Consider the following 63,417-nt stretch of genomic DNA (forward strand, 5'->3'; position numbering starts at 1 on the left):
ACCATGCTGATTGTCTCCCAGGATACTGTTACCATATAGGTAATTTTCCATTTTGGATCTTATTATAGTTTCCATAAGTTTGCATATAATAGAAGTCAGGCTTACTGGTCTGTAGTTACCTGGTTCAGTTTTGTTTCCCTTTTTGTGGATCGGTATTATGTTTGCAATTTTCCAGTCTGTCGGTACCACCCCTGTGTCAAGAGACTGCTGCATGATCTTGGTTAGCGGTTTGTAAATTACTTCTTTCATTTCGTTGAGTACTACTGGGAGGATCTCATCCGGCCCAGGGGATTTGTTTATTTTAAGAGCTCCTAGTCCCTTTAACACTTCTGCCTCAGTTATGCTAAAGTTATTTAAAACTGGATAGGAACTGGATGACATGTGGGGCATGTTGTCAGTATCTTCCTTTGTAAAAACTTGTGAAAAGTAATCATTTAATATATTTGCTATTTTTTTTCTTCATCTACGATTTTGCTTTTTGTATATCTTACACATTTAATCTTCTCTTTGAATGTTCTCTTGCTGTTGTGATATTGGAAAAACATTTTGGAATTGGTTTTAGCTCCCTTAGCAATGTTCATTTCTATTTCTCTCTTGGCCTTCTAACTTCCTTTTTGACTTGCGTTTGCAGTTCCGTGTACTCTTTCTGTCCTTTTATTATTGCTCTGTAAAGTGCCTTTTTTTGCTGAGTATTTTTTTTAATTGATCTATTAAACCATTTTGGCAATTTAGTTTTACATTTAGATTTGTCTACTTTAGGGATGTAATTGTTTTGCGCCTCTAGTACTACATTTCTGAAGAGCAACCATCCTTCTTCTGTGGGTGTTTTCTCTATTTTACTCCAATCTACTTCTATTAGTCTCTGCTTCATACCTTCATAGTTTGCTTTTCTAAAATTGTAAACCTTAGCTTTAGTCATTACTTTTGGGGATTTAAAAAACACTTCAAATAAGACCATGTTGTGGTCTGAGTTTGCCAGTGGTTCTCTGACCTCTGTTTTAGTTATTCTATCTTCGTTATTTGAAAAGACTAAATCAAGGCATGCCTCCCCTCTAGTCGGTGCCTTGACAAATTGTGTTAGGAAGCAGTCATTTGTCATTTCCACCATTTCTATTTCATCCTTCACGCTACCCACCGGGTTTTCCCATTTTATTTGGGGGAAGTTGATATCCCCCATTAGTATGGCTTCTCCTTTGCTACACGCATTTCTAATGTCATTGTATAACAGATTATTGTGCTCACCGTCTGAATCTGGCGGTCTATAGCATGCTCCTATTATTATGCCCTTTGAATTTCTGTCCGTTATTCTGACCCATATTGATTCGGTTTTATTTTCTTTGTCCAGGTTTAACACCCGGGCTTCAAAACTGTTTCTTATGTATAGCGCTACCCCTCCTCCTCTTCTGTCCTGCCTGTCTTTCCTATACAGTGTATACCCACAAATATTATATTCGTCCCCATCACTCTCAGACAACCACGTTTCTGTAACACCTATCACATCATAGTTACCTGTTAGTGAAGTAGCTTCAAGTTCTAGAATTTTGTTTCTGATACTTCTAGCATTTAGATAAATACATTTAATGGTTGTCTTACCTGAGTTGTTGTTCTTGTTTTGATGCAGTCTTCCTTCTGTTTTTTTTGTTGATTTCTCCCCCCTTCCTTTCTAGTTTAAATGCTTCTGACCCTGCTCGAGGATCTTTTCTCCGAGTAGACTGGTTCCCTTGTTATTTAAGTGCAGTCCATCCCGTCTATACAGATAGTCCTCGTTGTAGAATGTGGTCCAATGATCAAGATAGGTGAAGCCTTCCCGTGTGCACCACGTCTTCAGCCATGCGTTTTGATTAATTATTTCCAGCTGTCCGTATGGTCCTTTGCAAGGTGCCGGTAGTATACCAGAAAATACCACAGTTTTGGTTTTCTCTTTTAATTTCCTTCCTAGCTCTTTGAATTTGTTTTGCAGGGATTTTGGTCTGTCTCTTCCAATGTTGTTTGTACCGATGTGGACGACTACTACCGGGTCGTCTCCTGTTCGTTCTAGGAGCCTGTCCACGTTCTCAGTGATGTGCTTGACCGAGGCTCCCGGAAGGCAGCACACTGTTGTAGTAAGGGGGTCCAAACTGCGAATTGAACTTGTTGTGTTTCTCAATATGGAGTCCCCAACAATCATGACCTCCCTTCTTTTTGCTGTCTGGTCACCACTGTCAATGGGGTCCTGGATGTTGTTCCTTTCATTCTCTTGTTGTTGGTTCTGCTCATCAAAATTCTGAAGTGACTCAAATTTGGTTGTTTTGATTTCTGGTGGTTGTGTTTGACAAAGTTATTTTTTTTTTTTAATAGCCTTTTTCTATACTTTTGAGGCATAAGCAATTAGGAAATAACACTTACTACCCAGGAACCAAATAAAAAAAAAAATGTGTTACACGATGTTATAGGCAGTGTGTGTGTGTGTTTATACACACACACACACACACACACACACGCATACACACATGCGGTGTGTAAATACTGTACCAGGTTAAGTTTTCCAATGTTAATTTTTTTCTGTATTTGTGTTTTTACAGTTGAAAGCTAGACTCTTAAAGACACTGATTTGCAGTAGTACAGCGAAAGTGCACAATTCCGATAGCGCCCCCTGTCGATATCAGAAACACCTCTTCACAACACAGTGTGGTGGTTCCCCAAGGTGACCCAGGGGTCACCACGAAATTCGGATCACCTCTGTCCCGTTCAGGCACTGTGTGTGCAGTTGGACCGGGTTGAGTTTCCTATCTTTTGCGTCTATTTTATAATCCAAAATGGTTTTTTTTTTTTTGGTCTGTCTGTCTGCCATTGAAGATCATTGAGGGTATAGTTAGCACACTGTGGTCCCATTCCTCCAGCCTCACCCCATCTCTCTCTCTCTTCTCTCAGCTTGGAGTCTCTCCTTCCCGAATCTGGGATCGTCGCTGATTTTGACGTGGAAGACACCCAGACGTCCGGGGGGGAATCATTCTACCAGATAAAGAGCCAGCCAATCGCAGTCAGGTGAGGAACGCTCCGTAGACTGTCTCTCTCTCTCTCTCTGTCTGTCTCTCTCTCTCTCTCTGTCTGGAAGTTTCTCACTCTTTGCTGAAACACAGACAGTGACTCGGCACATTTCTGCAGCCATGCGGGAGCCAAAAATTGTTATCGGGTGGGGATAAGACTCGTATTGCACAGCAGTGTCACCCAGTCCCGGTTTTACTACCAGCTTGATCAGCCCCAGTGTATCTAGGCAACAAGCTCAGGTCTGGTAAAGCACAAAGAGGTCTGGTAAAGCATGGTAAAGCATAGGAAGTATTGTAAAGCACAGAGAGGTCTGGTAAAGCATAGGGAAGCATTGTAAAGCACAGAGAGGTTTGGTAAAGCATAGAGAAGCATTATAAAGCACATAGAGGTCTGGTAAAGCATAGGCAAGCATTGTAAAGCACAGTGCCGCACGTCTCTCCAGGCAATCCTAGCAAAGCGTATCCCAGACCCTTCGACCTTTATTTCGTGTCAGCTTACGGAACATAAAGCACAGGACGTTCGACATTATGAACAGGGTTTTTTTCTTAATTAACTGAAACAAAAAAAGACAGGTTTTATTTGTTTGGTCTTGAAAATTACTCGACTTTGTTTAGTTTGATGTTGAAATCAAATTTACAACCGATGAATCACGGGGGGGGGGGGGGGGGATGGAGTTAGACAGGAGAGAGAGAGTGGAGGTTGGAGAGAGGAGGGGGGGAGGGGGGAGGATAGGTAGAGAACTTATTCTTGGAAATTAAGAGTAAAGTTCTTATTATATACAAAAAAATTTTATGGGTTTATACCCGAATACACCTCTAATTACTCATAAGAGTAGTAGAGACGCATAGATAAATACATCTACAGCAACAGTATTTAAGATGATTTTATAACACAAAATACTTCCATCTCATCCAAGTTTTGATCAATCTCTCTGCTTAGCCCCTCCTCTCCCCTGGGCCCGGGCCCGGCCCCGCCCCCCGCCGTGATGTCATCGCGGGTGCTGCTGAGGCAGCAGCTGATGAAGGAGCAGGCGCAGGAGCAGGAGCGGAGAGAGGAGCAGCAGGAGCGAGCGTCCAGCAACCAGCTCCGCCCCGCCGACCCCTCGCCCGCCATCAGCGTGAGTGCCCCCCAGGGGCCCCGAGCCGCGCCTGCACAGGTCCCAGTCGAGGTGCTCAAGGTAACGAGACCCGACCCGGGTTCGATTTGCTGTTGCAGTTCAGTCTTGGCACAGCTGCATGATTGTAATCTGGAGTGTATACATTTCATTGTATGAATGACTTGGCGTTGCTTGTTTTGTAAAACGCTTGTTTGATATTAAAGAGGAAGTTTTTACCAATGGCCCAGCCAGAACACGAAACAGATGATTTATTATTATTGTTTTTTTTTTTTTATTTCTGTTGTATTTTAAAACAGAGTGGCCCTATTGCAGCAGCAGGTGGCCCTTGTACAGGAAATGACATGGATGGTTACGTGGTCGTAACATGTTGTGTGGTACACACCCATCACATCTCTCCCTCTCTCTCTCTCCCTCCCCCTCTCCATCTCCCCCTCTCCGTTTCCATCTCTCTCACTCTCGCTCCCTCTCCATCTCTCACTCTCGCTCCCTCTCCATCTCCCCCTCTCTCCCCCTCCCCCTTTCCATCTCTCTCTCTACTCCATCTCCCGCTCTCCCTCTTTATCTCTCCATCTCTCCCTCCTCTCTCCCCCTCTGTCTCTCCCTGTCTCTCTGGGTCTCTTTCCCTCTCTCGCTCTCCCTCCCCCCTCTCTCTCCCTCCCCCTCTCCCTCTCCCTTTCTCCCTTTCCATCTCAGAGGGAGAGACTTTCGAGAGTGAAAGAGCGAGGGGGGAGGAGCGAGGAAAGAGGAGGTCTCTCTGTGTTTAGAAGAGGGAGGGGAGAGCGAGAGAGGGAGAGAGAGGGAGACTAAGTCGGATCTCTCTCTCTCTCCAGGTTCAGACTCACTTGGAGAATCCAACCAAGTATCACATCCAGCAAACACAGAGGCACCAAGTGAAACAGTACCTCTCCACCACAATGGGCAACAAGGCAGCCAATCAGACATTGGGGGCGTCGCCCTCGCCGCAAGCTGGCTCTGCCCCTGAGCTGGCCCCGCCCACCAGCACTCCAAACAGCCCCATGGCTTTGCTCAACCTCGGCTCTAATTCGGAGAAAGAGGTGAGGGGGAGGGGAGGTCCTAAGTCCTGGAATCAGCCTGGTTCCCTTCTCCGTAGCTTCTATTATTATTGATAAAGTTTGCTCTCTTTTAGACAGACATTTTGATCAATTTAAAATAAATGCTGCAGCGCCAAATTGAAGTAATACGAGAGAGAGAGAGAGATATTGAGAGAGAGCTAGAGATGGAGAAAGATAGATAGAGAGAGAGAGATGGAGAAAGATAGAGCTAGAGATATATAGAGAGAGATAGATATTGAGAGAGAGAGAGAGATGGGGAGAGAGATATAGCTCGAGAGATAGATATAGATAGATAGAGAGATAGATATAGATAGATAGAGAGATGTCAGTTTTCAAGTTGATAATACAGTATTTTGTTCTCCACGACCTTTGTGGCTGTTGGCGCTCCGAGGTTATGTGCGAGAGGCACTCTGTGGAAGCCTGCCTTTGAATCTGCTTGTGAAATGTGGCACCCAGACCCCCCCCCCTTGAATGAGAGCCGTGTGTCTCAATGAGATGTCATTTACAGCACAGAGATCCTAATGAGAGTCGCTGAGACCTTGTGAGAGAACGCGAGGCTGCGAGGTTCTGGAGACGAGGGGATATGCCATCTGTATATCTACCTAATATCTTTTTCTGTATATATCTTTATCTATGTCTCTGTCTATCTCTGTCTCTCTATCTAATGTTTATCTATCTGTCTAATATCTATTTCTCTCTATCTCTATCTCTTTCTATTTCTGTCTATCTATTTCTATTTCTTTCTCTATCTCTAGCTATTCATCTATCTCTCTCTCTCTCGGATTACTTCAATTTTGCGCCGCAGCGTTTATTTTAAATTGATCAAAATGAGGGCGTCTTTTATACCAGGGTCGACCCCCTCTATTAATAATGCTACGATTTCAAACGCTGCAATATTTAATTACATGATTTGTGCCATTCTAGAAGTATCGCGGTTGCTTGTTTTGTATAATACGGTAGCCTACCTGTCTGTAGCAGCGTGTGTGGCTAACCTGCTGTGACTACAGTACATTTATCAGTGACAGTTACCGAGAGCCTATTACGTGGGAGTTGAGAGGTCAGGGGAGTGCTGTACTAGCGAATCAGGAGTGTGTATTGGTCGTTAAGGGGCGGGGCAATGCTAGTGTGGCAGTTAAATCCAAGAGTGTGACGTAGATGTTTTTCTGCACCAAAAATGACCTCAAAATATCAGTTTGATGATTTCTGTAAAAACTACAATATATCCGACTCGGTTATTTTTTTCCTCGCTGTAACTTGCTTGTTTGTAATTTCCCTGCAAGAGAAACCGAAACTAAATCTTCTCATAGATAGTAAGCACGCTGTTTTTATTTGTATTTGTGTTTACAATTGAACAAAAAACAAAACAACAAAATCACCTATATGAGAGCTTCAGAAGGGCTGCTGTTCTGTACAGAGTTTATCTTGCATTTTCCATCGGAACTGTACCATAAAATAAACTGTGCTTACTATGTGTGTGTGTGTGCATTAGTTTGTAATGTACGTGCTAGATTGAGATTACTGTGTGTGTGTGTGTGCATTAGTTGTAATGTCCGTGCCTAGTGTGTGGATCTGACTCTAATTGTGTGTAAGTTTTCGTGTGCATTCTAGTTTGTAATTTACGTGCTTCACACTGACACACGTATTGTCAAAACATTTAGTGGCACGATCTGTGCTCTATACATTGTAATTTCCTGGTGTGTGTGCATTAGTTTGTAATGTACGTGCTAGATTGAGATTACTGTGTGTGTGTGTGCATTAGTTTGTAATTTCTGTGCTAGACTGAGATTACTATGTGTGTGTGTGTGTGTGTGTGTGTGTAATATTACAACGGCACACACGTAATCAAACATTAAAGTTACGACCCACACCCACTCTACGTCTCGTAATAAACATTAAATGCACGATCTGAGATTACTAGTGTGTGTGTGTGTGTGTGTGTGTGTGTGCATTAGTTTGTAATTTCCGTGCTAGACTGAGATTACTATGTGTGTGTGTGTGTGCGTGTGTGTGCATTAGTTTGTAATTTCCGTGCTAGATTGAGATTACTATGTGTGTGTGTGTGTGCGTGTGTGTGCATTAGTTTGTAATTTCCGTGCTAGACTGAGATTACTATGTGTGTGTGCACACATGCACACACACGTAATCAAACATTACAGGCACGATTGACTCTAATGATCAAACATTACGCGCACAACACGTAAGCATTAACATTAAAGGTGGTGCACGATGTGGACTCTAATGGTACACACACATTCAACACCCGCCTGTGTGTGCATTAGTTTGTAATTTCCGTGCTAGATTGAGATTACTATGTGTGTGTGTGCATTAATTTGTAATTTCTGTGCTAGATTGAGGCTCCCGTCTCTTCGGGGGAGTTACATGTACATAGTCAGCATTGCGCATGTATTTGTTTACTGTGTGTGTGTTGACTCTGACTACTGTCATTTCAATTGAGGTTTTTCACAGATACGCTGGAGAGAGAGAGCGTACAGATATTGTGAAGCCTGCCAACTCGTTTTCATGTGTGATTCAAACCTGCTCTTTCTCTGTCTGTCTCACACTCCCTATCTCCCTCAATCCATCTCTCCTCCTCCCCCTGTCTCTCCCTCGCACCAGATCGATGACGTCATCGATGAGATCATCAGTCTGGAGTCCAGCTTCAACGATGACATCATGGGGTTCATTGATTCGGGACTGCAGCTTTCAAACACCGTGAGAAATGCTTTCTGAAACTTTTTGGACGCACAGTGCAATTGAATTTGTTTCCAGTTGCTTTGTATTGGGGTGGTGGGAAGCTCTTCAAAGATATCCCCACATATAAGACTAGAAGAGAGTTTATTTTTTATTTTGCTGTGGTGAGAAGAGAGGCAGTAGCAGTGGATACAGCATGAGAGACATAGTGTGTAGAAGGAGGGCGATGTGTGTGTGAGAGAGATAGGATTATGAACTGGGAGTTGAGACTGGATTATCAGATAACTGAGTGTAATCTGTTGAGATGGCAGTAACCCTCTCCCAGTCTCTGAATCCCTCCCTCTGCCGCTCAATCCCTCCCTCTCTCCCTCTCTCATTCCCTAACACTCTCTCTCTCTGTGGAATTACACTGTTCAACATCTACAGGGATGCCAGTGTAATACAGAACCATTGCAGTGCCGCTGTCTGTCTGTCTGCCATTGAAGATAATTGAGGGTGTAGTTAGCACACTGTGGTCCCATTCTACCAGCCTCACCCCACTGCAGCTGCCCTATACTTGTGCTACCATTGCAGTGCCGCTGTCTGTCTGCATTGCCATTGTAGATCATTCAGGAAGGGTGCATGGTAACTTTTGCAGATCTGTTTCAAAGAGGACTAACTATAGCAATGGGGTAATGAGAGTAAACATTCACTTCTAACACTAGGGCAAGAAGTAGTTCTTCAGGGGTGGAGACTTGCACAGGACCCCACCCCAGTCCAGGGTGGGGGTGGGGGGGGGCTCTCCCCGCACCCACGGTCTCTATCGTGCCAAGTTGTCAACGGTTTCAACAGACTAGGTTCACTCAAATCAAGTGGCGACAGAGGGACTGTCTTTCCTTGTCCTGCGACACAAAATTCTCTACTTTTACACCCAAAAACGACGTTGTGGGTTTTGCTTGTCTTTTTTCAAATTCCATTTAAAAAGTTGAATAAATAATAAATTTACCAAAGTGTAACAGAGACACCACACGTGTGTATTTCGATAAAGCAATTGGTGTTTAACCAGGGTGTGGAAATTCAACTTTACTTCCCGGATGGGGGGGCAGGTGGGGGGGGGGGGGGGGGGTGGTGGTGGAGATCCACTCGACCTCCTCGTCCATCAGGTAGCGGGGGAGGAGTCCCCGGCCAGGGGGCAGGGAGTCCCTCGTCCCCGTCCCTCACCCCCCTTCCCTCGTCCCCCGTCCCTCACCCCCCCCTTCCCTCGTCCCTGGGGGGTCCCTCACCCAGGGGCATGGTCCCTCGGGACCCCGTCCCTCACCCTCAGGGGAGCCCGGGGCAGGACCCCTGGGTGCGCGGAGAAGGGGGCACCAGGGAGTCATAAGCGGGGAGAATGGGGCAGGGAGTGGTCTCAGTATTTAATTGATTTGAGTTTTTATTTTTTTTGTTATTTGTTCCGTTCTTTATCTTGTTATGCAGAGTAGTTCACATGACAGTTTTTATTTTGTTATTTTTTTGCCGAGTCTGTGTTGCTCTGACTGAGTTCAGCAGCTGCTCTTCAGTTCTAGCTGCGCTGCCATAGTTATTGTATTGTGAATAGGGACAGCCCTGGCCAGGACTACAGCTCCAAGCATGCCTCTGCTCCCACAGCAATGGGGAGGGATGCTGGGAGCTGTAGTTCTTTAGCTGCAATGCACTGGGCTGTGCTGTATTACATTGCTTTGCTCAGCTTGCGTTGCTTGTCTGTGAGTTCAGGAGCTGCTCTTCAGTTCTAGCTGCCAGGGCAGGCATGGAAATGAGACTGTTGCACATTCCAGGTTTTACTGCTATACACCTGTCAACTGTCAAAATTCTGGATCCAGGCACAGCCCTCGACATTCCCCTGGATGAAAGAGGAGGCCCTGCACAGTTTGGTTTCACTGGCTCCTGCAGGGTCCGAATGCAGACAGACAAACTTTCTTCTGTCAAACTTTCTACCGGGAGGATAGATGATCGCGGACTGAATGCCTGCCTGCCACAGGGCTCCCCTGGGTCCTAAATCCTGCCAAGTACAGACAGAGGTGGCAGTAACCACATGTCTTCTGCAGAAATGAAAGTCTTGCTGACCGGAAAGCGGTTTCAGCAGTAGAGTTTTGAACAAAGTACGGAAGAAAAATCTGTCTGGGAGAGTCCTGGGTAATGAGAGAGTTGACAGGTGTGCTGCTGTCAGCTTGATCGGCCCAAGTGTGTCTAGGCAACAAGCTCAGGTGTGTCTGATTATTAAACTCTTAGTGAAAGCAGGATTGGATCACACTGCTGTGCAGCGAGAGTCTTATTGCCATCCTTGTTTGGGTTAATTTGGATTATCTGGGTTTTGATTGGGGACGTTTTTTAGTTTGGGCTCGGTGTGTGTCTCTGGCTCAGTGTAGTTGACTGTGTGTGTCTCTGGTGTCTGTGTAGTTGACTGTGTGATCTGGTGTCTCAGTGTAGTTGATAGTGTTTGCCTCTGTGTGCGAATATGTTTCGGTGCAGTTGACTGTGTGCTCTGGTGTCTCAGTGCAGTTGACTGTGTGCTCTGGTGTCTCAGTGCAGTTGACTGTGTGTGCTGTGGTGTCTCAGTATAGCTGACAGTGTGCTCTGGTGTCTCAGTGCAGTTGACAGTGTGCTCTGGTGTCTCAGTGCAGTTGACTGTGTGCTGTGGTGTCTCTCCTCTCTCTCCAGCTCCCTGTCTCTGGTAACCCGATGGATCTGTACGGCACCCCCAGCATGTCGCTCCCAACCATCACCGTGAGCAACTCCTGCCCGGCCGACCTCACCAAAATCAAGCAAGAGAAGACCGGTACAGCCAGCCGCTCCCCACCACACACTTACTAACCCTCGCCCTCACCCTCACCACAGCACACTTACTAACCCTCACCTTTACTCCCCCCACCACACACTTACTAGCCCTCACCCTCGCCCTCACCTTCGCCCTCGCCCTCACCCTCCCCACCACACACTTACGAACTCTCACCCCCCCCACCACACACTTACTAACCCTCACCCCCCCACCACACACTTACTAACCCTCACCCCCCCACCACACACTTACTAACCCTCACCCTCACCCCCCCACCACACACTTACTAACCCTCGCCCTCACCTTCGCCCTTGCCCTCCCCCTCCCCACCACACACTTACTAACCCTCACCCCCCCACCACACACTTACTAACCCTCACCCTCGCCCTCACCTTCGCCCTCACCCTCCCCACCACACACTTACTAACCCTCACCCTCACCCCCCCACCACACACTTACTAACCCTCGCCCTCACCTTCGCCCTCACCCTCCCCACCCCCCCACCACACACTTACTAACCCTCACCCCCCCACCACACACTTACTAACCTTCGCCCTCACCCTCCCCACCACACACTTACTAACCCTCACCCTCACCCACCCACCACACACTTACTAACCCTTACTAACCCTCGCCCTCACCCTCCCCACCACACACTTACTAACCCTCACCCCCCCACCACACACTTACTAACCTTCGCCCTCACCCTCCCCACCACACACTTACTAACCCTCACCCTCCCCACCACCACACACTTACTAACCCTCACCCTCCCCACCACACACTTACTAACCCTCACCCCCCCACCACACACTTACTAACCTTCGCCCTCACCCTCCCCACCACACACTTACTAACCCTCACCCTCACCCCTCACCACCACACACTTACTAACCTTCGCCCTCACCCTCCCCACCACACACTTACTAACCCTCGCCCTCACCTTCGCCCTCGCCCTCCCCCTCCCCACCACACACTTACTAACCCTCACCCCCCCACCACACACTTACTAACCCTCACCCTCACCCCCCCACCACACACTTACTAACCCTCACCCTCACCCACACCCTCGCCCTCACCCTCCCCACCACACACTTACTAACCCTCACCCCCCCACCACACACTTACCCTCATCCTCACCCCAACCCCCACACTTGCCCTCACCCTCGCCCTCGCCATCACACTCGCTGTGTTTCTTTGTGTTTGTTTCCCTTGAGTTTTGAATCTCTCTGTGTTTCTTTGTGTGTTTTTTCTCAGACACAGACCCGAACGCCAGTGCTGGTTTCTGTGTGACAGAGGTCGAGGTGAAAGCGTTCATGAAAGAGAGGCAGAAGAAAGACAATCACAATCTCAGTGAGTGAAGCAAACGGATATAGCTTCTGCCTGTCTGTCTTTGTGTGTGTCTGTCTGTCTCAAAGCATACTCTGTCTGTTTGTCTGGCTGTCTGTCTGTCTCAAAGCACACTCTGTCTGTCTGTTTGTGTGTTTGTCTATTATAAACAAGAACTGTCAGTCTTTTGTGTTTAGAGATTCAAGTACTAATTGATCTGTCTTCAGAGTGTGTCTCGAATCAACAACAGACTAGCTGGGAGAATCATGCAATAATGCAATCATGTTATAATTACACCTCTCTCTCTCCCCCTCTCCCCCCCTCACTCCCCCCCTCTGTCTCTCTCGCTCCCTGCCTCTCTGTCTCTCTCTCCCCCTCTCTCTCTCCCTCGCTCCCCCTCTCTCTCACTGTCAGTCGAGAGGCGCCGAAGGTTTAACATCAACGACAGAATTAAAGAGTTGGGGACCATGATTCCTAAGTCTAGCGACCCGTAAGTTCAACTCGTTTGGTTGAATTGCTTGCTTATGTCTCTCTACTGACTCCTAGTGTTCTGAAATGTCGAGTTTGTCTCTCTCTACTGAACCCTAGTGTTCTGACATGTCTTTGCGTCTCTTTATTGATCCCTAGTATCCCGACATGTCAAGTTTGTCTCTCTACTGACCCCTAGTGTTCCGACAGGGAGATGCGCTGGAACAAAGGCACAATCCTCAAGGCTTCGGTCGACTTCATCCGGAAGCTGCAGAAAGAGCAGCAGCGATCGAAGGAGATGGAGATGAAGCAGAGGAAGCTGGAGCAACTGAACAGGAGCCTGCTGCTCCGAGTACAGGTACAGCCAGAGCCGTCTGCGGGAGCCGAGCTGATGGTACAGAGTGTGTGTGTGAGAGTGCGCGTCTCAGCCTGCAGCTCACAATACAGGTACTGTGTGTGTCTGTGTGTGTGTGGGGACAGTAATGTATGTTTCTGAACTCTTCAGTTGCTGCCTCTGATCAAGTTGAGAGTGTGTTATATTCTCTCTTTTTTTTTTATCCCTCTCTCTCTCTCTCTCCAGGAACTGGAAATGCAGGCCCGCCTTCATGGCCTCCCCACTCTCCCTTCTTCCCTGGGCTCGGGAGAACCGGTCTCTCAGCTTGTCCTGCAGGACCAGAGCCAGCGTCCAGACCACCACCCCAACACCGGCCTGCTCTCCGGCCCCTTCGCAGCCCCTCCCACCACCCCTGCAGGCCCCTCCCCTTCCTCCCTGGTCAGCCCAGCCCTCGACCTGGGCTCCCTGAACTTCGACAACCTTGACGACCCCGCGGCCTTTGACCTGGGGCTGACCTCGGACGTGGGACTCGATGACATTCTCATGGATGAGGGGGGCCTCTCGCCCCTGAGGCGGGGCTCCGACCCCCTGCTTTCATCGGTCTCTCCTGGGGCCTCCAAAGCCAGTAGCAGGAGCAGCTTCAGCATGGAGGAGGACTCCTGACCCCTAGTGGTGGGAGGAGCGCACTGCGGTTTAGATTTGGCAGCGGGAGTGGGAGGGGAGATGAATTCAATCGATCTACACAGTGTCTGATCCAAATGGTGGACAAGTGATCAAATTATGGCGCAGCAGGGCTAGTGTGAGTTTCTAATCTTACTCAGACTCCTGGCTCCTGATCATTTTAATAATAATAATAATAGACTTCACTGAGGGGAGCTCTGAACCCCAGGACTGGGTAGTGCAGCAGCAGCAGGGCTAGTGTGAGTTTTTAATCTTGCTCAGACTCCTGGCTCCTGATTATTTCAATATTCTCTTGACTTTGTCATTTTCTGTTTGTATTATGTAGAAATTGTATGCATAACTATAGACATTAATTTAGCTGTGTAAAATTAGAAGACGCTAAGAGAGATTTCTAGCCGTGGAATTGATGAAGTTTCTTTTAGTGTTTCTATATGTAGGTTTTTGTTTTGTTTTTTTAAAAGGCAACAACTAGTATCGATTGGTAAATATTATTATTATTATTATTTTTTTTTAATGAAGTACATTTTTTTTGTAAACTACAATTCCCATTACTGCTCTGCCTAGAATAGTCAAATATCTGTACCGGTACCTTATCAATAACTGATCAATTTGTGTGCATGATAGTATAATGCAGGGAGTAAGGGAATTATCACTATAATCGTTTTAAGTCATGTTTTGCCTCCCATCAGTGGAGACGTTCTTCTAAGTTACAAGCTCTTCCTGTCCTCTCTCTCAGTTTTTATCATTCTGAAACTTGGGGAGCGGAGGCTGGAGCATGCATCCTCCGAAACGTGCTCCTGCCAGTCCGTCATTTTACACACTGTAGATCCACAGCGAGGCTGCCAGACCTGTAGCGCCGGAGGGCAACACCGATCTGGAGGCTCCTATGCAGAACCGCAGGCGCCCTATCAGCCACGGGGGCGCTGGTGTGCGGTGAGCCGTGGATTCCCCTGCTGACCTAAGCCCTCCCTACCCGAGCAGCGCTCGACCAATTGTGCGCCGCCCCCTGGGAACCCCCCGGTCACAGTCGCTGTGACAGTCTGGATTTGGGCGCATCGGGGCGCATCCTGCACTCCACCCGGAGAGCCTTTACCGGATGCGCCACTCGGGAGAGCTTGTTTGCTTTTTAAAATAAAACCGACTGCTGTCCCAATCGCACCACAGGGTCTGAATTCAGTTTAATTAACAATTAAATTTAAACAATTAAACTAATCCAAACTGTGATTAAAAAAAAAAAAAAAAAAAAAAAAAAACCCGGAAATTAAACCAAGATATCTAAACGAAATGTGGGTTTAATTGTAAAATTTGAATGAGAGTAAAAGCTTGTAAAAAAATAAACATAAAAGAAACAAGGACCAGGGGTTACAAGTGAAGATTTAGATTCTGCAGAACAGAAAATAGGAGGCATTTTTTTTTTTTTTACACAGAATCGTGAGGGTCTGGAACCAACTCCCCAGAAATGTTGTTGAAGCTGACACCCTGGGATCCTTCAAGAAGCTGCTTGATGAGATTCTGGGATCAATAAGCTTCTTACAACCAAACGAGCAAGGTGGGCCGAATGGCCTCCTCTTGTTTGTAACCTTTCTTATGTTCTTAAAATTGGAGTGCGAGGGGCTAAAAGAAAGCGCAGTTTTGATTTTAAAAATAGGAACAAGCAGATAGAAAAACGCTCCTGTAAAAATACGTTTTCAATCTTGATTTTAAAAACAGCTCCAGCTTCCCTGACACAAGAAGACAGAGCACTCCAGAATTCAGGAGCTTTACTGGAAAAAGGCCTTCCTTGTGTTATGTTAAAGCATCCTTTATTATTAATGAGTGGTTCAGCAGACGCTTTTATCCAGAGCGATTTTCAGAGACTAGGGGGGTGAACTCTGCATCATCAACAACTGCTGCTGCTGCAGAGTCACTTCCAATAGGACCTCGTTTGTTTTACGTCTCGTCCGAAGGATGGAGCAGATGAAGTGACTTGCTCAGGGTCACGCACACACACAGGGAGTCAGTGGCTCAGGTGGGATTTGAACCTCCTGGTATCAAGACCCCTCTCTAACCGCTGGACCATCAGGTATCATTCCAGAACAACTAGAATGGCTCTTAAACTCTCCCAGCATTTGTGTAGACTGCAGTCTTCAGGTTAGAATGGAGAATCGCTGTCGCAGCAAATTCTTTTAGCTTCAGCCGGCTGTATTCACTGCTGTTAATGTAGACGGAAGGATCACGACAAACTGCTGCTATTGCATTTCACACAGGCACTCGTCATAATGAGAAAGCGACTGCACGGCCAGCGATGGGGATTTTATCAATAAAATACATCTATATTTTTTAATAATAAAATTCTATGTAGCTTTATATAACGTCTGGGCTGTATAGTTTCTTGTGGGGTCGTTGGTTATGTATATAGGTAGATAGGTAGATATGTTGTAAGGATACCTGTCTTGTTAAACTTCTAAAATAACTTTTAGAATGGAAGCATATTGATTTGGAATGGATCAAATTACTGAACAGCAATACAGCATGGGTTCTGATTTTTTTCAAAGAAAAATCTTATGCCGTACTGTACGCCCAAATTGGAAGAAAACTTCCCTTTTAAGAGATGTTTCGGGAATCCCCTTTAAAAAATAAATGGCTACCAAGTGGCGATGTTCACTGTCATACAAGTTAAAGGGAAAATTGTTTTTTTGCCCGCAGTGTTGGCTCTCCTTCATTAATGCACGTCAGTCATTAAAGTCTGTCGTATTTGATCACTTTTAAAGAGGTTTTTTTTCTGTTTTTGTTTTGTTTGTTTTTTGTAAGGACATTTTTTTAATTAAAAAAAATATATATATATAAAGTTTAAACATTGTAAGATAGTTTGTTTACTTGACTTGGCCTCTTCTAGTTTCAATAACACTGATGAAGGCACTAGAGACCAAACGCTGGTCTGCTTGACTCGGCCTCTTCTAGTTTCAATAACACTGATGAAGGCAGTAGAGGCCAAGCGCTGGTCTGCTTGACTCAGTTTAGTTTCAGTAATGCTGATGAAGGCACTAGAGCCCAAACACTGGTCTGCTTGACTAGGTCTCTTCTAGTTTCAATAACACTGTTGAAGGCACTAGAGCCCAAACGTAAAGATTTCCGAGCAGTTTAAAAATGTCGATAAATCGATTTACTCTAGAAGTCTGGGATGTCTGGATGGATGCATACTTCTTCAGCCATGTCCTCTTAGAATCTTATGAATTATGACATCATCAACATTTTTTTCCACAGTCCCTGGTGAAGAGATAGTAACAGACTCTAAAGCTGAGGGTTACACTAGTCTAGAATGTAAATTAAAATCTGTTGCTTCTGCATTGCTGCTTCAAATTTCAGGGAACACTTCAACAGCATGTAGAAACTGTAGCTAGGATGTTGATGGGCAACACAGAGAAGGTATTTTCACCAGCATTTCAACACAATAAAATAAACTGTATTGTTAAAATACATATATAGGATTGTAATCACCGCTACCCTCGTCATTTTTGCTTGGAATGTGTGTTATTTGTGGCTTGAATATTTTTGTTTTATTCGCGAATTGTAAATAGAGAGAAGTTGAAAAGTGCTTATTGTAGTTTTGTAATATTATATTATTTGAACAGAATTCCTAATTAAGCCAGGTGAAGATTTTTAAATTTGTTTTTGTAATTTCTAATATTAGACTAGAATGCAAAGAATGTATATTTATATATGTATTTTTCTTTGTTTTCCTCGCCAGTGAAAGAAGCTAGTCACGTGATTTTTTAACATCACTTTCATTGGCTGGTTAATTCTATGACGTATTATTGCTTCCCTTGGTACAGTTGCTTGCAGCAAACGCAGGATTTCCATGCGGGTCGATTTCCAAGTGAAGAATGGCGATGCGGGTGGATGTTTGGAGAACTCGATTCGTATGTGAATCAAAACGGTCAAAGAGAGGGATAGGGTAAATCTCATTTACTCGTGTAAATGACGAAATACACGGTGATATCCACGCCCCATTTCACATGTAAATGTTAACGAGCGTGTTTATTCTTAACTATAATTATTGCAAAGGAGCAGGTTAGTTGTTGCTGGGATTCCAAGACGGTGTTGTTGATCTGTTGGGTGTGTTGATCTGTAATATCCACAACGTGGCAGCGTTGCGCTATGCTTTCGCTATGCTTTCGCTGTGCTTTGTTACACTTTACTGTGCTTTTACTAAGGGACACGTAATGGTGAGAAAAACCTGTTTTTTACTACACTTTAACACTCCTCTCTGTGCTTTACAATGCATCCTTATGCTTTACCAGACCTCTCTGTTCTTTACAATGCTTCCCTATGCTTTACCAGACCTCTCTGTGCTTTACAATGCATCCCTATGCTTTACCATACCTCTCTGTTCTTTACAATGCTTCCCTATGCTTTACCAGACCTCTCTGTTCTTTACAATGCTTCCCTATGCTTTACCAGACCTCTCTGTTCTTTACAATGCTTCCCTATGCTTTACCAGACCTCTCTGTGCTTTACAATGCATCCTTATGCTTTACCATACCTCTCTGTTCTTTACAATGCTTCCCTATGCTTTACCAGACCTATCTGTGCTTTACAGTGTTTCCCTATGCTTTATTACACTTTGCTATGCCTTCTGCACTTTAATAAGGGATGTTAAGCAGCTACCTTCACGTTGGTGCTTTATTATCTATTTTTTATTATAATTCATTCAGCAGACACTTTTATCCAAGCGACTTCCAGAGTCTAGGGGGGTGAACAACAGCTGCTGCTGCAGAGTCACTTCCAATAGGACCTTGTTTTTTTTTACGTCTCATTCGAAGGACGGAGCACAAGGAGGTGAAGTGACTTGCTCAGGGTCACGCACGCACGCACGCACGCACGCACGCATGCACGCATACACACACACACACAGGGAGTCAGTGGCTGAGCTTGGATTTGAAACTCCTGGTATCAAGCCCCTTTCTCTCACCGCTCGACCCCGAAGCCTGGCGTTGTTGTGGCTCTCTGACCCTCCCTCTATCACTAAATGTCTTTACTTTTTCTACATCAGTGGAGTGGGAGAGACAGCGATTGCTCTCTCTGCTCATCACAATTGGCTTCCTGCGGGACAGAGATAGATGTTTCCCTGGCAGGAGTCTCTCTGAGGGGGAGAGAGGACGAGGGGCGGGTTCAGAGGTTGGCACCTATTCAAATCAAACAGAACAGAAAAATAGGACGCAAGGGTTTTTGTGTGTGTGTGTGCAGTTATTACTATCAATATGCGGGTAAAATTTGAGTGTCCCCCACAAAGATAGTGATGCCCTTGCTTTGTGAAACACCTTTTTAAGAACTATATGTGCCAAAATATTGAGTTTGTTGTCGACTTTCACCCTGTGTGGAGTTTTATCTGACTGGAGTTAGAAATAGTAAATAAATATAGTGAGAGTCAATAAGTATAAGAAAACAAACGTGTGTGTGTGCACGTGTGTGTGCGTGTAAGGAAGGAAAATAAGTGGGCTCAGAGTTTCACCAAGTCCAGATTTTGCTACCAGCTTGATCAGCTCTCAGTGTGTCCAGGTAACAAGCTCAGGTGTGTCTAATTAAACTCCTAATGAAACCAGGAATTGTTCGGGGTCCCTAATCCCAGCTGCACAGGGAGAGCGAATCTACAGGGTGGGGCTGAAAGATGAATATTTATTTTTCTTTGACCTTCCTGAGTTCAGCAGGGTGGCATATTGCTTTGTGTTTGTTTTTTATAGAGCAGGGTGGGTGTTAGCCTGGATTTTATCTCTGGGTGGACCGTGAACAAAACACTTTCCTTTTTGTATTTTCAGGATAGTGGGCAGAGCAGGCCTTCTGTTGTTTTTGGCAATCATTGTAGTAATTAGATTTAAAAAAAAATTAATATTGGCATTCACTTCCACGGCATCCAGAACTAATAAACCGTCATTAGTGCTGTAATCAGAGACTGAGAAAAACACTTGCTGTTGAATTTAAGAAGTTTCTTTCAGTGTTTCTATCGAAGATGCTGAGAAATATAAGCCCCCCCCCCCCCCCCCCCCCCCCCCCCCCCCGACAGGAAGTAGTCTTGTTTACAGTAACGAGGAGCTGGTGCGTGTGTCAACAGGAAGGATAGGAAGTGACCCACGCAGGGTTCCGAGGCAGTTTGCTGCACTCTGACACTCGCTGTTGAGAGATTCAGAGCCAGAGGAAACAGGCATCCAGCGACGAGGAAGAGCGCGAGGAATGTGCTGGCTGGAGCCACATCACCAGCATCTTCATCATCATTATCATCATCTGCGCTTGTGTGAAACACTCTGCGTGACTCTACAAAAAGTGAAGGCTTAAACTCAGTGCAAAAATTATGCAATTTTTGGGGGTCTCCACTGGTAAAGGTACAACCGCGTGGTGCGCAGGGAGGAGTCACAGAGTCAGGGGAGTGCAGGGGTCCCCGAGGGTCTCCCCTGGTAAAGGCACGGCTGCATGGTGTGCAGGGAGGAGTCGCACAGTCAGGGGAGCGCAGGGGTCCCCAAGGGTCTCCCCTGGTAAAGGCACAGCCGTGTGGTGTGCAGGGAGGAGTCGCACAGTCAGGGGAGCGCAGGGGTCCCCAAGGGTCTCCCCTGGTAAAGGCACAGCCGCGTGGTGTGCAGGGGTCCACGAGGGTCTCCCCTGGTAAAGGCACGGCCGCGTAGTGTGTCAGAAAGTCAGAAACAAAAAAAAGCAAGGAATATCACATGCAAGCATTATAAGGCTCAGAGAGGTCTAGCAAAGCATAGGGAAGCATTGTAAAGCACAGAGAGGCCTGGCAAAGCATATGGAAGCATTGTAAAGCACAGAGAGGTCTGGTAAAGCATAGGGAAGCATTGTAAAGCACAGAGAGGTCTGGTAAAGCACAGGGAAGCATTGTAAAGCACAGAGAGGTCTGGTAAAGCATAGGGAAGCATTGTAAAGCACACAGAGGTCTGGTAAAGCATAGGGAAGCATTGTAAAGCACAGAGAGGTCTGGTAAAGCATAGGGAAGCATTGTAAAGCACAGAGAGGTCTGGTAAAGCATAGGGAAGCATTGTAAAGCACACAGAGGTCTGGTAAAGCACACGGAAGCATTGTAAAGCACAGAGGTCTGGTAAAGCACAGGGAAGCATTGTAAAGCACAGAGAGGTATGGTAAAGCATAGGGAAGCATTGTAAAGCACAGAGAGGTCTGGTAAAGCATAGGGAAGCATTGTAAAGCACAGAGAGGTCTGGTAAAGCACAGGGAAGCATTGTAAAGCACATTCATGATAAACAAACCCATATAAAAGATTCCCATAGTAATTCCCAGTCGAGTATTTGTTTCTTCAAGTCTAAATAAAAAAAAATATATATATAAAAATGTATAGTTATATGTTTGTGTCTTGTGGTATTACTAATGAACAGAAGCATTTAATTAAAAACAATAAATAAAAAAGTGAAACAAATAGGCCAGACTGTCAGCCTGGGCTTTGATTTAAACTAGGAGCCGCCCTGCAGGAACTGAAATGTGGGCACGCAGCCAAACCAGAGGTGGGCAGGGAGGTAAAAAACTGCGACCAATGTAGTAGTAATAATAATAATAATAGAAGAATAAAAAAAAAACAATAAAAACAAGGGCCGTTCTGTTCTTGTCAGCTCTCCAGGGGGTGCAGTACCATCTGGAAAGGGAGAAAACAAACGCTCAGGGTCACCACATTCCATACTGACAGGAAGCCAGAGACCTTCAGGCAGGATTGCAGAGCGGGGGTTCAGCGGGAGGTGGGGTAGACAGTGCATTCGCTGTAGTTTACTCTGCTTCAGTAGGCTTTACAGTACCTCTCAGTGCTACTGTGGGACACTATTATAAGGGTTAGATCACCATGGTCTGTTTTTTAAATGTGCTTTACTAGACCTCTCTGTGCTTTGCAATGCTTCCCTATGCTTTACCAGACCTCTCTGTGCTTTGCAATGCTTCCCTATGCTTTACCAGACCTCTCTGTGCTTTACAATGCTTCCCTATGCTTTACCAGACCTCTCTGTACTTTACAATGCTTCCCTGTGCTTCACCAGACCTCTCTGTACTTTAGTGCTTCCCTATGCTTTACCACACCTCTCTGTGCTTTACAATGCTTCCCTATGCTTTACCAGACCTCTCTGTGCTTTACAATGCTTCCCTATGCTTTACCAGACCTCCTGTGCTTTACAATGCTTCCCTATGCTTTACCAGACCTCTCTGTGCTTTACAATGCTTCTCTGTGCTTTACCAGACCTCTCTGTGCTTTAGAATGCTTTATGCTTTATTACACTTTGCTGTGCTTTTTAGTATGGGACAGTTTTATAAGGTTAGCCTCTGTGCTACTGTAAGTATGGAATGTTGCTCTGAATTTGGAACGAAACGCAGTGCCTGGGCAAAACGCCAAATTGTGTCCCGAAGGAGGGTAAAACATCGCTGACGCAAGTCCAGCATTCTCTTCAAAGTGCCGCCAAAACTCGCCCTGTCCGTCCGCCCGTCCGATCCAGAGGGAAGCTGTAAATCGACGACCCTATGCTTGTACCCAGCTTGTTAAAAAAATAAGAAGAAAATTATATATATATATAAAGAGGGTGGTGCAAATATTTTTTTGGTAAAAGTTTGACTTAATTTTTTTTTTTAAATTCAGTTGTCTTTATTTTAAGTCAAACCCTGGTTTCTAAAAGTTTATTGTGCCTGATATTAACAAAATTATAAAATGGACACAGGAGCCGAGTGGGGTTTTTCTCCCCCCCCAATTATTATCCCCCCCCCCCAACCCCCCCCGCTGACTCGGGTAGCAGAGGCTGGAGCATGCGTCCTCCGAAACGTGCTCCTGCCAATCTGTCATTTTACGCACTGCAGATCCACAGCGAGGCCGCCAGACCTGTAGCACCGGAGACAACACAGATCTGGAGGCTCCACTGCAGAACTGCAGGCGCCCTATCAGCCATAGGGGTGCGCTAGTGCACAGTGAGCTGTGGATTCCCCTGCCGACCTAAGCCCTCCCTGCCCGGGCCTCGCTCGGCCAATTTTGCGCCGCCCTCTGGGAACCCCCGGTCACGGTCGGCTGTGACACAGCCTGGATTTTAACCCGCGATCCCCAGGCTACAGGGCACCTCCACGTGGAACGCCTTTGCTGGATGCACCGCTCTGGAGCCCCTGTTTTTTTGTTTGTTTGTTTTTTTAATGGGTGTCACTTCCTGTGTATTAGAAGTTTACTGTAGTTTCAGGAGACCCAGAGATTGCGGACCAATTGTTGGAATCATTGGGTGCAGCCAGAATAGCACGCTGGGAGGAATCGACAGGTAACCTCGATTTCACCCACAAGCAGGAAGGCATGGAACTTGATCGGCTGACTTGGTGCATCCCAGAAACCTCCTTCATGTAGCCTCCCAGGAGTGACGGCAAACCAGGTGGCCACTCACCTGATAGAGGTTGGCAAAGCACCTCTCGAGAAACAACGGAAGAGGCGTGTAAGAGACGAGTGGCCCCAACTCCACCAAAGGAATAGTGGTCAGGTCACAATTAATCCAGTCATACCTGCTCAATTGGCAGAAGCTCTGAACAGAATGAAATCTGGAACCGCCATGGGCTATGACAACATCCCTCCAGAATTCCTGAAGAATTAGAGCCACGGGTAAGGTCATGGCTGGCTGGGTTTCTGACGTGTGTCCTGTCAGAGCACCTCATGCCACGAGTTTGGCGATGCTCAAAAGTGATCGCTATCCTGAAACCGGCTAAGGACCCTTGCATTGCAGCAGGTTACAGACCTATATCATTACTTTCAGTATGCTACAAGGTCCTGGAGCGGGTGATCCTTAAACGCATCACCCCAGACGTTGAGCGGATCCTCCCAATTGAACAAGCAGGTTTCAGAGCAGGAAGAAGTACATGTGATCAAGTCCTGGCTCTAGCTACCTTTATCGAAAACGGCTTCCAGCGAAAGTTTAAAAGCGGCGCCGTTTTCCTGGATTTAACTGCAGCGTACGACACTGTCTGGCGCACAGGCCTCTTGTTAAAGCTGGCAAAATCCTTGCCAGCTTGGGTTCCAGATGTCGTGGAGTTCCTGGTACGAGACCGGAGGATACGAGTACACATGGGTGAAGAAGTGAGCAGGTGGCAGATTCAGCAGAACGGTCTCCCACAAGGATCTGTTCTCGCACCCACTCTCTTCAATGTGTATGTCTCGGACCTTCCTCGTACAAGATCCAGCAAGTTCATGTATGCGGACGACATCTGCTGTGCCACTCAAGCCCAAGCTTTCGAAGAACTGGAAGAGCGTCTCAACATCGATATGGCAATCTTATCCGACTAGTGCAAAAAGTGGCGACTCCAACCAAGCGTCACAAAAACTGTCTCAGCAGTTTTTCATCTGCACAATGCAAGTGCTTCACGGAAACTGAATGTAGTCCTAGATGGTAAACGGCTTAAGTGCGATCACAGCCGAATTTTACCTCGGTGTTACCCTGGATCGTTCACTGACATTCCACGACCACCTGATAAAGACAGCCACGAAAGTCTATTTACTATATGGTTTGCCTTGTGTATTAAGATTTACTAGACTTCTTTATTTTTTACAATGCTTTCCTATGCTTTACAATGCTTCCCTATGCTTTACCAGACCTCTCTGTGCTTTACAATGCTTCCCTATGCTTTACCAGACCTCTCTGTGCTTTACAATGCTTCCCTATGCTTCACCAGACCTCTCTGTGCTTTACAATGCTTCCCTATGCTTTACCACACCTCTCTGTGCTTTACAATGCTTCCCTATGCTTTAACAGACTCTCTGTGCTCTATTACACTTTGCATGTGCGGGAACCTTTTGTAGGGGTTAGTTTACCATTTTATATACTTTTAAATTAAATTAAATTAATTTGGATTAACGCAGCCATTTTTATAAATGATTTATATTTCTATACACTCAATGGTTATGTCTGTGACACTTATTTTAACTGCTTCAGAGCTGAATTGAAGATAAAATAATGTCCAGTTTTTTTTAATAAACACAGAATCTGTTTTTTTATTTTTTATTATTCATTTACTGACCCAGCACGGCTCAAGTTGAAATTTATTTTCTTTGAAAGGGATCCAAGAATCAAAGGTTCTGATTTAAAGTTAAAAAAAAAAAAATGAAAAAAAAATAGCTGTTTTCTTAGTTTAAAATAGGAGGGGGTCGATTGTAACGACCTTGTCCTGAACTTGGCTTCCCTGCGATGTGGCTCTGAAATTCGCAGCGCTGAGCGAAACACGCCTCAGGGCTGAAACACGCCTCAGGGCTGAAACACGCCTCAGGGCTGAAACACGCCTCAGCGCTGAAACACGCCTCAGCGCTGAAACATGCCTCAGAACTGAAACACGTCTCAGGGCTGAAACATGCCTCAGCACTGAGCGAAACACGCCTCACTGCTGAAACACGCCTCAGGGCTGAAACACGCCTCAGCGCTGAAACACGCCTCAGGGCTGAAACATGCCTCAGAACTGAAACACGCCTCACCACTGAAACATGCCTCAGCGCTGAGCAAAACACGCCTCACTGCTGAAACACGCCTCAGCGCAGATGTGGGCTTTCACTTTAAAACACGAGGGCTGATACTTCGATTTATGAAAAATTGTCAGTTTTGTTTCCGAATTTTCTGAATATGTAAATTATACATTTGATATACACTTTCACTGACCCAGCTGTCTGTCTGTCTGTCTGCCACACTGTAAATTGTGAACACATTAACTGTATTGATTTTACACCAAACTACAGCTGTGGCTAAAGTTTTGCATCATCACCCTGTGGAATGAACTCACTCAGCTTCACAGAGTCCAATGAAAGCTCCTGAATAATGTTCCCTTGTTAACATATTGAATCACACACCCTCTATATAGAATGAACTCATTCAGCTTCACAGAGTCCAATGAAAGCTCCTGAATAATGTGCCCTTGTTAACATATTGAATCGCACACCCTCTATATAGAATGAACTCATTCAGCTTCATAGAGTCTAATGAAAGCTGCTGAATAATGACACACACATCACAAATAAATATATATTTAACTGGGGGAAAGCACTGTGGTAATCTTTAGGATTTGAATGACGGTCATTTAAAGTGCGATCATTTAAATGTGTACAAGTCTGTGTGGAAGGCGCAGTCAGAGCAGAAGGAAGCAAGTTTTCTTCCAGGACAACCTTGTACTTGGCTTGATTCATGTGCCCTTCACAAAGACAAATCTGCCCGATTCCAGCCTTGCTGAAGCACCCCCAGATGAGTCCAATTTTCAGCTTTGCCCAACACCTGGTCGTCTAATGGTTAGATGGAGACCTGGAATCGGGCAGCTTTGGCATGAATCAAGCCAAGTACATGGTTGTCCTGGAAGAAAACTTGCTTCCTTCTGCTCTGACAATGTTCCCCAACTCTGAGGATTGGTTTTTCCAGCAGGACAATGCTCCATGCCACACAGCCAGGTCAATCAAGGTGTGGATGGAGGACCACCAGATAAAGACCCTGTCATGGCCAGCCCAATCTCCAGACCTGAACCCCATTGAAAACCTCTGGAATGTGATCAAGAGGAAGATGGATGGTCACAAGCCATCAAACAAAGCCGAGCTGCTTGAATTTTTGCGCCAGGAGTGGCATAAAGTCACCCAACATCAATGTGAAAGACTGGTGGAGAGCATGCCAAGACACATGAAAGCTGTGCTTGAAAATCAGGGTTATTCCACCAAATATTGATTTCTGAACTCTTCCTAAGTTAAAACATTAGTATTGTGTTGTTTAAAAATGAATCTGAACTTATTTTCTTTGCATTACTCGAGGTCTGACAACACTGCATCTTTTTTGTTATTTTGACCAGTTGTCATTTTCTGCAAATAAATGTTCTAAATGACAATATTTTTATTTGGAATTTGGGAGAAATGTTGTCAGTAGTTTATAGAGTAAAACAAAAATGTTCATTTTACCCAAACACATACCTATAAATAGTAAAACCAGAGAAACTGATAATTTTGCAGTGGTCTCTTAATTTTTTCCAGAGATATATATATATATATATATATATTATATATATATATATATATATATATATATATATATATATATACACTGCCTTGCAAAAGTATTCAGACCCCTGACCAATTCTCTCATATTACTGAATTACAAATGGTACACTGAAATTTCGTTCTGTTTGATATTTTTAAACAGTGAAACTCAGAATCAATTATTGTAAGGTGACATCGGTTTTATGTTGGGAAATATTTTTAAGAAAAATAAAATACTGAAATATCTTGCTTGCATAAGTATTCAACCCCTGTGATGTGGAAGCTCCCAGTTTGGACCGATGAAAGAAATTGCCCAAACGAGGACACAATTACCTTACCATTGGCCTCCACCTGTGAATCATTAAAGTTGCTGTCACATTTTCTGGATAAAAACCCCACTGTTGAAGGATCATTGGTAAGGCTGTGAATCTGAAAGAAAATGAAGACCAAAGAGCATTCTACAGAAGTTAGAGATAAAGTAATACAAATGCATAGATTAGGGAAAGGGTACAAAATAATATCCAAGTGTTTGGGTATCCCAGTGAGCACAGTTGGATCAATAATCAGGAAGTGGAAGCTGCATCACACCACCCAGGCACTGCCAAGAAAAGGCCGTCCCTCAAAACTCAACGCTCAGACAAGAAGGAGACTTGTGAGAGAAGCCACAGAGAGGCCAATAATCATTTTGAAGGAGCTACAGAGTTCAGTGGCTGGGAGTGGAGTAATGGTGCACCAGTCAACCATATCAAGAGCTCTGCATAACACTGGCCTGTATGGGAGGGTTGCAAGAAAGAAGCCGTTACTCAAAAAGTACCATCTGAAACCGCGTCTGCAGGTTGCCAGAAAGCATGAGAGTGACCCAGCTGTGATGTGGGAAAAGGTTTTGTGGTCAGATGAGACCAAGATAGAGCTTTTTGGCCAAAACTCAAAGCGCTATGTGTGGCGCAAACCTAACACTGCCCAAGCCTCAAGACACACCATCTCTACAGTGAAGTATGGTGGTGGCAGCATCATGCTGTGGGGATGCTTCTCATCAGCAGGGACTGGGCATCTTGTTACAATTGAAGGAAGAATGGATGGAGCAAAATACAGGAAAATACTGCAAGAGAAACTAAGAACATAAGAACATAAGAAAGTTTACAAACGAGAGGAGGCCATTCGGCCCATCTTGCTCGTTTGGTTGTTAGTAGCTTATTGATCCCAAAATCTCATCAAGCAGCTTCTTGAAGGATCCCAGGGTGTCAGCTTCAACAACATTACTGGGGAGTTGATTCCAGACCCTCACAATTCTCTGTGTAAAAAAAAGTGCCTCCTATTTTCTGTTCTGAATGCCCCTTTTTCTAAACTCCATTTGTGACCCCTGGTCCTTGTTTCTTTTTTCAGGCTGAAAAAGTCCCTTGCGTCGACACTGTCAATACCTTTTAGAATTTTGAATGCTTGAATTAGGTCGCCACGTAGTCTTCTTTGTTCAAGACTGAACAGATTCAATTCTTTTAGCCTGTCTGCATATGACATGCCTTTTAAGCCCGGAATAATTCTGGTCGCTCTTCTTTGCACTCTTTCTAGAGCAGCAATATCTTTTTTATAGCGAGGTGACCAGAACTGAACACAATATTCAAGATGAGGTCTTACAAGTGCATTGTACAGTTTTAACATTACTTCCCTTGATTTAAATTCAACACTTTTCACAATGTATCCGAGTATCTTGTTAGCCTTTTTTATAGCTTCCCCACATTGCCTAGATGAAGACATTTCTGAGTCAACAAAAACTCCTAGGTCTTTTTCATAGATTCCTTCTCCAATTTCAATATCTCCCATATGATATTTATAATGTACATTTTTATTTCCTGCGTGCAGTACCTTACACTTTTCTCTATTTAAATGTTATTTGCCATGTGTCTGCCCAGTTCTGAATCTTGTCTAGATCATTTTGAATGACCTTTGCTGCTGCAACAGTGTTTGCCACTCCTCCTACTTTTGTGTCGTCTGCAAATTTAACAAGTTTGCTTACTATACCAGAATCTAAATCATTAATGTAGATTAGGAATAGCAGAGGACCTAATACTGATCCCTGTGGTACACCGCTGGTTACCACACTCCATTCTGAGGTTTTTTCCTCTAATCAGTACTTTCTGTTTTCTACATTTGTAATTAACCACTCCCTAATCCATGTACATGTGTTTCCTTGAATCCCAACTGCGTTCAGTTTGAGAATTAATCTTTTTGTGCGGGACTTTGTCAAAAGCTTTCTGGAAATCTAAATAAACCATGTCATATGCTTTGCAATTATCCATTATGGATGTTGCATCCTCAAAAAAATCAAGCAAGTTAGTTAGGCACGATCTCCCTTTCCTAAAACCATGTTGACTGTCTCCCAGTACTCTGTTACCATATAGGTAATTTTCCATTTTGGATCTTATTATAGTTTCCATAAGTTTGCATATAATAGAAGTCAGGCTTACTGGTCTGTAGTTACCTGGTTCAGTTTTGTTTCCCTTTTTGTGGATCGGTATTACGTTTGCAATTTTCCAGTCTGTCGGTACAACCCCTGTGTCAAGAGACTGCTGCATGATCTTGGTTAGCGGTTTGTAAATAACTTCTTTCATTTCTTTGAGTACTACTGGGAGGATCTCATCCGGCCCAGGGGATTTGTTTATTTTAAGAGCTCCTAGTCCCTTTAACACTTCTGCCTCAGTTATGCTAAAGTTATTTAAAACTGGATAGGAACTGGATGACATGTGGGGCATGTTGTCAGTATCTTCCTTTGTAAAAACTTGTGAAAAGTAATCATTTAACATATTTGCTATTTTTTTTTTCTTCCTCTACGATTTTGCCATTTGTATCTCTTAAACATTTAATCTCCTCTTTGAATGTTCTCTTGCTGTTGTAATATTGGAAAAACATTTTGGAATTGGTTTTAGCTCCCTTAGCAATGTTCATTTCTATTTCTCTCTTGGCCTTTCTAACTTCCTTTTTGACTTGCATTTGCAGTTCCATGTACTCTTTCTGTGTACTTTCTTCGTCTTTAAGTCCGTTCAGTCCGCTTAAAAAATTGAAGCTTGGGAGGAAATTCACCTTTCAGCAGGACAATGATCCCAAGCACAAGGCCAAAGCAACATTGGAGTGGCTCAAGAAAAAAAGGTGAATGTCCTACAGTGGCCCAGTCAAAGTCCTGATCTCAATCCCATTGAGAATCTGTGGCACTATTTGAAAATTGCGGTCCACAAGCGTCGTTCCAACCAACCTGAACAACCTGGAGCAAATCTGCCAAGAAGAATGGGCCAAAATCACTCCGACACTGTGTGCAAAGCTGGTACATACTTACCCCAAAAGACTTAAAACTGTTATTGCAGCGAAAGGTGGCTCTACCAAATATTAATGTGTGGGGGTTGAATACTTATGCAAGCAAGATATTTCAGTTTTTTATTTTTCTTAAAAATATTTCCCAACATAAAACCAATGTCACCTTACAATAATTGATTTTGAGTTTAAGTGTTTTAAAATAAAATATAGAACAGAACGAAATTTCAATGTACCATTTGTAATTCAGTAATATGAGAGAATTGGTCAGGGGTCTGAATACTTTTGCAAGCCACTATATATATATATATATATATATATATATATATATATATATATATATATATATATATATATATATTGTGTGTATGTGTCAAAATCATACAGCAAACATCACAAACAGTCATTAGATTTGATTCTTTGAGTCTCTTTATTTTGTTATTTCAGAATTTCAAAACATATTTACAGCAAACCGTAACACAAACAGCATCCTCACTCACAATACAGCATTGGCTGTGACAGCAGATGTAGATGACTATCCAGCTGTGACAGCAGCAGCAAAACCATATATATTTCTTAACAAGTTTCAAACACTGTGTTATATACACAGCCTCTCTTTCCCTCTCTCTCACTGCTCAGCACAGAGCAGAGGGAGGCTGATTAGAGAGTAGAAGAGCCTGCCTTTCTCTCTCTCTCTCTCTGCTCCCCAGCACAGAGCAGAGGGAGGCTGTTCAGAGAGTAGAAGAGCCTCCCTTTCCCTTGCTTTCTCTTTACTTGATTTTCTACAGATGTCTACAATTCAGATGTATCTGTTCTTAGCAATAGATAAACGGCACAGTTAGAAGCGCTGGACCCTCAGAGGGAAGTCGGAACTGAGAAGTAAGATGGGAGAAAGGAAAGCCAGTCCTTTTCCTAGGCTGGGAAGCAAATGGAACAGCATTCGAAGCAGATCTCCAGACAGTCGGAGGACTCACAGCAGTCCTCCAGCAGCCCACAGTCCATGCCGGCTGCGCAGCTCTCCTCCCCGCCCCAGCAGCAGGCCTCGGCCCCGCCCCCACAGCGGCAGGCCTCCCCGCAGCCCGGCCCACACGCCACGCATTCCACCAATAGGGAGCAGAGAGACAAGAACTCGCAGAACAGGCAGGCCAGGATGCAGTGTATGCAGTGGTCTGTAGGGGGAGACAGAGAGCAGAGGAAAAATACCTTTTAGTGCCATGTACTGAACCCTTGCAAAAGAATAGCAAAGCATAGGGAAGTATTGTAAAGCACAGAGGGGTCTGGTAAAACATAGGGAAGCATTGTAAAGCACAGAGAGGACTGGTAAAGCATAGGGAAGCATTGTAAAGTATAGGGAAGCATTGTAAAGCACAGAGAGGTCTGGTAAAGCATAGGGAAGAATTGTAAAGCACAGAGAGGTCTGGTAAAGCATAGGGAAGAATTGTAAAGCACAGAGAGGTCTGGTAAAGCATAGAGAAGAATTGTAAAGTACAGAGAGGTCTGGTAAAGCATAGGGAAGCATTGTAAAGCACAGAGAGGTCTGGTAAACTCCTGTCAATGAAGTCTATTATTATTATTAATATTGAAATGATTAGGAGCAGGGTTAGAAACTTACAGTAGCCCTGCTGCTGCTGCTGCACTCAGTCCTGGGGTTCAGAACTCCCCTCAATGAAGTATATTATTATTATTATTATTATTATTATTATTATTATTATTATTGAAATGATCAGGAGCCTGGAGTTTGAGCTGGCTACCTCTGCCGCAGCAGGAGACCCCCAGGGACCCCTGCGCTCCCCTGACTGTGTGACTCCCGCTGCACGCCACGCGGCCGTGCCTTTACCAGGGGAGACCCCCGGGGACCCCTGCGCTCCCCTGACTGTGTGACTCCCCCCTGCACACCAAGCGGCCGTGCCTTTACCAGGGGAGACCCTCGGGGAGCCTCCTAGTGGTGATATCTTGACTCACCCTCTCCGGCTGCTTGCTGTATCTCAGAGGCGGTGGATTTGATGCTACGCTGGCTTCTGTAGCTGGAGGTAGTCAGACGCTTCCCGTTGCCATGGTGATGCTTTTGGAGGCTTCTGACGGGAACCAGGGGGCCGGCTCGAAGCTGAGGGGGCGTGCAGATGGGCGGGGCTCCATTCGACACGCCCCCTGCATGGGTCTGACCATTTGCATGAGGGGGCGGGGATTCAGGCTGAGGTAGGGCGGCGTCTGTTTGGATAAAAGCGAAATATGAAAAGGTAAGGGAAGGAAGTGCTTCCCGGTTGCCTGGCAACGGGAGCCACCCGTCTCCTGCTCACCTTGTTCAGTTTTGTGGGCGGGTCTTGCGTCGCGGCTGGGGGAGGGGAGGAGTCGCTTGTTCTCATTGGCGGAGAGCTTGTTTCCCGCTAGTGAATGCTCGCTGATTGACGGGTGGCCATTTTGTCTGTGGGGTTCCGCCTCTAGGAGTGGAAAGACGCAGCTTTAGATTGTACAGTCAGGATTACAGAACGATAACAGAGACCAGGGGGGCGAACTCTGCATCATCAACAACTGCTGCTGCTGCAGAGTCACTTCCAATAGGACCTCGTTTGTTTTACATCTCGTCCGAAGGACGGAGCACAAGGAGTTGAAGTGACTTGCTCAGGGACACACACACACACACACACACACACACAGGGAGTCAGTAGCTGAGCTGGGATTTGAACCTCCTGGTATCGAGACCCCTTTCTCTCTTACCACTGGACCCACGAGCCTTTTTTTTAAATTCCATTTTCATTTACAAATCCTCACCTGAGTGTGATGGCCCACTGTCAGTGTCGACTTCGCTCGGGCCGGCGGCCTCTGTATCCCCAGCCTTCCCTGAGTCCATGATGCCTGCCACACACTCAGACATCTGGGTTCCGATCTGTCAGACAACGGGACCCCAAATTTGGAGGCATAAGATTTTAACTTCATTCTCTCCCTCTGTACCAATGATCACCAGTCTTGTTATATATATATCAGCAGCTTTCCTTGGACTCTATGAAGCTGAGTGAGTTCATTCTATATAGAGGGGGTGGACCAATGACGTCATTGTATTTTGCTTATTGCTCTTAATTGTACTGTAATTCTTTATGTACTGTAAGCCCCTCTGGGTTTTAGTTATTTTCAGATAAAAAAAAGGAATTCAATTTCATATTTGATTTGGTGTTGTTTTAAAATCATGAACAACTAAGCTGTGTGTTGATTGTTAAAATAATTGGAATTCGAGCGAGTTCTCAATGTGACGTTCCCGTAAACGCGACGGTGACGTCATAAACACCAGGAAAACGTAAAAACGTTAAAAATGACCGACAGAGGCTTAACCACGGCCATTTAACACATAAAAACAAAGATAATATCTGTATACACATCGTATGTACATATAATAATGGATTTCAACGTATTCTTTGATTTAATTGAATAAAAAATGCGACCATCAGAAGTCAACCTGATAACTTTTTTTTGTTATCGTACAGTCCCGAGAAGAACAGACCTGCGCACAGCCGAACAGGAGCGGCATGTGTCAGGCATATGACTCGAATGAGCTCGCTAAAAATATATATACCAGCGACTGCTTATAAATGTGTCTCAGAAGCTCCCGAGAGCTTAATGCGTTTAGCAGACCGGTTAAGAAGCGTTCGCATGAACACCGCTGCATTCCCAGCAGCCCGCCGCTGATCATACTGCTGAAGACACCCAGTCTGGGTGATCAGTCCGTGCCGGGGAACACGTGTTGCTCGCAAAACAAAAGGAAGCGAGTTTATCTTCAGACTGGGAGCACTGGAACCTCTGGGAACGCACCTTCTAGTCTAATAATCGTGACGCCATCCGCTGAATGTTTGTGTCATTACAATCTTTGAACAGCAGCAAGTTTACTCTGCCTTTTAAACAGCTGGAGGGCTTTTGCCCGAAACGACCTGAAAATAAATTAATTTTGTTTATAGTCACACACAGCGAGATTTGAACCGTGAACCGATGGTTACAAGCCCGTTTCTTTACTGGACCACACTATACAGACCCAAGCACAGTCCTCTAAGTTATCTGAAAAGTCTTCGATGAGAAAGTTGCCGGGCAGTATTGAGATTTTGAAGAATATTAAGCGGTATGCAGAACACTGGAATAGAGTATTTTAATAATGCTGCATTTTTTAGGCTGCATTGTCAACATTTGTGATCAACAATCCCTCAGAAATTATATAAAAGGGTTTAGAAAACAAAAGGACCCCGAAGAAGCGACGCGTTGTGACTGGAGAAGCTGTGTGGGTTTGAAACAAGATTAATAACATAATTAATAATAATAACTAAATAAATAACGTATGCAAGACACTGTTTATATATGATAAATATTATATTATATAATTGCTATAAAAATTGTCCAATATTAATGCACTATAAAATAAAACGGAAATATACACTAGAATTAATCTACAAATACACTTTAAAAACACGCAGATCAATGTAGCGGAAATATAGGGCAATTATTTATTTTTTTTAATTAAAGTTACACAATAAGACAGAGTGCTTACCTTTCAAAACACTTGCCTGTAATATTTCGCAAACACGTCACTGCGTTTATAATTCGAAATGTGTTTAGCTTTTAAACTCCCTGAGGCGTGTTTCGGATTTGTGTAACTCTTTTGTACGCGTTTATAGCCGGGCTGGTGTTTAAAACACTTCGCAAACACGCCTCGGACTGAACACAGAAAGTTTAGCAATTATTGAGCGCTCCATCGCAGCGTTACACTTGATGACGTGTAAACATGCTTTTAAGAATAGAACGTTTCTATATTACTAAGCACACGCGCCATTTACACATTAAACGCGTCACACGTTCTTTGGTGAGCAGATATACAGTTAATGTAAATACTGTGTTATTTTTTACAGACTATAATACAAGATATGTGACGCAAAATCCAAAACACAAGATATGTCATATTAATATGAATTATGCACTATACAAACTGTTATATATTTTATATGATATATATATATATATATAATATATATATATATATATATATATATATATATATATATATATATATATAATAATAATTAAAAAATATCCTGGGCTGCCAGTTGTTAACGGCAGTCTTAGACCTGGAGATCTTTGATAGAAAGATTATATGCAAAATATATATTATTATTATTCAATCGATAATAAATATTTACCTGCTCGTTGTTAAAGAGTCTTAGACCTTCGAGTCAATACCAAGTCTGGAAACTTCTATTATGGCTGTACCACAGTTTTATTAAAATAATAATATAATAATAATAATAATAATAATAATAATAATAATAATAATTGAATTAATGACTCAATGAATATGCTATTAATATTTGTTTTTAAAGTCCTTTCTTCTGTAAAGAGTTTTGAAGTCTTGGTTTGGTAACTTGACAGGAGCTTGTAGGCGAACGCAGTTTTTCGATTTAGCCACTCATTTGGTTGACGAAAATATAAATATCATGAGCTGTCCCTCTCCCTCTCCTCCTCTTCTCGCTCCTCCTCTCTCTCCCTCTCCCTCTCGCTCCCCCTCTCTCACTCGTTCTCTATCTTTCTCTCTCTCCTGCTCTGCCTCTCCCTCTCCCCCCTCTCTCTCTAACTCTCTACCTCTCTCTCTCTCTCTCTCTCTTAGCTCAGTGGTTAGATAAAGAAAGCGCTGGGCTGCAGTGTGGAAGGCAGTGGGTTTGAGGAGCTCAGTGGTTAGATAAAGAAAGCGCTGGGCTGCAGTGTGGAAGGCAGTGGGTTTGAGGAGCTCAGTGGTTAGATAAAGAAAGCGCTGGGCTGCAGTGTGGAAGGCAGTGGGTTTGAGGAGCTCAGTGGTTAGATAAAGAAAGCGCTGGGCTGCAGTGTGGAAGGCAGTGGGTTTGAGGAGCTCAGTGGTTAGATAAAGAAAGCGCTGGGCTGCAGTGTGGAAGGCAGTGGGTTTGAGGAGCTCAGTGGTTAGATAAAGAAAGCGCTGGGCTGCAGTGTGGAAGGCAGTGGGTTTGAGGAGCTCAGTGGTTAGATAAAGAAAGCGCTGGGCTGCAGTGTGGAAGGCAGTGGGTTTGAGGAGCTCAGTGGTTAGATAAAGAAAGCGCTGGGCTGCAGTGTGGAAGGCAGTGGGTTTGAGGAGCTCAGTGGTTAGATAAAGAAAGCGCTGGGCTGCAGTGTGGAAGGCAGTGGGTTTGAGGAGCTCAGTGGTTAGATAAAGAAAGCACTGGGCTGCAGTGTGGAAGGCAGTGGGTTTGAGAAGCTCAGTGATTAGATAAAGAAAGTGCTGGGCTGCAGTGTGGAAGGCAGTGGGTTTGAGAAGCTCAGTGATTAGATAAAGAAAGCGCTGACTCATAACCCTAACCCTAACTCTTATCCCTATCTCTAACTCTGCCACGATTAAACTGCGACTATTATTTCAACAAATTTCGCGCCCTCTTGCGGCCTATAGTGGCTACTACATCCGACGTTAACCTGAACTGAAAGGTAATAAGCAGTAGCATTTTCAGCTATTGTATTATTGACCTATAATAATATTTCTGACGCAGTTGTACCAGTAATTGCGTCATCTTGTACCTGCACCGAACTGCTCCACACGTGTTCTCAAAATTGTGATATTCTGCAATCGGATATTTTGCAATGGGATATGTTGTAACAACTGTCAATAAATAAATACAATTAATAATAATAATCAATAATAAGCAGATCAATGTAGTGCAATTTACACTCCAGGACACCAGGGTGCGCTCTAGGGAAATCCATTCACATACACAAAAAAAAAAAAAAACGGATCCGCCAAAAAAAAAAAAAAAAAAAAAAAAAAAAAAAAAAAAAAAAGAAACAACACAAACAAAAAAAACTGTTTTTTTTCTGTTTTTAAGCCAAAAAATAAATAAAAACAGACTTCGGAATTAAGAATCATAAATAATAATAATAATAATAATAATAATAAATATATATATATATGGGAGGTTTTTTGGGCCGCGATTTTGTTGCGGAAAACGGAAACAAACGTCACTTGGTATCTCCGTCTTGTTTTTGGTTGTCGAGTCGTAAGCGAATTGTTTTTAGCAGCTCGAGAGATATATAAATACATATATTTAAAATATTTCTTATTGTTTTTATCTCAGCTCGGGGTAAGCGTTTTGCACTTTCAAAATGGTAAGTCGACCATCCCCATCGTGCCGGTTAACGCAGTCCTGTTTATATATAGATGTGTGTTCAGTTTATATTCATCATTTGAATGTTGACGAGTTTAAATTATTTACCGAAAAAATATAAATATGTGCCGCTTTCCCGATTTCTGTTCAGTTGCCGACTCAAAACGAGCTTACTTTTATTGTAACTGTATTACTTTTGTTTTTAAAAACCTTTGATCGGTTCGAAATCTCAAAGACGGTATTAAAATATACCGGTGATTACAAAGGCTTTGTTTACAAACGTGTATTCCGTTTCATTTAGTTTATAAAATACCTACAGATTAATAATAATAATAATAATAATAATAATAACGTTTACCGAATTTGTTTAGCTCAGGTGTGTCTTATTATTTACCCTCCTACTATGTTCACAATTTAGGTGCATCTGTTATGTTTTGAGTCATATTGACCCGATACAATTTCAAACTAATTTAAAACAGCCTTTAATTGATTAACTGTTTTTATTTGCAAGGGTTTTACTCTTTTCTGCTCTTTTAGTCCAGGAGCTGTGATAAAACTTCTCTGACTGCCAGCCTGGGAGCTCCTCATTTTGGAGTGTCTTTACCAGTGAGACGCTGTTGCAATACTGACAGAGAAGACTAGGCTCTGCCTTGTAGATATATATATATATATATATATATATATATATATATATATATATATATATATATATATATATATATATATATATATATTTGTTTTTTTTTTTGTTTTATAAATATCTCCAGACAGGTGCAGCCATTTCCAGAGATAATAATACAAATATAATAATAATAAAATAACAAATTGAATAAGTTTTGTTTTATTCCGGCACACAAATCTACAAATAAACACCACAGGTCACAGTGTCCCGAACATCTTATTTGCACACATGACCTGTTCTAAAAAAAATAAGCATCTCAGAGGTTGTTTTCTGTGTAGAAGTTCATGACCCTGACTAAGGAAAAGTCCTAAAATATTATACAGAAAATGAAAAGAAAAATCGCATTTAAGCTGATTGGAAACTAGAGCCGGGTCAAATAGACCTGAACCCTAACAGGAGGGTGAAGTGAGCAGTTACTGTATTGTTAATAAATAGTTGTTATGTAACTATTTTTTTCTATGCATATTTTTTTTGTATTTAGTTAATACTATTGAATTAACGAATAAAATCGCGTATGTCAAACTACTGGGGTTTTATTTTCGTCCCTGCTTTTAAACTGTTCTGTAGGTATCTTGTTGTTTAGTGGATGCTTTTATCCAAAGAGATTTCCAGAGACTAGGGGGGTGAACTCTGCATCATCAACAACTGCTGCTGCTGCAGAGTCACTTCCAATAGGACCTCGTTTGTTTTACGTCTCTTCCGAAGGACGGAGCACAAGGAGGTGAAGTGACTTGCTCAGGGTCGCACACACGCACACGCACACACACACACACACAGGGAGTCAGTGGCTGATCCCGGATTTGAACCTCCTGGTATCAAGACACCTTTCTCGAACCGCTGGACCAAAGAGTCCCAAAGTGCTGTACGGAGTTGAATACTATTGCAATGTTTTGTTCCCTCTCTCAGGACAGCGAAGTGTCTGACTTGGACCAGGCGACGGGGCTGGAGAGCGGGATGGAGGTTGAGAATGGAGAGCACGCTCCAGTCTACTGCATCTGCCGTAAACCTGACATCAACTGCTTCATGATGTGAGTCCTATCAGAATAGCTGTGCCTCAGGTCAGGGAGTGTCTGAACAGTGAGTCTAATCCTATCAGAATAGCTGTGCCTCAGGTCAGGGAGTGTCTGAACAGTGAGTCTAATCCTATCAGAATAGCTGTGCCTCAGGTCAGGGAGTCTCTGAACGGAGAGTCTCTGAATCCTATCAGAATAGCTGTGTGTTAGGTCAGGGAGTCTCTGAACGGAGAGTCTCTGAATGTTTATGGCACAGAGTTACAAGAACATTATCGCACGCACTAAATTGGAGAGAGAAATGGGGGCGCGTTATTTGAGCAAAAAAGAAAAACACATTGTTCGAACTGTCAAATAAATGTATAAAGTATTTTTGGTCTGGTTCTTATGTAGCGATTAGCAGAGTATCATTTATGAAAGATTGGCCCTGTGTCAATATCCAGTAAGATTGTGGCAAGTATAAATAATGAGCAGTGAGGGGGTTTCCTGAGTGGCACATCCAGGAAAGGCATGTCCGCGTGGAGTGCAGGATGTCGCTGGTTCGAATCCAGGCTATTCCACTGCCGACTGTGGACGGGAGCTCCAAGGGGGGTGGCGCAAAGTTGGCAGAGCGCCGCCTGGGGGGTGAGGGGAGGGTTTAGGTCTGCCAGGGTCTCCTTGGCGCACCAGTGCCCCCTGTGGTCCGGCCAGGCGCCTGCAGGCTTGCCTGTAAGCTGCGTAGTCCTCCGATGCTGTAGCTCTGAGGTGGCTGCACAGCAAGTCTGCAGTTTGGAAAGAAGTGGGCGGCTGACGGATTCGGAGGACAGTGTGGGTTCGTCTTTGCCGCTCCCGAGTCAGCGTGGGGGGTGGCAGTGGTGAGCCGAGCTTAAAAAGAATTAGATATGCCAAACTGGGAAAAAATAATAAAAAAATAATAATAAAGTTGTGCTTGCACACCTAGAGAACTGGTTGGGATGAAACTATTCTAATGCTCATGTGTGTATATATGTGTTTTGTTGTTGTTACAGTGGCTGTGATAACTGCAACGAATGGTTTCATGGTTACTGCATCAACGTCACAGAGAAGATGGCCAAGTCTATCAGGGAGTGGTACTGTGAGGAGTGTAGAGGTAATCATTGCTTTGTTTGACAGACGTCTTCATCCAGCTGTTGCAGGGGCAGTACAAGGTTACAGGGCAAAAACACGGGATTTAAAATCTAGTTCACGGTCAGCGCAAGAGCTGCTGGAAAGAGAGGTTAAGAAGTACCAGGATTAACCCTCTGCGGTCCATTTATTCAGTGCTTGTCAGGCACGTCGGGTCCAGTTTATTTTCACATGCGCTGTTTAAAATGTTTTTCTGAGTAAAACAGGTTTAAAAGGCACTGAATCGCAAAAGGACACTCAGTACTGCATCTCCAGCCAAGCCCCACCCCTTGTTCTCTGTATTTTTCACATACCTCTTTATAGACGTGCATACTGATAAATCCTCTCCTGATCACTCGTTTTATCATCAAACTTCTCAATAATGTGATCCAAGTCGTTATTTTATTACTGTAACATCTCAAAAAGCTCTGCAGATGTCTGTGATATTCTTTGAGCGCTGGATGCAGAAGCAGCTCTCTCCTGTCCATGTTATCTCTGTGGTGCAGGGGGCTCTGTATTGCTGAGATATTCCCCTTTTTCTTTTTCGGCCATTGAAATGTTTTCTTGCTTTTTTCCGGAGCAAAAACGACTATAGACCTGTGCCTGATGTCTTTTTGATGACTGGAAATGGAAAATTGTAATTGTCTGCTAATGGTTAAAACTATTTGTATCTACAGTGGTTAATTAGCATTGCATTGCTGAGTGCAGGGGAGTCCAGAGCAGAGTAGATCAATTTATAATTACCATCACAATTACAGAAGTGTTGTTTTGCTGAAATGAGAATTACGTTGTGATTCTTGGTTCTGCCAGATTTTGAATTTAAACAAATAATCATCTCTCCCTCTCTCCCCTCTTCTCTCTCTCTCTCTCCAGGTCAGAATGCCCTGCTGGAGATTAAGTACCGCCCGAAGAAATCTCGTGAGAAAGAGACGGAGCAGGAGAGGAGTGAGAAGGAGGAGAGGAAGCAGAGGGAGACGCCAGAGTTCAAGATGGACCGGAGACGAGGATCCCGGGTGGGTTCAGTAAGAGGGGAGCAAGTGAAACGCAGGCAGGCAGGCAGGGAGGGGAATCGGACTCCTATTGCACAGCAGTGTCACCCAGTCCAGGTTGAAACCAGGAATGGATCACACTGTTGTGCAGCGGGAGTCTGATTATTAAACTCCTCGTGAAACCAGGACTGCATCACACTGCTGTCCAGCGGAAGTCTCGTTTCCCAGCTGCCTTGAATCAGATACCTGCTTTGTTTTTGTCCAGTTGGTTTTTTTTTTCTCGTCTTGGAAGAATTTATTCTTTGAGAGTAAAAGGGATTTAAAAAAAAAAAACTCCAATACATAAAAAAAAAAAAAAAAAAAAAAAAAAAGTTTTTATGCTGCACATGTTAACTACATCTCATCCAAAGGATTATATGCATACCGTGCAATATTGTTATTATTAATGACTCATTCAGACCCGCAGAGGCTAGGGGGAGTGAACTGTGCATCATCAACTGCTGCTGCTGCTGTAGAGTCACTTCCAATAGGACCTTGTTTTGTCTTATCTGAAGGATGGAGCACAAGGAGGTGAAGTGACTTGCTCAAGGGTCACGCACACACACACACACGCATGCACGCACGCACGGAGTCGGTGACCTGGGTTTGTGTTGCAGTGTATCATGTTGTAATTGTGTTGTAGTGTAGTGTATTGTGTTGTAATTGTCTTGTATTGTAATTGTCGGGCTCTCTGCTGGTTTGCTGCTCAGATTAAGCGTTCTGCTCGTATGTGTGGGGAGTGTGACCCTTGCAAACGCACGGAGGACTGCGCTCAGTGTGACTTCTGCAAGGACATGAAGAAATTCGGGGGACCCAACAAGATCCGACAGAAGTGCCGGTTCAGGCAGTGCGAGGTCCGGGCCAGAGTGAGTAATAGTAATAATAATAATTATAATAATAATTCACAGTCAGTGCAAATGCTGCTAGAAAAAGAAGTTAGGATTAAAACTATTGTTTTAAAATTAGGTAAGCTTTGTAAAGTACAGAGAGGTGTGGTAAAGCACAGGGAAGCATTGTAAAGCACAGGGAAGCATTGTAAAGCACAGAGAGGTCTGGTAAAGCATAGGGAAGCATTGTAAAGTACAGAGAGGTGTGGTAAAGCACAGGGAAGCATTGTAAAGTACAGAGAGATGTGGTAAAGCATAGGGAAGCATTGTAAAGCACAGGGAAGCATTGTAAAGCACAGAGAGATCTGGTAAAGCATAGGGAAGCATTGTAAAGTACAGAGAGGTGTGGTAAAGCACAGGGAAGCATTGTAAAGTACAGAGAGGTGTGGTAAAGCATAGGGAAGCATTGTAAAGCACAGGGAAGCATTGTAAAACACAGAGAGGTCTGGTAAAGCATATTAAAAAAAAAAAAAAAAAAAAAAAAATTACAAAAACCCTGTTATATAGTAAATGCACAGTGTAACATCGGTGTACAAATAAGAAATAAAATAACAAGTGTCAGTCAGTGAGACTGCTGTACGGGGGAGGCTTGTTCCCGTCCCTGCTGCAGTGTGTGACCCCAGCTGCCTCTCTCTCTCTCTGTCTGTCTCTGTCTCTGTCTCTCTCTCTCTCTCTCTCTCTCTCTCTCTCTCTCTGTCTCTCTCTCTGTCTCTCTCGCTCTCTCTCTGTCTCTCTCTCTGTCTCTGTCTCTCTCTCTCTCTCTCTCTCTCTGTCTCTCTCTCTCTCTCTGTCTCTCTCTCTCTCTCTCTCTCTCTCTCTCTCTCTCTCTCTCTCTCTCTGTCTCTGTCTCTCTCTGTCTCTCTGTCTCTGTCTCTGTCTCTTGTAGAAGATGCTGCGAGTCCGTGATGAGGAGTTCCTGTCCGGGAGGGAGCAGGACGACTCGATGCACTCAAAGGACTGCAACCTGTCTGACGAGTACGATGAGCAAGAGCTGGAGCTCTACCAGCAGTACAGGGCAGCAGGATACGACGACCACAACATGGTACTGCAGGAGAGGGAGAGGGGGAGAGGGGGACACGACGACCACAACATGGTACTGTAGGAGAGGGAGAGGGGGAGAGGGGGACACGACGACCACAACATGGTACTGCAGGAGAGGGAGAGGGGGAGAGAGGGACACGACGACCACAACATGGTACTGCAGGAGAGGGAGAGGGAGAGGGGGGCACGACGACCACAACATGGTACTGCAGGAGGGGAGAGAGGGAGAGGGGGATACGACGACCACAACATGGTACTGCAGGAGGGGAGAGAGGGAGAGGGGGACACGACGACCACAACATGGTACTGCAGGAGGGGGAGAGGGAGAGGGGGACACGACGACCACAACATGGTACTGCAGGAGGGGAGAGAGGGAGAGGGGGACACGACGACCACAACATGGTACTGCAGGAGGGGAGAGGGGGATATGGCGACGAGAGAGACCACAACATGGTACTGCTGCATTCTGTATGAGATGGGGGGAGGGGGATACGATGACCACAGCATGGTACTGCTGCACTGTGTGTGTGAGAGAGAGGGAGCACTTTACACTGTGTGTGTGTGTCTGTGTTGTTTGTCTATGGTTCTGTGTGTGGGTGAGTGTGGTTCAGGGGTGGGATGTGTGGTGGTTGTACAGTATTTGAAGCACACTGGCGCCCTCCTGTGGCATGTCTCGTCCTCAGCCCTGGCTCAGCGATGAAGACGATGGTCCGTTCCTGGACCCTGTGCTGCGCAAGCGAGCGGTGAAGGTCAAACACGTCAAGAGACGCGAGAAGAAGTCAGAGAAGAAGGTAAGACGAAGACGGCCGATTCACCAGTTGAGAGAAACGAGGGGAGAAGCAGCTGCTCGGGTCTGAAGAATCTACGGAGAACAGCGATCTGCACAAACCCGACCTGTAGTTATGAATCATAAGCTTTTACATTTTGTTGTTTTTCATTTGACTCCCATTGCATAGCAGTGTCACCCAGTCCAGGTTTTACTGCTTGATTAGCCCCAGTGTGTCTAGGTAACAAGCTCAGGTGTGTCTTACTATTAAACTCCTAGTGAAACCAGGAATGGATCAAACAGCTATGCAACAGGAGTCTCGTTTCGATCCCTGCTCCTTTGGTGTTTGTAACAGCCTCTATCTCCCACCTTCCCGCTCTCTCCCCGCCTCTTATCTCTCTCCCCCCCTCTCTCGCTCGCTCTCTCCCCGCCTCTTATCTCTCTCACTCTGTCGCTCACTATTTCTCTCACCCTCTCTCGATCGCTGTCTCTCGCTCTCTATGTCTGTCTCTCTCTCTCAGAAGGAGGAGAGCAAGTACCGTCGTCACAAGCAGAAGCAGAAGCACAAGGAGAAGACACGGCACAGCGAGCGGGGGGAGTCGAAGGAGACGGGAGCACTGAAGCAGTGCCTAGGGCCGGGCTGCGTGGAGCTGGCACGCCCCAACTCCAAGTACTGCTCGGAGGACTGCGGCATGAAGCTCGCTGCCAAGTACGAACCAGCTGTTTAAAAATTAAGTGAAACCTGCCTGTTTTAAAAGCAGATACTGGGATCTTGAAATGAAGGAAGAGTGGCAGCGTTTGTGTTTGCAGACTTAATGTACTCGCTCATCTAATCTATATAGTTTTAGCTGAGAGAGGCAGCTTCACAGCATTGCTGTGTGTTCAGCACACCTTTGTGAAGGGAAAGTGTGTTTGAAAACAAACAGCCGATGTATTTATAGTCTTTGATGCCACGGCAACCGCTCGTTTTCTTTCTATTTTGGATTAAGGAGCTGCTGCTTTTCTATTTTAAAGCTTCAGTCTGTTTATCTGTTTATTTTTTATTCTTCATTGCTGTGCATTTTAATCTAATAAACTAGGTCATTTGTTTTTCATCCCAGTGGCTTTTCTGAGTGTGACAAATGTTGAAGTCTCTCCTCCCTTGCTCCTCTCCCTCCCTCCCCCCCTCTCTTCTCACCCCTCTCTCTACCTCTCCCTCCCCTCAGTCGTATCTACGAGATCCTGCCCCAGCGGATCCAGCAGTGGCAGCAGAGCCCGTGCGTGGCGGAGGAGCAGGGGAAGAAGCTGCTGGAGCGTATCCGCCGGGAGCAGCAGCAGGCCAGGCTGCGTCTGCAGGACATGGAGCGCCGCTTCCACGAGCTGGAGAGCGTGGTGGTGAAGGCCAAGCAGCAGCATGTGCAGCAGGACGAGGAGGTGGGATTGGGGGGGGAGAGCGTGTGTCTCTATGCAAGCGTCTCTCTCTGGCTCCCTGTGTTTGAGAGCGTGTGTCTCTGTGCGAGCGTGTCTCTCTGGCTCCCTGTGTTTGAGAGCGTGTGTCTCTGTGCGAGCGTGTCTCTCTGGCTCCCTGTGTTTGAGAGCGTGTGTCTCTGTGCGAGCGTGTCTCTCTGGCTCCCTGTGTTTGAGAGCGTGTGTCTCTGTGCGAGCGTGTCTCTCTGGCTCCCTGTGTTTGAGAGCGTGTGTCTCTGTGCGAGCGTGTCTCTCTGGCTCCCTGTGTTTGAGAGCGTGTGTCTCTGTGTGAGCGTGTCTCTGTGCGAGCGTCTCTCTGGCTCCATGTGTTTGAGAGCGTGTGTCTCTGTGTGAGCGTGTCTCTCTGGCTCCCTGTGTTTGAGAGAGCGTGTCTCTCTGGCTCCCTGTGTCTGAGAGCGTGTGTCTCTGTGTGTCTCTCTGGCTCCTGGCTCCCTGTGTTTGTCTCTCTGGCGTGTGTGTTCTCTGGCTCCCTGTGTTTGAGAGCGTGTGTCTCTGTGCGAGCGTGTCTCTCTGGCTCCCTGTGTTTGAGAGCGTGTGTCTCTGTGCGAGCGTGTCTCTCTGGCTCCATGTGTTTGAGAGCGTGTGTCTCTGTGTGAGCGTGTCTCTCTGGCTCCCTGTGTGTGAGAGCATGTCTCTCTGGCTCCCTGTGTTTGAGAGCATGTGTCTCTGTGTGAGCGTGTCTCTGGCTCCCTGTGTTTGAGAGCGTGTCTCTCTGGCTCCCTGTGTTTTGAGAGCGTGTGTCTCTGTGCGAGCGTGTCTCTCTGGCTCCCTGTGTTTGAGAGCGTGTGTCTCTGTGCGAGCATGTGTCTCTGTGCGAGCGTGTCTCTCTGGCTCCCTGTGTTTGAGAGTGTGTGTCTCTGTGCGAGCGTGTCTCTCTGGCTCCCTGTGTTTGAGAGAGCGTGTCTCTGTGCGAGCGTGTCTCTCTGGCTCCCTGTGTTTGAGAGCGTGTGTCTCTGTGCGAGCGTGTCTCTCTGGCTCCCTGTGTTTGAGAGCGTGTGTCTCTGTGCGAGCGTGTCCCTCTGGCTCCCTCTCTGGCTCCCTGTGTTTGAGAGCGTGTGTCTCTGTGCGAGCGTGTCTCTCTGGCTCCCTGTGTTTGAGAGCGTGTGTCTCTGTGCGAGCGTGTCTCTCTGGCTCCCTGTGTTTGAGAGCGTGTGTCTCTGTGCGAGCGTGTCTCTGTGCGAGCGTGTCTATCTGGCTCCCTGTGTTTGAGAGAGCGTGTCTCTCTGGCTCCCTGTGTTTGAGAGCGTGTGTCTCTGTGCGAGCGTGTCTCTCTGGCTCCCTGTGTTTGAGAGCATGTATCTCTGTGTGAGCGTGTCTCTGGCTCCCTGTGTTTTGAGAGCGTGTGTCTCTGTGCGAGCGTGTCTCTCTGGCTCCCTGTGTTTGAGAGCGTGTGTCTCTGTGCGAGCATGTCTCTGTGCGAGCGTGTCTCTCTGGCTCCCTGTGTTTGAGAGTGTGTGTCTCTGTGCGAGCGTGTCTCTGTGCGAGCGTGTCTCTCTGGCTCCCTGTGTTTGAGAGAGTGTGTCCCTGTGCGAGTGTGTCTCTCTGGCTCCCTGTGTTTGAGAGCGTGTGTCTCTGTGCGAGCGTGTCTCTCTGGCTCCCTGTGTTTGAGAGCGTGTGTCTCTGTGCGAGCGTGTCTCTCTGGCTCCCTGTGTTTGAGAGAGCGTGTCTCTCTGGCTCCCTGTGTTTGAGAGCGTGTGTCTCTGTGCGAGCGTGTCTCTCTGGCTTCCTGTGTTTGAGCGAGCGTGTGTCTCTGTGCGAGCGTGTCTCTCTGGCTCCCTGTGTTTGAGAGCGTGTGTCTCTGTGCGAGCGTGTCTCTCTGGCTCCCTGTGTTTGAGAGCGTGTGTCTCTGTGCGAGCATGTCTCTCTGGCTCCCTGTGTTTGAGAGCGTGTCTCTGTGCGAGCGTGTCTCTGTGCGAGCGTGTCTCTCTGGCTCCCTGTGTTTGAGAGCGTGTGTCTCTGTGCGAGCGTGTCTCTCTGGCTCCCTGTGTTTGAGAGCGTGTGTCTCTGTGCGAGCGTGTCTCTCTGGCTCCCTGTGTTTGTGAGAGCGTGTGTCTCTGTGCGAGCGTGTCTCTCTGGCTCCCTGTGTTTGAGAGCGTGTGTCTCTGTGCGAGCGTGTCTCTCTGGCTCCCTGTGTTTGAGAGCGTGTGTCTCTGTGCGAGCGTGTCTCTCTGGCTCCCTGTGTTTGAGAGCGTGTGTCTCTGTGCGAGCGTGTCTCTCTGGCTCCCTGTGTTTGAGAGCGTGTGTCTCTGTGCGAGCGTGTCTCTCTGGCTCCCTGTGTTTGAGAGCGTGTGTCTCTGTGCGAGCGTGTCTCTCTGGCTCCCTGTGTTTGAGAGAGCGTGTCTCTGTGCGAGCGTGTCTCTGTGCGAGCGTGTCTCTCTGGCTCCCTGTGTTTGAGAGCGTGTGTCTCTGTGCGAGCGTGTCTCTCTGGCTCCCTGTGTTTGAGAGCGTGTGTCTCTGTGCGAGCGTGTCTCTCTGGCTCCCTGTGTTTGAGAGAGCGTGTCTCTGTGCGAGCGTGTCTCTCTGGCTCCCTGTGTTTGAGAGCGTTGAGAGAGCGTGTCTCTCTGGCTCCCTGTGTTTGAGAGCGTGTGTCTCTGTGCGAGCGTGTCTCTCTGGCTCCCTGTGTTTGAGAGCGTGTGTCTCTGTGCGAGCGTGTCTCTGTGCGAGCGTGTCTCTCTGGCTCCCTGTGTTTGAGAGCGTGTGTCTCTGTGCGAGCGTGTCTCTCTGGCTCCCTGTGTTTGAGAGAGCGTGTCTCTCTGGCTCCCTGTGTTTGAGAGCGTGTGTCTCTGTGCGAGCGTGTCTCTCTGGCTCCCTGTGTTTGAGAGCGTGTCTCTCTGGCTGCGAGCGTGTCTCTCTGGCTCCCTGTGTTTGAGAGCGTGTCTCTGTGCGAGCGTGTCTCTCTGGCTCCCTGTGTTTGAGAGCGTGTGTCTCTGTGCGAGCGTGTCTCTCTGGCTCCCTGTGTTTGAGAGCGTGTGTCTCTGTGCGAGCGTGTCTCTGTGCGAGCGTGTCTCTCTGGCTCCCTGTGTTTGAGAGAGCGTGTCTCTCTGGCTCCCTGTGTTTGAGAGCGTGTGTCTCTGTGCGAGCGTGTCTCTCTGGCTCCCTGTGTTTGAGAGCGTGTGTCTCTGTGCGAGCGTGTCTCTCTGGCTCCCTGTGTTTGAGAGCGTGTGTCTCTGTGCGAGCGTGTCTCTGTGCGAGCGTGTCTCTCTGGCTCCCTGTGTTTGAGAGCGTGTGTCTCTGTGCGAGCGTGTCTCTCTGGCTCCCTGTGTTTGAGAGCGTGTGTCTCTGTGCGAGCGTGTCTCTGTGCGAGCGTGTCTCTCTGGCTCCCTGTGTTTGAGAGCGTGTGTCTCTGTGCGAGCGTGTCTCTCTGGCTCCCTGTGTTTGAGAGCGTGTGTCTCTGTGCGAGCGTGTCTCTGTGCGAGCGTGTCTCTCTGGCTCCCTGTGTTTGAGAGCGTGTGTCTCTCTGGCTCCCTGTGTTTGTGCGAGCGTGTCTCTCTGGCTCCCTGTGTTTGAGAGAGTGTGTCTCTCTGGCTCCCTGTGTTTGAGAGCGTGTGTCTCTGTGCGAGCGTGTCTCTCTGGCTCCCTGTGTTTGAGAGCGTGTGTCTCTGTGCGAGCGTGTCTCTCTGGCTCCCTGTGTTTGAGAGCGTGTGTCTCTGTGCGAGCGTGTCTCTCTGGCTCCCTGTGTTTGAGAGCGTGTGTCTCTGTGCGAGCGTGTCTCTCTGGCTCCCTGTGTTTGAGAGCGTGTGTCTCTGTGCGAGCGTGTCTCTCTGGCTCCCTGTGTTTGAGAGAGCGTGCGTGTCTCTCTGTGTGTTTGAGAGCGTGTGTCTCTGTGCGAGCGTGTCTCTCTGGCTCCCTGTGTTTGAGAGCGTGTGTCTCTGTGCGAGCGTGTCTCTCTGGCTCCCTGTGTTTGAGAGCGTGTGTCTCTGTGCGAGCGTGTCTCTCTGGCTCCCTGTGTTTGAGAGCGTGTGTCTCTGTGCGAGCGTGTCTCTCTGGCTCCCTGTGTTTGAGAGCGTGTGTCTCTGTGCGAGCGTGTCTCTTGTCTCCTGGCTCCCTGTGTTTGAGAGCGTGTGTCTCTGTGCGAGCGTGTCTCTCTGGCTCCCTGTGTTTGAGAGAGCGTGTCTCTGTGCGAGCGTGTCTCTGTGCGAGCATGTCTCTCTGGCTCCCTGTGTTTGAGAGCGTGTGTCTCTGTGCGAGCGTGTCTCTCTGGCTCCCTGTGTTTGAGAGCGTGTGTCTCTGTGCGAGCGTGTCTCTCTGGCTCCCTGTGTTTGTGCGAGCGTGTCTCTGTGCGAGCGTGTCTCTCTGGCTCCCTGTGTTTGAGAGCGTGTCTCTCTGGCTCCCTGTGTTTGAGAGCGTGTGTCTCTGTGCGAGCGTGTCTCTCTGGCTCCCTGTGTTTGAGAGCGTGTGTCTCTGTGCGAGCGTGTCTCTCTGGCTCCCTGTGTTTGAGAGCGTGTGTCTCTGTGCGAGCGTGTCTCTCTGGCTCCCTGTGTTTGAGAGCGTGTGTCTCTGTGCGAGCGTGTCTCTGTGCGAGCGTGTCTCTCTGGCTCCCTGTGTTTGAGAGCGTGTGTCTCTGTGCGAGCGTGTCTCTCTGGCTCCCTGTGTTTGAGAGCGTGTGTCTCTGTGCGAGCGTGTCTCTCTGGCTCCCTGTGTTTGAGAGCGTGTGTCTCTGTGCGAGCGTGTCTCTCTGGCTCCCTGTGTTTGAGAGCGTGTGTCTCTGTGCGAGCGTGTCTCTCTGGCTCCCTGTGTTTGAGAGCGTGTGTCTCTGTGCGAGCGTGTCTCTGTGCGAGCGTGTCTCTCTGGCTCCCTGTGTTTGAGAGCGTGTGTCTCTGTGCGAGCGTGTCTCTCTGGCTTCCTGTGTTTGAGAGCGTGTGTCTCTGTGCGAGCGTGTCTCTGTGCGAGCGTGTCTCTCTGGCTCCCTGTGTTTGAGAGCGTGTGTCTCTGTGCGAGCGTGTCTCTCTGGCTCCCTGTGTTTGAGAGCGTGTGTCTCTGTGCGAGCGTGTCTCTCTGGCTCCCTGTGTTTGAGAGCGTGTGTCTCTGTGCGAGCGTGTCTGTGCGAGCGTGCCTCTCTGGCTCCCTGTGTTTGCCCAGCAAGTTATTTAGGAGCTTGTGTCTCTTGAGCATGAGTGCGTCTGTCTGTCTGGGGGTGGTGTAGTGATTGACTTGTTTACGTCCCTTGCAGGTGAACGAGGGCGATAACGACGACACAGACCTGCAGATCTTCTGCGTGTCCTGCAGTCACCCCATCAACCCCAAGGTGGCGCTGCGGCACATGGAGAGGTGCTACGCCAAGGTGAGCAGAGTGCATCGGATTAGTGCTCAGAATTGTCTCCTGTTGTTGGTTTGCATTGAAAGCTTGATCGTGAGCGCGCAGCTGCTTGCGTTGCTAGGATACACACGTCCAGCTTATATTACGCATTTTTTTTAAATAAAAAAATTAAGGCAACACTTTTTTTTTTTTTTTAAACTATTAACCCTTCGCGGTCCTGTGTCGGACCCTGTCCCACATCATCAAAAAGACGTCAAGCACAGGTCTCTAGTCGTTTTTTCTCCAGAAAAAGCAGAGAAAACCTTTCAATGGCCGAGTAAGACCGATAGGAGCCGAATGAAGCTGAAAAAAAGGGCGTATCTGAGTAATACAGATGCACCACAGAGATAACACAGATACAAACAAAGGAGAGAGCTGTTTCCACATCCAGCGCTCAAAGAATATCACAGATATCTGCAGAGTTTTTTGAGATGTTATAAAGTAATGACTTGGATCGCATTATTGAGGAGTTTGTTGATAAAACGAGGGATCAGGAGAGGATTTATCAGTATGCACGTCTATAAAGAGGTTATGTGAGAAATACATCGAACAAGGGGTGGGGCTTGGCTGGAGATGCAGTACTGGGTGTCCTTTTGCGATTCAGTGCCTTTTAAACCTGCTTTACTATGAAAAATATATATTTTCTCGCCTTTTCCGGAGAGAAAACAACTAGACCTGCGCTTGACGTCTTTTTGATGATGTGGGACAGAGTCCAACACCGGACTGGAAAGGGAAAATTGTAATGTCGGACCTGGTTCAACACAGGACCACGAAGGACTACAATGTGAAACAGTAATGAACAACCGTAGCTCAAATTACACTTTTTTTTTAGTTACTAGATCATCTGTTTAAAAAAACAAATAAAAACAAAAACTAAGGTTTTGTTTATTTTGAAAAATAAAAACAATTCAATTCATCGATTTATTGTTGATAATCGAATACGAAATTATGGTGCAGATTGCATGGCGATTCCATACATTCCAGGTTTTACTACAATCAGACACGCCTGAGCTTGTCGGCTAGACACGCTGGGGGCTGATCAAGCTGGTAGTAAAACCTGGACTGGGTGTCACTGCTGTGCAGCAGGAGTCTGATTCCCAGCCTTGATGCTGTTCTATAGAGCTGCAGTGCTTTTGTGGGTCTTTGTGGCTTCTGATTCTGATTTAATCCAGGTCTGGTGACCCAAATAATAAGCCCCTGCAATGCACAACAATGTGTACTACATGGAGCTATAACAACGGGGTTACAGTCCCAAACAATAACACTTACCCGCCCCACCATACTAACCCCGGTCACCAGTCCTGGGTGTGTGTGTTGGTGCTCGTGGGGGGTGATAACAGGTTTATTTTGTGACTCTGTTGAAGTGCTGTTTTGGCCCACAAGCGACAGAATCATGTTCAGCTGTCTGGTGATTCACAAACAAGACAATTACTAACAACACAGAAAAACAAGCAAGCACTCACGAATATTCTCAGTACACGATCCTCTGTGTCTCTCACGATCCTTCCAGTCTCTCAATATAAACCAAGCGAAGGGAAAGATTTACGATTCTCCGGCCCCTTTATGCTATCACGCATGACCCCTTGGTAAACGATTGCAGCTGGCTGTATTGCCTGCAGCTGCTACCTCGTTTACCTTCCGGGTCAATCCGCTCCTGCACCGGAGTCTCGCCTCCTTCCAGGCTGACCGGCTTCCCGACCCTGGGAATGAACGGTCAGGCCAGCCCGTCCAAAGACTTCCCTTCTGCTACTTGGCGCCCTTACAGGTCGGGAGGGAGATTTACACCCAGAATTGTATTATTTCACAGTCCTGTGTCCCATTTGCTTACAGATTCTGTTTCTCTCCACAGTACGAGAGCCAGACCTCTTTTGGATCCATGTACCCAACCAGGATTGAGGGGTAAGACTGGAGGAGAGGGTCCAGAACACAGTATATATATTGAAGAACAACACATTTCTTTTGAGTTTTTTTTACTGTACTGGAAAAAAATATAATGGGTGAAAAAGACTTCTAGTGGAAACGTTTGCCATTGAATTTCTTTTTCGTGCGTTTTAACCCTTTGCAGTCCTGTGTGGGACCAGGTCCGACATTACAATTTTCCCTTTCCAGTCCAATGTCGGACCCTGTCCCCCATCATTAAAAAGACGTCAAGCGCAGGTCTCTAGTCATTTTTTCTCCGGAAAAAGCCAAGAAAACCTTTCAATGGCCAAGTGAGACCGATAGCAGCCGAGAGAAGCCGAAAAAAAAGGGTATCTGAGCAATACAGATAGCCCCTTGCACCACAGAGACAACACGGACACAGACAAAGGAGAGAGCTGCTTCCGCATCCAGCGCTCAAAGAATATCACAGACATCTGCAGAGCTTTTTGAGATGTTATAGTAATAAAATAATGACTTGGATCACATTATTGGGGAGCTTGGTGATGAAACGAGTGATCAGGAGAGGGTTTATCAGTATGCACGTCTATAAAGAGGTATGTGAAAAATACAGCGAGCAAGGGGTGGGGCTTGGCTGGAGATGCAGTATTGAGTGTCCTTTTGCGATTTAGTGCCTTTTAAACCTGTTCTACTCTGGGTAAAAAAAATAATAATTTAAACAGCGTGTGTGAAAATAAATAAATAAGACAAGCGCTGAATTGAATAAACGGACTGCAAAGGGTTAAATCTCCTATTTGTTGTATAAGGTGTTCAGACTGTGGTTTACGTCTCCTCTTCCTCCCTCCTCTCTCGGCAGGGCCACCCGCCTGTTCTGTGATGTCTACAACCCCCAGAGCAAGACTTACTGCAAGAGACTGCAGGTGCTGTGCCCAGAGCACTCCAGAGATCCCAAGGTAGGGCAGAGAGGAGGCTGCCGGTGCTGTGATGCACAAAATCCGTGCTACGCTCTAGAACCACCGAGGCAGATGAGCCTGGCTGTTTCTGCACAGCGATTAAGGAGCTATCTTGCTTCAGTTGTGCGGAGACCCCTTGACTTCCCTCTTCCCTTCTCTCTCTTCCCCTTCCACTCTCTCCCCTCACCCCTCTCTTCCCCTCCTGCTCTCTCCCTCTTCCCCTCTCTCTCTTCCCCTCCCACTCTCTCTCTCTCCCTCCCCAGGTCCCTGCGGACGAGGTGTGCGGATGCCCCCTGGTGAGAGATGTCTTCGAGCCCACGGGAGAGTTCTGCCGGGTGGCGAAGCGCAAGTGTAACAAACACTACTGCTGGGAGAAACTGCGGAGAGCGGAGGTGGACCTGGAGCGGGTCAGAGTGGTGAGCAGCTGCCCTGTGTTCAGTCCAGGGCCGGAACAGAACCATAATCTGCTCCTGGTCATTGTTCCAACCCTGTGCTGAAATTGTTTAAAACCCTTTCTTCATGCATGATGACACATTTAAAATAGCTGAAAAATAGTCATTTTTCGATGCATAATATCTATCTATCTATCTATCTATCTATCTATCTATCTATATATATATATATAATATAGTATCTCGTATGAGGCTGTCATGTATTTGCTTGCTAGTCTTCCAGTTTTGAAATCAACGCATTATTATTGAATCATTTATTAGATGCTTTTATCTAAAGTGACTCACAGAGTCTAGGGGGGGTGAACTCTGCATCACCAACAACTGCTGCTGCTGCAGAGTCACTTCCAATAGGACCTCGTTTGTTTTATGTCTCGTCTGAGGTGAAGTGACTTACTCGGGGTCACACACACATACACACAGGGAGTCAGTGGCTGAGCTGGGATTTGAACCTCCTGGTATCAAGACCCCTTTCTCCAACCACTGGATCCACCGAGCCTCGGTTAAAGGAACAGATGTATTTAACACCTGCCAGGTCTGAGCAATATAGACAGCCCCCTGCACTAGAGATAATAAGGACAATAAAAAAATGGGCGTATCTCCTACAGCGGTAACACGGACATAACAAAGGAGATAGCTGTTTCTGCTCAAAAATAATATCACAGACATCTGCATTTTGAGATGTTATAGTAACATTATTGAGGAGCTTGGTGATAAAACGAGTGATCAGAGGATTTATCAGTATGCACGTCTATAAAGAGGTATGTGAAAAATACAGCAAACAAGGGGTGGGGCTTGGCTGGAGATGCAGTACTGAGCGTCCTTTGCGATTCAGTGCCTTTTAAACCTGTTTTATTCAGGGGGAGGGGGAATTATTTTAAACAGCTTGTGTGAAAATAAACTGGGCCCGACACGCCTGACAAGCGCGGAATAAACGGACTGCTAAGGGTTAAATGAATACTTTCACATGTGTGTTTTTGTGTCTCCACCCCTGTCAGTGGTACAAGCTGGACGAGCTGTTTGAGCAGGAGCGCAATGTGAGGACCGCCATGACCAACCGTGCTGGACTGCTGGCCTTGATGCTGCACCAGACCATCCAGCACGACCCGCTGACCACTGACCTCAGAACCAGCAAGGAGCGCTGAGACCAGGTGAGAGACACAGGGACCCCCTAACAAACACACACACACACACAGGGACCCCCTAACATACACACACTGAGACACACACAGGGACCCCCTAACATACACACAAACACAGGGACACCCTTACATCCACAGAGGGACAGACAGAGACAGGGACACACACACAGGGACGCCCTATCCATCTCGCTATGACACACACTCCATCCATCATGACCCACGTCATCAGTGTTACTGAAACTAAACTGAGTCAAGCAGACCAGCGTTTGGGCTCTAGTGTCTTCATCAGTGTATTTCACCCTGTGTTTTTAATTTGCAGGTGGCTGGGAGCTGTTGATGAACTCTGGTCCCATACCAATCTCAGATGTGTGAGGGGCGTCTTTTAACCATAGGACACAAATGAAATCAGATTTGTACAACATCGTGACATTGTGTGTGCTTTTTTTTTTTTTTTTTTTTTTTTTTTGTTTAGTGACCTCGCTTCCCGTGTTACTGGCTTCCGAATGTATAGAATCTATATAGAATTAACTCGCTCAGCTTCATAGAGTCCAGTGAAAGCTGCTGAATAATGTTTCCTTGTTAACGTATTGAATTACACACTCAGTGTTTTGAATGTGACGTTTCAGCTTGTGGAAGAGCAAATAGGGTCACATTTTTATAGAATTGTTTTGTGAGCTACTTTCTTTTTTCAAAGGTAGAAGCAATGTTATTAATTGTGATGCAAGCGTTTGATTCGGCACCGGTGTGTGTCTCTGTGTATTGCTTTGTCTTGTTTTCTTTTTTTTTTTTTTTTTTTTTAATTTCATACTACAAATAAAAAAAAAAAATTTAAGTGTCAAAACAAGAATGGCTGTCCTTCCCTCACCTTTACAACCAAGTACCAATCCATTTTTCTCCATGTTTGTTCTCTTGTACATAACATCTTCCATGTGCAGAGGGAGCACAGTGCTCCATTGCATTTAATATCACTAGAAAACACATGAATGACCAACAGAAGTAGTTGAAAAATCGATTCCAAAAACCGGGGGCTAATTCTCCCGCCTCGAATGCAGAGCCACGCAGTTCCTGATTGACAGATCAGACACTGCGACGTTCTGAAAAAAAAAGACCTGTGTGCTGAGAGAGAGAGGTAGTTGAACCCCGATCCCGGAGAGGCCCGGTCCTACTGGTTTTCTTAATGTCTTTCCCTCATCAGTAGCTATAGATATGGAGACACCTGTGAATCTGGGCTGATTAACAAAAAAATAATTCGTTCAATTAAGTTACCGCGAGCACAGCCTAAACGAAAATCAGGAGACCCTGTAGATCGGCAGGAAGGGGGCCTGGAGACATTATTATTATTATTATTATTATTAACTTCTTGGCAGACGACCTTCTCCGGGGTGACTTGCAGCTGTTACAGAATATCACATATTTGAGCATCAAAAGAAACGTGTCACTTACATTTGGATAAATTTCACTAGCTGTGATTGAAAAATGACGAGCTCTGTTTCGGAAGAGGCACAGTGACCTTATTGTGCTGATTATCAATGGACATCACGAAGATGCTGCAGAATGATCTGTCCATCTCGGGCAGGGGTTGTGACTCTTGGTCTCTCCCGGTTCTGTCTTTGACAGAGTGGGTCTGGTTATACCGTCTCGCCAGGTTTGAAATCGCTGGCTGTGAGCACCCAAGACTGTGAGCCACAGCGCGCTGCCCCAGTCCAGCCTCCAGCATGCCGATCGCACGAAGGCGCTGCTCTCTTCACAGACGTGGCATATTGTGTTTTTTTTTCTGTGATTTTCTTTATTGCTTTTATTCAAGCTTGCAATTCAGCAGGTGAAATCACTCCGTATCCAGCGTCCAATCAACTGTCTCACTAATTAGGTGATTAAGAGCTTCAGTCACTCCAGCGTGTCGTGGGCAAGGATGAACGATCGAGTGATTAAAAAGAGAAGTTTCGTCAATGTCCACCATTTATATACCTGATTTCATTTTGAAAAATAAATGTGTTATAAGTTTCTTTCGATGCTCGGTACACAATCAAATCATTAGTAAAATCAAATTAAAATGAACGAAAATTACAAAAAAGACGGTAAATTACGTTTGATAGCTGTTGGACTCGAGGGCGCTGGAGGTGCGGCTATCGCTATCGTCCTAATTATCCAAACTTTTTTTTTTTCCCGGAGGCTGGTACTAGGCACGTCTTCGTACAAGGTTTTGCGGTTCTATTCAGCACAGACATTTGCAGTTATATCTGCGCGATTCATCCTGTAGTTTAGATGGAAGCTGTCGGGTGCTGATGCAAGCACCAAAATAAACTACAGCAAATCACACAGGAGCGGAACCGAGCACGCCGTCAAGCCGAGTCTTATTGAGCCGCTCCGAGCCGCTCAATCACTAACGCTCCCCGTTTCATACATGCCAACATTCCCGCAATTCAATATAGATCAATATTGGACACTTGATTTGGTGTGTTTGGTGCTTATAAATAAGGGTTAAATAAGGGGGCGGCATTGTCCTCTTCCTTCGCCACTCAACACGAGGCTAATTTCCCCCCAAAAAATGAACAATCGGCGGACCTGCGCAAATATGCGTCTTGACGTTTTTGAGCGAGCAATGAAATCTCAAATCAAAACTTTTGTTTTTTTTAATGTACGCTGCGGTTTTATTAAAAACGATTACCGGTGAAGGCAATTTGAAACGGACCCGTGTGCAGCCTTCCCTAGCAGCGAGCGCGCTTGAATCGATGCTTCTTGTGGTGTCGCGAATCGTTCGTTTTGGGGGGTACCGCGTACCCGAGTCCTGTCGAGTGCGGTTCTTTATTGCAGATTGGGCCGAATTCAATATCTTTGTTGTTTTACGGTATCGTCGCATGCTCGTACTGATAAACATAACGGGGCCGACGCTCAGTGGAGTAAGGAGGCTAAACCGATCGATACTCGATATATATTAAAAAAAAAACACCGACTACTTTAATTTTTAAACAGGGTGTCGATTATTTTGGAATCGATTGCTTTGAATCAAACGTGGAGTTGACGTGCTGAAACTCAGTCGGTGTGTGCGTCTGTTCAGCGTTTAGCTCATTTACTAAATAAATCAATTTAAATTGAGACACTTTTAAAATCCCCCCCCAAAAATAAATAAATAAATAAAAAACAACAAAACAAACAAAAAAAAACTGACCGTACAACTCCGTCAGATTATTGAAACGAAGTCGGTTCGACCAGCCGCAATTTTATTTATTTATTTATTTTTGTGTAAAACTGTTGCCTGGCCGGAGTTGGCTTTGCTTAATTTTTCCAATAAATCATAAATGTTGAAACGCGGCGCCAGCGTGCGGCTTGGATTTAATGTATTTGCTACGTGCTTTCCAGTGCTTTCTTTTATAAACGCTGACGTGCCCGCCTACCATTGCAGGCTCTCACTGCGAGGCTTAAACGAGGAAAGAAACGACAGAGACAGAGGACACAGGACACAACGACGCAGGGATACAGTGTGTTTGCAATGAATTCTTGCTGAAATTGACACTCAAGACTTCTGCACGGAGGGGGGAAAAAGCTACAAATAAACGAGGTAAGCACAAAAACAGATAAACACACCCAGCTGCTTGCTCGATTAAACAGCGTGAATAACAAAACCAAAAACAAGCGCCGCGGATGAGTCGAGGAAGCTGTCTCTCGGAGCAGTTGGAGTTGCATATTCTCCCTTTTTTCTCTCAGCCATTGCCGTGCGTAAAGGTATATAATAAACCCGATCTGGTTCCGCGCTTGCACAGTGAAAGCTGGCAGCTCTTCTCTCTGTGTGTCTGTCGATACGGCGCTCGCTGACCAGAGCCAGAAAGAAAAGCAAGATGGTTCCAGGAGGAAGGAGAGGGGGGGGGGTGTTCAACAGCTAGGCTGCTGGTTTGCTAACGCTGCTGTGTTCAATTAGGCACAGCACACACACATACATATGCACTGGGCGTGGGAGACGTCGCGTTTATTAGAGCCGTGTGTCGCTGTCACGTTTTCTAATCAAACGCTGCACACCAGCAATTAGCCCCGGTCTGGCGCGTTTCAAAACAGTCTCCGTGGCGTGTGCGAAATAATCCAGTGTGTTTCCGCAGAGCCCGCTTCTGTGCAGGCTACTTGTCATTATAATATGTCATATACAATACATATATAATTGATTAAATATAGTACCATATACAGTAAGGTTTATATGATATACAGATTTTCATAATATCTCTATCTATCAAAAGCCAATTTTTCAGCTGTGCAGAAAGACACGCAGTGGAACGGCTTCTTTTTCAAGAATTCTGTGGATGTGATGTCACGATTGTCACAACACACAGAATGGAATGCATTCAGGCGACAGATGTCCTGATAACGATGCATTGTTTTTGTTTTTTTCCACACCCCTGAATTAATTTTAGGAACCTGGACATGTAAATATATAAAATAATAACAGAAAGTAAATGTATAAATAGACTGAACACACTGATGACAGCGGGACTCAACAGAAAAGAATGAACTGATTACCTCCAATAAATACAGAACATTGAAATAAATAAGTAAACTAAATTCCTTCAAGCGTGCTGATGCGCTGGGGATCCTGAGAGCCAGCGTTGCACGACAATAGAACTTTATATAAACTAATCAGAATTTAAAGATAGAAGTAAAATGATGTCACAGTATATGGAACACCATGACATCATGCGAGAATAAATCATGGATTTGAACAGAAACAATAACAAGTGGTTGCCATGCCGTCACTCACCTATAAACACCTCCAGTGTTTTGATACAAACACAGGCTCCCTTGAGAAATATACCGACAACGGCTCTTTGAGCTAAAATATAAATATATAAATCCACAATTCATGATTTTACAAGGAACACACACACACCATGGACGACCTAGTTTGTGGTTTTAGAAATAATAAAATTCGGTCATTGACGCTATAGAAGAACACAAAGTAAATAGAGTGGACACACAGAGTGGACACACAGAGTGGACACCTCGATTCAGATTGCAAAGGAACAGCAGCTCATTACATCATGCATGGTAATGACATCACAAAGACATCCGATTTATAGAGAAATAAATCAAAAAGCCTGTAAATACCTCCGCTGTTAAACACACTGAAAAGTTTGTAAGTCGTCTCTTTGAGCTAAAACTGTGTGTCTATATATATATATATATATATAAAAACACATACACACAAACACATTATATACTCATATGGTTCGTAGGTTTCTTGAACAGTGACAAAATTGTGTCTAATAGATTTTTAGTGAGATATATTTGACTACCTGTAACTTGTTTTACGAAGAGAAAAAAAATCTCTCGATCGTTCATTCTTGCCCAAGACACGCTGGAGTGACTGAAGCTCTTAATCACCTAATTAGTGAGACAGTTGATTGGACGCTGGATACGGAGTGATTTCAGCTGCTGAATTGCAAGCTTGAATAAAAGCAATAAAGAAAATCACAGAAAAAAAAACAATATGCCACGTCTGTGAAGAGAGCAGCGCCTTCGTGCGATCGGCATGCTGGAGGCTGGACTGGGGCAGCGCGCTGTGGCTCGCCGTCTTGGGTGCTCACAGCCAGCGATTTCAAACCTGGCGAGACGGTATAACCAGACCCACTCTGTCAAAGACAGAACCGGGAGAGACCAAGAGTCACAACCCCTGCCCGAGATGGACAGATCATTCTGCAGCATCTTCGTGATGTCCATTGATAACACTGTATAACAATTTTTTTTTTGTTTTTTGGAAAGTGTTATTTCCTAATTGCTTATGCCTCAGAAGTATAGAAAATGGCTATTATTCCCCACAAACTTTGCTTTTGTGACCAGGACAGTGATATTTCAAAATATCACTATTTCCAATGGGAAAACGGGCAGATGTGTGTCTTTTCGTTCACATAAAGTCAGAAAAAAACATATGAATCCAAATTAACATGTATTTATACTAAAGTAATACAAAGATGACTACAAAAGATTTACAAAAGCAAAGTTTGTGGGGAATAACCGCCATTTTCTATACTTTTGAGGCATAAGCAATTAGGAAATAACACTTACTACCCAGGAACAAAAATTGTGTTACATAGTGTAATCAGCACAATAAAAAGTCACTGTGCCTGTTCTGAAACGGAGCTCATCATTTTTCAATCACAGCTAGTGAATTTATCCAAATGTAAGTGACACGTTTCTTTTGATGCTCAGTGTGTGTGTGTGTGTGTATATACTTCCAAGTGAAAAAAATATTCTAGAAATTTGTAGAAAATTAATTAAAAATAAAAGCTGAAGTAGCTTGGTTGATAAGTTTCCACCCCCCTTGTAATAGCAATCCTACATTAGCTCAGGTGTAGTCAATCGTCTTCACAATCACACACCAAGTTAAGTGGCCTCCACCTGTGTTAAATTGTAGTGATTCACATGATTTCAGGATAAATTCAGCAGTTCCTGTAGGTTCCCTCTGCTGGGTAGTGCATTTCAAAGCAAGGACTCAACCATGAGCACCAAGGTGCTTTCAAAAGAACTCTGGGAAAAAGTTGTTGAATGTCACAGATCAGGGGATGGGTATAAAAAAAATCAAAGGCCTTGAATATCTCTTGGAGCATGGTCAAGACGATTATTAAGAAGTGGAAGGTGTATGGCACCTCCAAGACCCTGCCTAGATCGGGTCATCCCTCCAAACTGGATAACCGAGCAAGAAGAAGCCTGATCGAGAGGCTACCAAGAGGCCAATGGCAACTTTGCAAGAGCTACAGGCTTTTATGGCCAAGACTGGTCAAAGTGTGCATGTGACAACAATATCCCAAGCACTGCACAAATCTGGCCAGTGTGGTAGGGTGGCAAGAAGGAAGCCATTACTCAAGAAAGCCCACCTTGAATCCCGATTGAAGTATGCAAAAAAACACAGATTCTGTAGCCATGTGGCAAAAAGTTTTGTGGTCTGACGAAATTAAAATAGAACTTTTTGGCCTAAATGTTTGGCGCAAACCCAACACAGCGCATCACCCAAAGAACACCATTCCTACTGTGAAGCATGGTGGTGGCAGCTTCATGTTATGGAGATATGTCTCATCGGCAGGGACTGGATAAAAGGGAAAATGAATGGAGCAAAGTAGAGAGAAGTCCTTGAGGAAAACCTGCTGCCCTCTGCAAGAAAGCTGAAACTGGGATGGAAGTTCATTTTTCAGCATGAAAGCTTTCAGCCAAAGCTACACTGGAGTGGCTAAGGAACAAAAAGGTAAATGTCCTTGAGTGGCCCAGTCAGAGCCGCGACTTAAATCCAGTCAAATATTTGTGGCATAACTTGAAGATTGCTGTCCATCAACGCTCCTAAAGGAACTTGACAGAGCTTGAACAGTTTTGTAAAGAAGAATGGTCAAATATTGCCAAATCTAGGTGTGCAAAGTTGGTAGAGACCTATCCCAACAGACTCACAGCTGGAATTGCTGCCAAAGGTGCTTTTCAAGTATTAACTCAGGGGGGGTGGAGACTTATCCAATTACGATCTTTCAGTTTTGTATATATATATATATATATATATATATATATATATATATATATATATATATATATATATAATTATATAATTTTTTTTTTTTTCCCTTAACAGTGTGGAGTATGGTGTGTAGATAAGTGGAAAAAAAATCCTCATTTAAATGCATGAAACTCTTGAGACACTGACACAACAAAATGTGAAAAAAGTTCAAGGGGGTGTAGATTTTCTATAGGCACTGTGTGTATATATATATATATATATATATATATATAAATATGTAGGTTTGTTAGACATGAGGCGCATAAGGTATATGACAGCGCTTCCCCACCCCGGATCCTGGGGGATCCCTTGCTGTGTCGGCTGGTTTTAATTCCAACAGAGCTGGCAGTTACTAAACTTGACCCTTAATTGAACTGATCGTTTGCTTAATTAAACCTTTTATAATTGTTCTCGGCTCTTAAACACAGCAGATTTCAGGTCGGCTGTAGCTTGAACTCTGGAACTGTTTAAAGAGCTGAAAACAGTTAAAAAGGTCTGGTAAAGCATAGGGAAGCATTGTAAAGCACAGAAAGGTCTGGTAAAGCATAGGGAAGCTTTGTAAAGCACAGAGAGGTCTGGTAAAGCATAGGGAAGCATTGTAAAGCACAGAAAGGTCTGGTAAAGCATAGGGAAGCATTGTAAAGCACAGAGAGGTCTGGCAAAGCATAGGGAAGCATTGTAAAGCACAGAGAGGTCTAGCAAAGCTTAGGGGAGCATTGTAAAGCACAGAGAGGTCTGGTAAAGCATAGGGAGGCATTGTAAAGCACAGAGAGGTCTGGTAAAGCTTAGGGGAGCATTGTAAGCACAGAGAGGTCTGGTAAAGCTTAGGGGAGCATTGTAAAGCACAGAGAGGTCTGCTAAAGCATAGGGAGGCATTGTAAAGCACAGATAGGTCTGGTAAAGCATAGGGAAGCATTGTAAAGCACAGAAAGGTCTGGTAAAGCATAGTGAAGCATTGTAAGCACAGAGAGGTCTGGTAAAGCTTAGGGGAGCATTGTAAAGCACAGAGAGGTCTGCTAAAGCACAGAGAGGTCTAGTAAAGCATATTAATAAACATGGCAAACCAGATAAGCTATGATAAGTTGCATGTAAAAATGCCTTTGCAGTTTTTAGTTTTGGAGGAAGAAAATAAGCATTGGCGCTCATTTAAAAGGGTGAACGAACATTGCTGTAGGAACATATTGAACCCGCAACGTGAAAGCCTGCCATCGCATTCACTGCTGTAGATCTCCGCCAAAAGTTAGT

At 45.4% G+C, this 63,417-nt stretch overlaps 3 protein-coding genes across 6 annotated transcripts in view; 2 read left to right on the forward strand and 1 right to left on the reverse strand.

Annotated features, from left to right (window-relative positions):
- The window catches only part of LOC121328877 (transcription factor E3-like), a 19,348-nt gene extending 5,654 nt beyond the window's left edge, over positions 1-13,694 (forward strand). For both annotated transcript variants that reach the window (XM_041274007.1, XM_041274008.1), the window contains exons 2-10: positions 2,911-3,024; positions 3,967-4,204; positions 4,975-5,199; positions 7,834-7,929; positions 10,585-10,702; positions 11,960-12,055; positions 12,446-12,521; positions 12,710-12,857; positions 13,080-13,694. In XM_041274007.1, the coding sequence (XP_041129941.1) occupies positions 4,013-4,204; positions 4,975-5,199; positions 7,834-7,929; positions 10,585-10,702; positions 11,960-12,055; positions 12,446-12,521; positions 12,710-12,857; positions 13,080-13,496 (1,368 nt within the window). In that variant the 5' untranslated portion in view covers positions 2,911-3,024; positions 3,967-4,012 and the 3' untranslated portion in view covers positions 13,497-13,694. The remainder of the gene's footprint in view (positions 1-2,910; positions 3,025-3,966; positions 4,205-4,974; positions 5,200-7,833; positions 7,930-10,584; positions 10,703-11,959; positions 12,056-12,445; positions 12,522-12,709; positions 12,858-13,079) is intronic.
- A 16,532-nt stretch (positions 13,695-30,226) lies between these two features.
- On the reverse strand, positions 30,227-35,013 carry LOC121328692 (myoD family inhibitor domain-containing protein-like). Of its 2 annotated transcripts, none has more exons than XM_041273652.1 (5): positions 34,974-35,013; positions 32,572-32,686; positions 32,100-32,240; positions 31,765-32,010; positions 30,227-30,971 (listed from the first exon to the last, which is right to left on the reverse strand). In XM_041273652.1, exons 2-5 carry the CDS (start codon positions 32,672-32,674, stop codon positions 30,715-30,717), a joined length of 747 nt encoding a protein of 248 aa, XP_041129586.1. In that variant the 5' UTR covers positions 32,675-32,686; positions 34,974-35,013; the 3' UTR covers positions 30,227-30,714. The 2 variants fall into 2 exon arrangements, with proteins under 2 accessions (XP_041129586.1, XP_041129585.1); XM_041273651.1 differs by lacking the exon at positions 34,974-35,013 and adding an exon at positions 34,328-34,597.
- cxxc1b (CXXC finger protein 1b) lies at positions 33,364-55,342 on the forward strand. Of its 2 annotated transcripts, none has more exons than XM_041273650.1 (15): positions 33,364-33,904; positions 38,524-38,645; positions 39,635-39,735; positions 40,623-40,762; positions 41,488-41,643; positions 42,551-42,706; positions 43,389-43,496; positions 43,993-44,180; positions 44,677-44,884; positions 50,109-50,219; positions 52,084-52,133; positions 52,969-53,065; positions 53,329-53,481; positions 54,513-54,665; positions 54,976-55,342. In XM_041273650.1, exons 2-14 carry the CDS (start codon positions 38,572-38,574, stop codon positions 54,657-54,659), a joined length of 1,689 nt encoding a protein of 562 aa, XP_041129584.1. In that variant the 5' UTR covers positions 33,364-33,904; positions 38,524-38,571; the 3' UTR covers positions 54,660-54,665; positions 54,976-55,342. The 2 variants fall into 2 exon arrangements, with proteins under 2 accessions (XP_041129584.1, XP_041129583.1); XM_041273649.1 differs by lacking the exon at positions 33,364-33,904 and adding an exon at positions 36,732-36,936.
- The last annotated feature ends 8,075 nt before the right edge of the window (positions 55,343-63,417 follow it).

Source organism: Polyodon spathula, chromosome 16 (assembly GCF_017654505.1).
Source record: "Polyodon spathula isolate WHYD16114869_AA chromosome 16, ASM1765450v1, whole genome shotgun sequence".
Taxonomy (NCBI): Eukaryota; Metazoa; Chordata; class Actinopteri; order Acipenseriformes; family Polyodontidae; genus Polyodon; species Polyodon spathula.

Excerpts from the sequence above, each read along its gene's own strand:
- cxxc1b (XM_041273649.1), top strand. Across the intron at positions 44,885-50,108 it reads ATGTGCAGCAGGACGAGGAG|GTGAACGAGGGCGATAACGA; the intron begins GTGGGATTGGGG and ends CGTCCCTTGCAG. Across the intron at positions 50,220-52,083 it reads TGGAGAGGTGCTACGCCAAG|TACGAGAGCCAGACCTCTTT; the intron begins GTGAGCAGAGTG and ends TTCTCTCCACAG.
- LOC121328692 (XM_041273652.1), bottom strand. The coding sequence starts at position 32,674 with ATGTCTGAGTGTGTGGCAGGCATCATGGACTCAGGGAAGGCTGGGGAT. Across the intron at positions 32,241-32,571 it reads CAGTGGGCCATCACACTCAG|AGGCGGAACCCCACAGACAA; the intron begins GTGAGGATTTGT and ends TTCCACTCCTAG. Across the intron at positions 30,972-31,764 it reads ACAGCAAGCAGCCGGAGAGG|ACCACTGCATACACTGCATC; the intron begins GTGAGTCAAGAT and ends CTCCCCCTACAG.